Below are 72089 nucleotides of genomic sequence, written 5' to 3' on the forward strand. Positions count from 1 at the left end.
AATGCTTATTATTACTTACAACAATTATTCCCTAGATTTGTAACATATTGTACTTTAAGAGCTGGTCGTAAAATTCAATTTTTAGAACATATTAAATAAAAACTCTGCTCTTGCTTTGCTTAGGGAAGAAACTAATAACAGCATGGAGACAAATGCCAGCATTTTGAGATCAAATTAAATTACATATCACCCTAAGAGAAATCTCTGTTCTTTCTCTTTTTGTCTTCAATTGAAATCTGTGCAAATCTAGTTGTGTAGCTTGCATTCCATTTGGTATCTGTAATTATGTCATAACATATTTGCCTGCTTCCAAACTCTACAGAGCATTTTCTTTTACTTGGTAGACTATTTCTTAATGAAGAAATGGTTAACTGGGACCTCCAGACAATGTGTAATTAAGATGTATGTTTGGACTTCCACTATTTTTAATGCTCTGAAAAGATTGAGTTCCTCTGATGAATCAACATCATGATCCCCCAACTGAAGCTTGAGTACAGAATAAAATTAATGTCTCATCAGAATGTATTGTCAATGGGGCTGGAGATTTAGCATAGTTGGTAGAGTGTTTGCCTCGCAAGCACAAGGCCCTGGGTTCAATCCCCAGCACCCCCCACAAAAAAAGAAGAGGAATGTGTTGTCAAGCCTAGACAGAAGGGTGTTACATAGTGTGGTAATGTCATGACACATCAGAGAGGAAAGTACCAATTTCCATTAAAACGGTGTCATCTTCTGTGGACTACTGAAGCTGCCATGACAAGGCAGTTTGTACCTTTCTAAAGATTTCATTGAATTTACGATGAAAATGAACATTTTTGGAAGCCCCTAACCTTTTGGGTAGTCTGCCAAGTTCCAACCTAATGGTTTTGTCATTTCCAGTCTCTCTGTGTTCCTTTTCAAATGCATTTCCCTGTTGATACACAGTTTCTACCCTTGCTCATTAGTATTAATTTGGTTGCTATGGAATTGAATTTTCCATGACTATTATCCTAGATATATCTTAAACCCAGTCTGAGAAAAACTTGTAAAGTCGTGACTCTTTGTGTTTAATTATTCCTACTTATTCATGTACTCCAGGGTACTGAATGGGAAGGTGTCAAAATTATCAGGCGTGTATAAGTGGGAAAAAAAAAAGTAAACACTACTACTTCCAGTATAAAGAAAGAAGCCTAGCCTTGATGGGAGACTTCTGAGAATGGCTAGGTATAATGGAAAAAGGGAAAGTGAGACAAACGAATGGAGACATTCAATCAATCCTCAGAGTTTGCTCAAGTATGCTCTTTAAGAGACTGGCAATCACCAGTGCTGTAGGAGGTGGGCAGACTGGTGAAGCTGATCTATCAAGCAAAATTAAGTTCTTAAAAAAAAAAAACAATTATGTATCAGTAGGAATGAAGGGTGCACAGGGGGTTCTAAGATTCTGATTAGCTGTGTGGCTTGACCAGGTAACTTACCCCTCAAGTTCTCCATCATATACCAGATGATCTCTAAAGAACTAACACTCTGACATTTTACTATGTATTGTTTTATGAACGTGCTGGCTTTGCATATATATAATTTTCTTTTTTTCTGTTCCATTTGCTAAGTATAATGGAAGTTAACCTTCAGGGAAAACTGGAATAGCTGCTTTAGATCCTAAAGGACCATATGTTCAACTTAATAAAAAAAAAAAAAAAAAAAAAAAAAAAAAAAAAACAGCATTTATTGAATGTGTACTATTTTCTTGGTTAGGAATATATTGAGGATTCCATTAGGATTCAGAAGAGAAATATGCCCCAATCTCCTCTGATGAGGAACTAAAAATATAATTGTGGTAAAACAAAATAGTTAAAGAAGAGTGTGAAGTTGTAATAAGGTTATGCATTATATATAATCAAACTATTAAATAGACATTCACTAGAATTTTTTAAAAGAGATTCTTTGTGCATCCCTTAGGTTGATAGTAAAGTTGTTTGTTGACCTTCATTTAGTGACTCAAGAATGCCAACATGAGAAGTCAGGGCTCACAGGGAGTCTTGGGTGGGCAAGAATGGATTTGCCAGAGTACATTAAAGTGCTTATTAGCAGTTGAGCTTATCTCATTGGTAAAACTCACTTTAACTTTCTCTTTTGATTCATCCTCTACTCTGTGTCTGCTTCCCCAATTTCAGCCCTAGGTAAGAACATCTGTTAGAAATTCCGCATTGAAAACATAAGTAGCAACTTGATAACACAAGTTCTGTCATTTAGCCTCAGATATATTCATCCAATTAAGGTCTCAAATTGCTCACACTCTTGCACACGTTATTTATAGGACTCGTATTATTTGCAATACACAGAGAAAGAGAGGATGAGGTTGAATATTTATAGATTGCCTCATTTTTCTTAGCATTGCTATTAAATTAGTCCTTTAATTAATGTCAGATATGCACAAGCACTTACATGTGGAAAGAAAAAGTGAGAGTCTCTTTCAGAATGTAATTGGGGAAATCCTCAAGTCAGACACTTGGGTTAGAGTCTGGTTCTTTGAAAATGAAGCAAAGAGAATATGAAATTCTCTTTCTTCCTGAGTCACAGAGAAGGTATTCGGTATGCTGGAAGTGGGTGGGAGGAGATGGTGCACATGACGACCTACTTCTGAAGGCACTGTCCTATAAATTAAGACTGTACTATGCCATGTGCTAAAAGTGTCAGTGTGTACAGAACACCCATGAATTAAGAGAGATTTGGGGATTAGTCATTCACATATCCCTTGGAAAGCAGACTATTCCAGACAAACTAGAAGGAGTCACAGAGAAGGAGTTTACAGAAGAGTATAGTAGGCAAGAAAGAGTAGTGACTTGCCAAAGAGCAATGTAGCAGACTTTGAGACACACACATGTCCCCTTACAATTTAGCTGGCACTGCTTGCCACCCTCAGCAGGCAACCTTACACGAGTGCCTTTTCCTCAAGAGATTATTTCAAGGCAAATAAGTCTCTAAGCTGGACCAAGTCATGGTGGTGCTTTCTCTGCAGAATATGAATTAATAGAAGGTGGGCCGTTAAAGGTCCATGGGAGATATGTGCAATCCTAAGTTTTAAGGAGCAAGAAATACAAAAGTAAATGATGTATGGCTCCAGAAAGGTGAACCTAACACACATGGAGGGGCTGTGGCAAAAACTGTGGTCAGTAACAAAGAGCAAAGTAAGAGACAGAGGGTGAGCACCCCTGACTCAGTTCCTAACTCTTCAGTTCCCAACTCCAGGCACCATGCATCTTGGCTGTGCTTAATTTCAGAGTGATTCTATCACAATTTTTCAATAGCCACGTCCCATGACTCTGCTATTGCTAATCTGAGTAGGTTATACTCCCTGCAATCTGACCCAGATCTAGAAAAAGACACAGGGAATTAGGACAAGGTTAGAAGTTAAAACTTAACCAAGGTCTGTTAGCTCCATGCCAGCTATTCAAACTCAGTATTTATAGGCTAATTTACCTTTATACAAGGTTTTTGTTTGTTTGTTTGTTTGTTTTAGTTGTCAGTAGACCTTTATTTTGCTTATTTACATATGGTGCTGAGAATTGAATCTCACACATGCCAGACAAATGCTCCACCACTGAGCTACAACCCCAGTCCCTTATACAAGGTTTTATTAGGTTGTTTTCTCACATAGAAAATGAAACTTCCCATTATAATTAAAAACCTCAGAAAGTATTAATAGGAAAATCTCCCCTTCCATGCCACTGTCTCTGGTCCTCACTGTTCACAAACAGAAATCAGTTGTTCATCCTATATTGCGTCCTTGTGTGTGAGGATTTCCCTTCTCTTGCCACTTTTAAGAGTGTGTCTTTGGCTTTAAGTATTTTAATCATGGTATGCTCCACAGTGGATGTTGAGTTTTGTTAACATGGGTATGTTGAGGTTTTGGATTTGTAGATGAATGTTTTCAGTAAAAACTGGAGACATTTGACACATTATTTCTTTGAATCATTTTTCTGCTCCTCTCTTATCTCCCTCTGTACTTATTTGTTGGTACACACAATGGTGTCCCACATTTTTTTTGAGGATTTCTTATTTTCCCTTTATCCTTTTTTTTTTTTTTTTTCCAGTTCTTCAGTCTGATATACCCTCTATCAGTCTGTCTCCAGTTCTCGGATTCTTTCTTCTTCCAGTTCAAATCTACTGCTGAAGTCCTTTGGTAATTATTGTCATTCAATTACTATAATTCCTCCTGAATTTCTACTTTGAGTGATTTTTTTTTAAATTCTCTTTAGTGCTTGTCTCTATTTCGTTATGCATTGTAATCACATCCTTCTTCTCTTCACATCTTTCCTCTGCCTCATCAAGTGTATTTATTACAGATGTTTGAAGTTGGCTAATTCCACCATCTAGGCACTCCTAAATTTGCTTCCGTTGTCTGTTTTGTTTTGTTTTCCTGTGCATAGGTAACAGTTTCCTAGTTCTCTTCATATCTTACAATTTTTGTTGAAAATGGGATGTTTCTATATCTGATTCTTTTGTATTTTGAGCTTGCTTTTGTTTACATGTTTCTTTGCTTAATGAGTTGGCTAGAGTGTGTTAGTGAAGTCTCTTTCACCCCACAGTGTGAAGCCTCTGATGCCCCTCTTTTGAGGGCACAACTGTGGGCATTCACCCAGTCACCCAGGGATGACAGTGCTTTTATCAGCCTTCTCTTTGTCTCTTTACCTGATCTCTCTAGTCTGTTGTTATGACACCCAGACATTTGGTTCTAATAATTTCTGACTGAATGCTCCATTGTCATCTACAATGTTCTAGGAGCATAAATGCTCCATAGTCGTAGCCAGCTAAATTCAAACAACATTTTAGCAGTGTTTCTTTAGGCCAGCCTTTGAAGTTTGTCCTAACCCCAGAATGTCTCTTCTTATCTTTTCCTCTGATTTTTCTGATAAACCATCTCTAGTCTAAGTTATTGTTTTCATGAAGTTATCAACTTTTTACTTATATACTACAAAAAATCTACTCTTTTTGGGGGGGCACTCTTATTCTTGATATTCCTCACATTTTTTTTCAAATAACATCAGGAGAGATATTAAAACCTCAAATAAATATCAGAAGAGATATCAAAACTTTGTTCAAATGGTCTTCCTCTTCCCTGATCAAAATCTCTGAACTACTCCCCAGAGATGGATGTCAGGACAATAGCCTGCTCCTTGGGATACTCTAGACTAGGAGTGCTTAGTTGGGGTGGAAGCCTCTTGTCTCTGTTTTGCCTCTACAGGATGAAACTTGCAGCCTGAGAATGAGTTGCCAAGAGGGAAACCAGAGACCCAGTATTCTTTGCCTTCTAAACCCTTTGTAAGCCTTTTACACAGGCTGGTTGGAAGAAGGGATTCCCCTGACCTGTCAGTCAAATTTTCCAAGAACTTAGCCTCTGAAACCTGGAAGTAGTTGAGGGTGTGAGGAAGGCAGAAGATCTGCTTTACTTGGTGAGACACTGTATCCCTTGACCAAGAACTGAAGGGACATGGAGCCCTGTCTCCCTGGTCACACGCATCCAAGTGGAGCTTCAATCATGTTAGAGGAGAGAGGGGATGTATCTAAGGCACAAGTCCCAAAGACTCTGCCATTAGTGTTTTTATTGTGAATAAATGTGTCTTTACCTCTCCTAACTGAAAATACAGTTGCCATAACTGAATTGGAGCAATATTCAAGAGATTTCAAATGGTTGCTTTTTAAGATACATGTCACCATTATGGTTGTTTCAGTACAGACTGGGGCCATGCAGTTCCTCACACTGCTTTTCCAGAAGTGGAACTCCAGCGAATGAATTTTTAATACATCCAACTTTACACAGTTTTCTATCATTCCTACTATGACAGTGTATTGCTAGCAGTATCAGGTAATCTACAAACAGGTCAGATATTTGAGAGAAAAAAGTTGTCATTTTCAAAAAATAAGGGAAATCACATTTAGTAGCTTTTCAGATATTTCTTTAATGACTAGAATCATTTATAATTGAAATTCCAATTATTTGCATATAAACATATGCTTTCAATCAGCTTGAAGGCACTTAAAAAGAATTAGTTCTCTTACTATTCTGATTCTCCTTTTGCAATTAATTCTTATACCAAGGCTTTGAAGCTTTCAGTTCCCCTGTCTAAACTAGAATACAGATTGTTTTCTGCCTTCTATCTAAACTGAGAATCCCTGAGAATCTTCATGGTATTCTCATTCATCTTTGGACTCCATAGCATTCATCATAATTTTTTTATTTGAAATAAAATGAATTCAGAAGTGATGTGTATCCATAACTGTGAACAATCTGAGATTTATCCTACTTGCAAATTAACCCGTTGGTATGCTACAGTATCATGGATACTGGCCAAGAGGTAAGATTCTTAAGTGAATATAAGTACAATTGATTATTCACAACAGTAGCCATAGCCAGATTATCATCCTTTTGCTTTAGTTTCCTGAGCCTCAGTTCTCACAGGACAATACCATGAGGGCCAGGTGACTCTTGCACACACCGTAGATTGCTTTAGAGGAAGTTCCCTCCAAATTTCTGGGACCCAAATATTTTTTAATAGTCAATAATCCTCCCTGAACTTTGCACTGAAAGGAGACATTATTTTTGAGGTACTGGACAGTAAACAACCCTGCCTTTTGCTACAGAAGAAGCCTCAATCCCTGTCTTTGAAGGTTGCTTGCTTATAAAGAAAACATTCTTAAAAGATCCTTCAGAACAAAGTTCACCAAGAATGCTTGTGCATAAAACATGTATATAAATGCTAACGAACAGTGAAAAATTGTCTATCAACGATATAAATCACTTAGGTTCAAAAGTCTTGTGATGACAACCTAATTAAAAAGCAACACCCAGAAATGGAAGCCTCATTGGAACGAGGTGTTCTAAAGTAAAATTTTTATATAACTGAAGTTCATACTTACAAATCCAAAATTTGAAAGGATAAATACTTGTGATGGAAACAAATGCCAAAAAACATACAACAAATGTTTGTGTCATTTTAAACATGTTGAAAACTCCATTAGACATTTGTTAGCAGGCACAATCTAACAAGCTTCATAAGACCATTGTGGTTGTACAAATGCTGGTAAATGAAACTGGCATGGAAGGCTCCCCTGGGCAGATAGGAGAGCATGCTGGAGTAGGAACTGGATAACCATTGAGTTAGACTTGGGATTAAATCCTTAGAGCCATCAGTTAGAGACACAGTTATTTAGGAATCAAGTTCAGGATACTACTTCTAAAATTGAAACCATTCTAGGAGCTTACACCTTGCCCATGGAGTGGTGGGAAGTATCTGCAAATATGTTAGCCAATCTGCACCTCAGATAACATTAATTTTAATTAAAGAAAAGCCCTTACTAACCTATTTCTAAATAAAACCCACTATTTGCACCAGTGAATGATCACTTCTAACTGTACACTAACAAAATTTCAGGTATGGATGAGAATAGTTAAAAAAGACAAAACTTAGAGACTGAGTCCTTTTATATTTAATACTGAAAAGTATATATTTATGTAAACATATGTCTATTTGTGTATATATATATATATAGATAGATAGATAGATAGATAGATAGATAGATAGATAAATTTTATCTATACTTAAAAAAAATTTTTTTTTGGTACCGGGGATTGAATCCAGGAGCACTGAACCACTGAGCCATATCCGCAACCCTTTTGTTATATTTTATTTAGAGACAGTGTGTCACTAAGTTGCTTAGGGCCTTGATAAGTTGTGAGGCTGGCTTTGAACTCACAATCTTCCTGCCTCGGCCTCCTGAGACCCTGGGATTATAGAGATGCACCACCATGCCTAGCAGGAAAATATATTCTCCATTAGGGCAAAAGCCTGCCCTCAGAGTGTAGAGTAAAACCTCTGGACTAGAGACATGCACTTCCCATCTTGGCTGGCAGACCGCATGTTATACACCCCATTACAAGGGGTTACCATCAAATCCATTTTGCAGTTAAGGCAACAAAGGTTTCAGAGGCAGAAAATTTGCTTGAGGTCACAAAAAAAAAAAAAAAAAAAAACAGGAAATACAATACTGACCTATGGAAAGGCAGCATCCACTTCTGTGCTATCATTTGCTTCTGGGTTATGTTGTTTCTTTTCAACTTCCTTATATTTTGTCCTTATCAAGCTGTTGCTTTTCATTATTTTTTTCCATTATTTATTTGTTTATTTTTTACAGACTGCATTTTGATTCATTGTACAGAAATGGGGGTACATCATTTCGTTTCTATGGTTGTATGGGTCTCCTTTTCCTGTTTCTATTAGTTAGCAAATCCAAATTTGCTGGAGCTGAAAACCCACATAGAGCAGCTCATTGAACTTTGTTTTAAACAGCCATCAGTGAAATGAAATGAAAGAGTAGGGCCTGGGTTTGGAGTAGCAGGTTGTGAAAGCTGCTTCTAGGATGCTTAAGGGCTGTGGAAAGCTGCTCTTTCCATAAGTGGTTTGTGACTGTGTTTAATTTTAAGGTTAACAAAGGGGGGAACGGGAGCAGGTGATGGCTGGGTTGCGCTTGATGATTCCGGCTCCATTCGGGAGCACGTTTCTGTGGTGACCGGCTGGTATTGTGTGAGGACGATTATTAATTCCAACTATCAGCAGGGCCTGAGCCAGATTAATCTCCATATGGCAGAGACACATGAGATCCGAGTGTAAGCATCGATATACACAGGTCTCAACCTTATCTACATGCTGGCACGGAGCGCGTCAGTTTCTAATACTTCTCTGGGAATATATCATTTGATTCATGTGTGAAAGATCAGTGAAGAAGGAGTATAAATCCCACTTTTGTTCAGCCTTCTGGGCAGTTCGAGCCTGCTAATTTCTGCAATATGCATGATGTATAACAGAGTGGCAACCTCTCAGATTTACAGTCTCTCCTTGGAGTCAAAAATTAAGCAGGCAACCATTTATTAACATTACAAAGACAGAGACTCATGTTCTGGTTAGCACTCTAAGTTCACAGAATTTCGATGAGTGAAAAACTCTTCTAAATCTCTTTACCCAAGCTGTTGATTTACGGGCATGGGTAAGCAAATGTGAGTGTTGGAGAGTGTGATATCCACATTGTTTATTCTCTCTGGTCAAATTTGATGGGTCTTTCCTGACCATACTCTATAAAACAAGACTTCCCCCATCCATGCTACTTTCTCTCACTTTCCACCTACCATCTTTATATACCTTCATAGAATTTAAGACTACCCTGTACATACTTATAGTCTTTGTAGGTGTGGTTGTGCTGAAGTTTAATGAGAGCAAGGACTTTGTCTTGCTCATGGCTGCATACAAAGAACCTAGGCATACAGTAGGGTTCCAATAAATATATGATAAAGGAGAACAAAATGAAAAATTTACAAAATCACTTTTCCCTTGTCTAGTGGCAACGAGGAAAATGTAAATAATATTGTTCAGCATTCAAAGTAAAGAACTTTAATTTGCACAATGCTGTTGGCAGAGAATATTTCATTTAACTGCCATTAGCCCTTGTCCTGGAATGACTCCATGCAATTGAATTGCAAATATTTCTGCTTTTACTTGGAAGAAGCAGAAGAATTGTGTGGTAGCAACTAAATGTTTCCTTTTTTTTTTTAACATGCAATTTTCTATCTATAGAATAACTAGATTATCCTTAATGGCAAGGCACAAATAATAAGCATTTTGATTAAGACAAGTTGGAGAAAGGCCAAAAGCTAATAAAAGTAAGAGGAAAAAATCTAATGTGGCCTCCTCAAATTAAGTAAATTGACTATATAATGAGAAAAAAGTTTAAATTAGTTACCCAGTGGCCCCAAAATGAAGCATTAGTAATGTTTATTACTGGAAATATGCAGAACCTAATATTAATTATTCTATTATTTTTTCTTTGAAGCTGAATTCAACCAGTAGCTGTAACAATAAAGAAAGCCTTTCAGGAAAGAAGGTCATTATGAAATAGACAGGTGAGACTTATTCAATAACTCCTAGATATTGTTAATGTTACCACATGCAAATATCCCACAATATACTCTTTTCCAAGACCACCAGGCTTTATGAAACAATTCTTTGTCTTTAGTAGAAAAGGGAAAATCTTCACTTTACCAAAATTTGTGGCTGAATTCTAAAATCTGTAGGACAGTCTTTCAGGATATTCCACATTTCTTCATGTGTTTTGATGTTTTTCTTTTATGGTGTACTGGAGGTCAAGGTGAGGTGAATAGGTAGTCCAGCAGCCAAAGGATACTGTAGCACACCATTCAGTCAGACTTGGAGAGGCCATTGTCTAAGGTTATTTCCAATTGAGGTTCTTAGTTGATCATGTCTACCTAAATTTCTTGTTTTTGTTCTCAGTTACAAAGGTCTTTTTTCAGCCTTCATTTCTCTCCTAATGTCTAACATATCTGATAGTCTAAAAGATCAAACTCAATTTAGCCTCTCTTGGGAGGCCTTGCCCAGCTCCTCCAGTTCATTGATCTCCATACTCATTGACTGTAAGATATAATGTTAATGATGACAATGATGATATGATAAAAATAAACATTTGTTAAGCTCTTGCAATGTTCCAGGACTGCCATTTAATTGCATTATTTTATTTGATCCTCCCAACATCCTCTCAGGTAGATACTACCATTGTCCACATTTTTACAAATAAGGTATCGAAGGATTTGTGAATGCCTGCAGTCATTATGTAGATGGAGGTAAGAATGCCAGTCAAATCTATGGAGTTCTCATAATACGAAACTTAATTGCATGAAGTCTTATCATCATTGTTGTCTTGTGGTTATTTTTGCCTGAAAAACTAGATTATAGGGCAGAAGACTTTTTCTTTGATATGATGCTTAAAGACTTTGATGATCAAAGGATTTGAGGATCACCAAGTGGAATTAGTTGATGACTGCTTGATACTATGTGTTAAGAATATATCCTCTTTCAGTGCCTCAGAGGAAAGAGAACTATCATCACTTGATTATTCTTTCTTCATTTCCTGTCCTTGGGGGACTCTTGAGACAATTTCTTCACCAACAGGAAGAAGAACTTTGTTCACCCAAACCCAGCATAAGTCAGTGGGTTCTCTCAGTGACTTCATAGTCAGGCTTGATAATGTTTATTCCTTTATCCACTTGCTTAGAAACTGCTTAACAGAGTTTCAGTCTCCCATAAGGCTGACCTATCAAAGCTCATTCACTGATCTGTAGTTAACCATAGACTATTAGCTTAATATGACTATAGCTTAATACTATAGCTTAATATGACTGAGGAGAATATGCAACTCATTCTCCCCTTTTTATAGATAAGGAAAATGAGACTAGTTGGTCAAAACAGGTACCGTTTTCCTAGAATTGGTTTATGACTTCATTGGAATCATATCCTCTTATCCCCAGATACGGAATCTTACATAGGAAAAAAAAATATATATATATATATATGCATATACATATTTATAATTTATATGTATATGTAGAACAAGTTAAGAGTTAGCCTTTTCTAAGAGTTCATGTAAGGCAGAGGAAAAAGTTTCTCAGAGGAAGATATAATTGAGTTGGAAATAAAGGGTGGTGAAAGATTTTGATAAGGGGAAAAGTTGGAAAAGGGTTCAGACTGAAGCAATATGGAAACAGCAAAGAAGAAGTTATGCTTGGAAGCTATGGGACATTTGACTGGAGTGGAGGGCCTCTTAAAATAGTGAGAAGAAAATTCCCTCTGCCTGAGATCTCTGAATCTCAAAAGAACACCCAAGGAATTTGGCAGATGCAAGTTATCAAGGGTTATGAAGGTGATGTTACAAAGATATTTCATGAAAATTGATCTCATGTGTTTGCAAGTTGGACTTACGTGGGAAGGAACTGAAAGCAGGCTGAACAGTTAGAAGGCTACTTGTGAGATGCTTTGGAGCCTGATTATCTCACCTCCCATACACAATAATGAAATTAGGAAGGGGATTGATTCCTGGTCTTGCCTAGTACTTACAAAGAAAATAATCAAACAAAAATGTCCACATCAAAGAAGTAGTGGTTATAGATTGTGCTGATGAGTCTGTGGGACTGAGGGTATCTGTGTCCCTGTAAGCAGGTGTGAGGATGTCACTCAGAGGAGACCTCCATGTGGACCTTCCAGGATCTTGACATGTTGCAGAACAGAATTTCAGGATATATTGAATCTTGACAAATAGGAAGAACAAGAAGTACCTTTGGGGGTGTCAGGTTTATTTATTTAATAGTACTGGGGATTAAACCCAGGGACACTCTACCACTGAGCTGTATCTTTGGCCTTTGAAACAGGGTCTTTCTAAGTAACCCAGAACCTGCAGTCCTTGAACTTGCAATCTTTCTGCCTCAGCCTCCTCAGTAGGCAGAGTTACAGGTGTGCATCACATGCTGGCTTAGGCTCTTCTTTTAAAGGAATCTTTGTATGGGGTGGATATGGGAAGTTACGTGATGATGATATCATTCTGGTGATCACAAGATGATTGATGGTGGTCTGGCCATTCTCAGGATCTTCAGGTTGACATTGTCAACATTACTTGATTAATAGATGACATTTAGAATGTACCCTTTATCCTAAAATATCATATCTTTAAAATATCATATCTCCTTTGTTTATTCTAAAAATACACATGTTAGTACATTAGATAGTCTAATTAACAGTGCACAGTACAGTTTTTATACATGATGAATTTACAGTGACTCTAAGATTTGTAAATTCCATATAAATTTGGGAATGACAGACCTGGAAGGAAAACAACTGCCATGAGAAACCTTAGCATAAGTCTTTCAGATTGAGGTTAGAGTCACCTTTTTCTTCCCTTTGTTTCCTTTCTACCTAACTTTTTAGGTAGAAAAAAACCTGTTTTTTCTTCTATCCTACCTCATGTGTATTAAAGCCCTCTCTAACTTCAAGCCACCTCTTGGCATTGCCAAGAACTTCTTTTCCAGTCCTTTAAATGGTGGCATTTACTTTTGTTATTATATCCTGAGAATAAGGATGGACAAGAATATTAAGCTCCACATCAAACAACTCCCAAGTCCCAGTGACTGAGAACAATGGAGATTTAGTCATCTCACATAACACAGGTCCACAGCAGGTGTACAACAGCTCTGCTCTACCTGACCTCTGTTCTGAGAGTTAGAATCTTTTAAGGAAAATGTATAGTACTCTAGACTTCTTGGCTCAATTATTCTCATTGCTGTCAACCATGCTGGTGGCAGTGGCAGGGAGAAAGAAGGAGTTCGAAAAGGTTTCACATTCAAATGAAATGCTTTAGCCTGGAAAAAGCACAATCAACTTCTACTCACATTTGACCAGTCAGAAGAAACCATGTGCTGTCTCCCAACTGTTCAGAAACTTCAATCCTATCATAAGCCCAGTAAAGAATGGACCTGGAAATATTTGGTGAAGATGACCAATAATAAAATATTTTCACTTTCTCTTTCCATTTCTGTAATATCCTCCCTTCTATTATTGTCCATTTGGTTTCTTTAGCTCTAATCCAGTCAGTATACCCATAGGTGCCGGAGATAATATTTCAGAATTTTCAGGGGCTGAGCATCAAATTGAGATGTCCATCTTTACCTGAAGCAGTGTTTTGTGTGTTTGACATTCTTAACATTAAGAGGTAGGGTTAAATAAGACTATTACCTTGTAGAATTGAGGTAGGCATTTGCATAGCAACGTAAAATGGGGGAGGGAGAGAGTTGGAGAGGAGAAAAAGGTAAAATGGAAATCCCATTCTGCTGTTCATTATAATGTCACTCCTGCAGCAAAATTACCTTATATCCCTGACAGAGATTAAAGGTTTTACTCCTCCTGGTTATCAGCAACAGCTCTTCTCATTAACCATTCATCTCACCTCCCACAGAGCCATTTATTCAAATATATATGTAAAATTAAAAATAAATAAAAGAACTAATCCATAAGAGTACACTGGCACAGGAAGGGAAGGGGCTAGGATGGTAGTAATGTTAAGAAAAAATGAAAAACAATATTAAACCCATATTTCACATAGCATGGGAAAGAGATTTCTCATTAGCCCATCCGTCTCATTATCTTCTCAGAAGACATTTCAATATTCACTTTCACAAAGACACTTTTTAAAAGCTCAATTTTGTCTTACTTAAATGTAGGTTCAAAAGTCTGGAGGAAAATGCATGTTTTGTGGAGATGTACATCTTTACCTCTGATATGGATTCAGGCTAGGGGGAAAAAGAAAGTTTATTTTTTAAAAAAGTGACCTAAACTCCTTTGGTTTCACTGAGGGTAGAACAATAGGGGAATATGGCTGATTTGCAGTTGGAATGATTTAGATTACAGAAATAAAGGCATTTCTTGGCTGAAAAGATTACTGTGTACTAGAATAGTTAATGATAACAGTCACAACTACCATGCATTCTAAGCCTCTGCTTACTATGTCCCTAACAGTGGGTTGAATATTTACATACATTATTTTTCAAGAATATATGTATATGTTGAAGTCCTAGTGATTCCATGATGTGGGCATACATTAATATCTCAATGTCCAAGGTTCAGAAAGGTGGGATAAAGTGTCCTAGAGCTCACAGACAAAAAACTAGCAGGAACAAGCTGTAATACCAAGTCTGAAAAAATCTTAGCTATCTGTTGAAGCAACTGGAATTTATTCTTTTTAATAGCAATTGCTCTGACGATGGCAATAATAACAATAATCAGTAATAGTTATTAAGCACTGAATACATGCCAGCTTATCCTGTAAGCATTATTGATGTATTAATTCAATAAATCCTCAAAAAATCCAATGAAGTGGGTGCAAATACACCATTTCACAGGTGAGGAGATTGACAGAAAACAGAGAGGTTAAGGCAGTAGTAGCAGTCGTTGGATAAACTGGGTCACTTCGATTAATCTTAATACCTTTGAAAGTACAGCTTGAGGTAATTTATAGAACTTCAACTCTCTCTACCCAATTTTCCTCATTACCAGTGTCAATCCACTGCCAATAATATGACATATAAGATACTGTGAGAGTGTGCTTAAGCTTACGACCTCCAGAGCTAGACTATGAGTTCTGATCATAGCTGAAGAGATACTAGTGAACATTCTTTTGTTAGTTTCCCAGGGCTGTTGTAGCAAATTACCACAAACTAGGTGGTTTAGACCAACAGAGTATTATTCTCTCACTGTCCAGAGGACAAAAATCTAACATTAAGATATCAGCAGCGCCCTGCCCCCTTTGAAGTTGCTGGAGATGGTTCTTTCCCTGGCCTTCCTGTAGCTTCTGGTGGTAGCCAGCAATCCCTGGTGTTCCTTGACTGGTAAACATATCATTCCAATTCTACTTCTTTGTATGGAATTCTCTGTGTATTGCATGTTCCACATTTTCCTCTTCTTACAAGGACACTGGAGTTATTGGATTTAGCATCCATTCTAATCCATTGTGACTCATTCTAACTCTGTTACACTTGCAAAGACCCTATTTCCAAATAAGGTTACATTCACATTCTGGACAGATATGCATTTTTAGGGCACACTATTCAATCTAGTGAAATTTTAAGTATTGTCCATGAGTGAAATGAGAATAAAAGTTATGTTGCTGTCATAGATTTATTGTGAAGTTTAATACACATAAAGGACTTAGGGATCAGCACAAAGCGAATTCCATTCAAGTGTCAACTATTTTAATTGTAAGACTAATTTCTACTTGAAACTTGATAGGATCAAGAGTTGTATTAGGTCTGGTTTTATTAAAAACAAGTACGTGCATTTTCCTTTAGACATTGTATTTTCCTGTAAATTAATATAGCTGATAGCTCAAACTGCTGCTTACTTATAGAACTTGGTTTCATTGGGACAAGGCAAGCTTTGATCCTAATCAATGCAACAACACAGTATGATCAATATACAAGTCATTATTTATATAGTGACATTAAAATTACTGGATTGCATTCTATGCTTTTTTTGGAGGTTGAGTGTTCTCCTTTTCCTTTTCTTTAGTTTATTATCTTTCCTCTGTTTCTCTGTCAAGAATTTTCAACTAGTGAGGTGTACAGAAGATATCAAAGGGAACTTTTACTGCAGCCCAAGCGTAGGAAATTTTCAGCCCTGAAAAGAAGTGAATTCAGACAACAATTGCATCTGCTGTTATGAATTAAATAAGATTTCATTTTGTGGCTTTGCAGTGACCTTAAAAGAAATGAATATTATCTGACAGTTCAGAGACAGAGCGAAGGTCTCTGTGTTTTAAAAATAAACCCTATGGAAAGATGCTGATTCTGCTTAGTATTTCTTACTGAGCCCAACACATGATGTTGCTTGTTGAGCCAATGTTTATTTTTAATCCTAGCCATTCGAACTTGGGAATTGGAGGGTACCCTGGAGTACACAGGCCAACCCTCTTATTCTACAGATGAGGGGAACTTGATTCATTTTGATTCGTAATAGGTTATGACATTTGGAATGGTACCCTTTCCTTGGCCATCCCTGCCCCAACAATTCCATTTCATTCTTAAAGTCCACAATTAATAGCATTGCATATGCAGAGGGATTTTCAGAAAGCAAAAGTTGGCTTCAAGAGATAGCACCAGGGTACTCAGCGTCCACTGACATTTAAGTGAACATTTATTCAGTCAGTCTCCTTCTCCTCTCTCCTTTTTCTCTCCCAGTCTAATTTACATGCCATAAAATTCAACTATTTTCACTGTGTTATTCAATGATTCTTAGGTAATTCAGACTTGTACAACTATCAGTTGCAAATAGTTAGGCCATTTTCATTATCCTGGAAGATCTCTCATGTTTATTTGTAGTCACTGCCCATTCTGATCCCCAGACCCAGTCAACTACTGATCTATATTCTTCCTTTATAGTATGCCTTTGTAGAATATCTCAGAAAAATAGTCATAAATTATATAGTTTGTGTGTGTGTGTGTATTTGTATGTTTGGCTTCTTTCACTTAGCATATTTTTGAGATCCACTCATAATGTATTGGTAACATGTTCTTTTTTGAACATGAATAATATTCCTTTGTATGAATACAGCACCTTTCGTTTATCCATCTATGCACTGACAGATGTTTCTGATTTTGGGCACTTAAAGATAATGCTATTATGAATATTTGCATGCATATTTCTAGTTCCCAACCTTCAAATTAGGGTTTTCCATAGTTGAAGTTGTTTATATGTTAGACATTTTTTCTTAGCTTTCTGTATTTCGAACTCTTCTAAATATATGTGTATATATTATCGTACTCACTGTATCTCTATAAATATTTGTGTGTGTATGTGGTGTGGGGGTTGGATATTGAACCCAGGACCTCACACATGCTGGGCAAGCCTTTTACCTCTAAGCTATATCCTCAGTTCCTATAAAGATATTTGTATGCCATACAGTTGACCCTATAAACTGTATGTAAACAAACAGAAAATTTCACAGAAGGGCAGGGTTGTGGGACAATACTAAATGGTCTGATATACATGTAATTAGAATCCCTAAATGTAAAGAGAGAGAAAGAGTAACACATAAATATTTGAAGACTGGAGATAAATAAAGACTCTTTTTAGACAATTAAAAAATTATTAAAATAGTCTCACAGATTTTAAAGAACATATTCCATGAGGAAGAGAAATGATAGCAGGAGAGAATGAAAAATTAGAAACAATGGTAAGAAAAGGAAATGGTGAGCCTGTAGAAAATGGAAAACAAATGACAAAATCTATAAAACTATACCATGCAGCTGACCCTCCATATCTGCAGGTCCTGCATCCACAGATTAAACCAACCTTGGATAAAAATATCTGAAAAAAATTGCAACTGCTCTGAACACATAAAGACACCCTTTCTGATCATTGTTTCCTAAACCAGAGAGCATAACAACCATTTACATAACATTGATCTTTTATTAGGTATTGTAAGTATTCTAGAGATTTAAGATTTATGGAAGAATGTGTAGAGGTTATTTGCAAATACTGTGCTATTTTCTATAAGGGACTTGAGCTTGTGCAGAATTGTGTGTCTTTTGTGGGGAGAGGTCCTGGAACCCAACCATGTACTTTATTTCTTTACTTTCTGAACTCTTTAGGCATTATTCCAAGGTACCTCTCAAATTCCTCATGAAGAAACAGCAGAAATAAATGGTCAATGTACTACAGCTGAGTCTTTATAACGAATTAATAGGAGAGAACACAGAAGAAGCAGTCTGCTCATTTCTTTAAAGTAGCCATTTTCATATGAAAGTGAATTTAAGGAAGAGAAGGGAGGTAAGAAGGACAAAAAAGAAAGAAAGGAGATTAGTCAGTTGTAGGGTATGCACAAGAAGGTAATAAGAGAAGGAATATGATGTTTATTGTATATACGATAATAGTCTGCTAGGTGTTTTACATTCGTAATTAATTAAATCTTTAGATCCTCCTTAGGAGGTACATAGAATTTCATCTATGTAATATATGAAAAAATTAGGGCAATAAAAGATTAAGTATATATGCCCAAGGATATGCTACTCATGATAGAGGCTAGGTCCAAAAGTGAGTAGGTGTGATCACAAAGCCCAAGCCTTGAATAGAAGTGGTTGTCTATAACATTGAGAACATAAATGTGTCCTGAGGTCTCCAGTCATCCTATAAGAGGTTTACAGGTAGATTTGGAATGCTGCAAAATCAACTCCCTGGCTGTATTTCCCCTCTGACACCAAGAAGACCACAAAATCTCACTCAACAAACTTGTATTGAGCTTTCCATATCTTAAGAGGAGTCAAAGATAGGATAAACAAGATGCAGTATTGAGCCCCAAAGTGCTTTTATATACATATATTAAGGAAAAAATGTAAATCCACCCAGTTAGAAGAAGACCTGGGAATGCTAACCAGAGACTAGTTTGCTGAATGTGTCAGGGATTTTTTGCTGGGTAGCTACAATAATTACAATAATAGCTACCATTAGTGCTATTTAATATAATCTTATATGTCACTTCATGTCCTAAATGTTTTATGTATATTACAAGTTCCATTCTCACAACTAATCTCCGAGGTGTCTGTATCAGCCATAAGGGGCTAGGTTATTCTATATTAGTAAAAACAAACAACAAAGAGCCCATGACCCGAGTGAATTAAAAACAGCAAAAAGCATATTTATTGATTATGCTTCGTGTCCACTGCAGAAAGACAGGGGCATTTGCAAGTTATGGCCTCTTAAGATCCCAGCCTGATGGAGGCTCATTTGGACACATGTCTCCATGGTTGCTAACAAGGATAAGTGGGTGTGGTGAATGAATTGGGCAATGGCTATCAAAGCTGCTGCCTGGATACATGTGTTATAGTTCACCATCATTTATCAGTCAAAGCAAATCACGTTGGCCATACCTAATTTTATGAAGGTGGGGAAATACAATCCTGTCATGTGGCAAGAGTAGGAAATGAACAGGAAATATTTGACAAATGCATTTAAAACTTTTTTTTTGGTATTATTTTAGATTTATTTCAGAGTTCCTGTACATCCTGTCATCCAGTTTCTCTGAATTTTAATATCTTAAAAGCTATAATAAATAAATACCTTTAATGACTACCAAAGTCCATTTTTTATTATCACTAAATGTGATACTTTTACTTCCATGGTAAAGGAGACAGAACATACATCTCTCTTGGAGGCCAGGATTTCTGGGTATGTGCAGTGACTATTCATTGAGGGTAAGGGATCTTTGACAGTCTCTTTGTCAGTTACAGAGGTGGCTCTCTTTGGACCACACTTGTCTGAACTAACGATATAAATTATCTTCCCAGGTTGTAAAATAGAGCAGTAGAACAGGGACAGGATAAACACCAAAAACATTTCTGTCTGGGAAAAGGAAAAGAGACATATATAGCAGACATTTGTCCACAGCAACTTTAAATCTTATTATGCATGTCCTGCATATTCTGGAACCAGAGAGTTTCTTACTAGGTACTTGCTATGAACACCCAGGACTTGTAGTCCATTGCTTCTCTGGCCCTTAACTCTACTCTCTGAGGAGTTCTTCCTCTTCCCTATGTAGATCGATTCACAACCAAGTTGAAAAATGTGTTTTCTTTGAGTTAAGCAGGTTGTCAGCCTACTTTCTGCCTTTTATTACCTAAAAGATTGAGGCCAAAGGGTTACTTAGATTTGGGCAAAGCCATAGAACTTTTTTGACATGACCCATTTTCTTAAAAATTCAGGAAGGAAACAAATAGATTTTAAAACTTCATGCATCCAGTTCCAGAAAACAGAAGACCAATTTAGTAAACAAAACCAAGGACTCTCCAAAACTTCTATGAAAACACTAGATGATGAGATGCTACCACAAGACTGTACAAGAGAGTAGGAACAAAACACTAACAACGAGACATGTATGGTATCATCAACTTTGTAGGAGCAGATGGAGGGAAGTCAAAGGAAATCAAATGGCTCTGAGAAGAGGGATCTTCCATATTACCAAAAATGTACTCACATCCTCAAAAATATCTCTAAATACTGTGAAAAAATTTTGTGAGTCAATGTGGGAAAAATTAGGAGGTAGTTGGCAGATTTGTAAGTCAGTGTAAATAGAGCAAGTTCAGATAGAGCAAGAATGGCCTAGGCCCTATGAACTTTTTTTTCATTAAGATATTCATACACCACACAATTATTCTCCTTTGACGTGTACAAGTCAATGGTTTTTAGCACAGTCACAGGGTTACACAACCATCACCATAATTCTATACCATTTTCATTATTCCAAAATGAATCCTCATATCCATTTACAATCACTATTTCTTTCTTATCCCACCAACTCTAGAAAACCAATAATCTACTTTATGGCTCCTATAGATTTGCCTATACAGGAATTTCATACAAATGGAATCATACAACATGTCATCTCTTGTAACTGGCTTCTTTCTCTTAGCATAACATTTCCCAGGCTCACACTGGTTGTACTATACTATACTAGTTCATGTGCAAGGTGTTGTGCCAGCATGTATTTTCATTTATCTTGAATATAGCAGTTCCATCCTAGATGTGGCGTTGCTTGGTCACATAGTAACCCTGTGTTTTAAACTTTGAGAAACTGCTCAACTGTTCCAAAATATTGGAACTAATTCATGTCCCTGCCAATAATAAATACATAGGGGTCTTATCTCCACATCTTAGTCAGATCTTGTTAATATCTGTCTGTTTGTTGCAATGTGTATGGATGAAGTGTCTCTCTGGTACCTCTAAACTCAGTTCCCTGGTGCCGTGTTCATGTGCTTGCTAACCATTTGGATATCTTCCTTGGAGAAATGTTGATTAGAATCCATTAACAACTTTTAATAGATCATTTGTCTTTTATTATTGAGTTGTAAGAGTTCTTCATAAATTTTAGATACAAGTCCTTTATCAAATACATGACCTGAAAGTGTGTTCTTTCATTCTCTGTATTGACTTTTTCTTTCTTGGTGGTATCTCAGGAAGGACAAAAGTTGTGAACTTGGTGAAGTTCAATGTGTCTGCCTTTCTTTTGTTATTTGAGTTTTGGGTGTCATTCCTAGCAAACCATTGTGGTCATGAAGATTTATTCCTATGATATCTTCTAAGGGTTTTAGATTTGTAACTCTGAGTCTGTGATGCATCTGGAATTCATTTTTGTATAGGATATGAAATGAGGTCCAAGTTTTCCAAATTCATTTTTACGTATGAATATCTAGGTTTATGAGCCCTATTTGTTGAAGAAACTATTCATGGAATTGTCTTGCCACTCCCATCAAAAATTAATTTACTCTAAGAATCTATTTTTGAAATGCTGATTCTCTTCTGTTGAGTCATACTCATCTCTCGTTCTGACAGAACTACGCTAACATTACCATTGCAAGGTAGTAAGTTTCAAAATCAGAAAGTTGTGATCTTTCCAACAATACTCTATAGCTCAAGTTTGCTTTGGGTGTTCTGGGAGATTGCTTACATTTCTATGTGATATTTTAGAATCAACTTGTCAATTTCTCTCTCAAAACAAAAACAGAACTAAACAAAATCTGGGATTTTAGTACAGATTGCACTAGACACATAGATCAATTTGGGGAGTTTTGCCATCTTACCAATACTAAGCCTCAGTTACACTAATATGGATGCATTTTCATTTCTTTTGGTCTTTTACAACTACTTTCAGTGATTTTTTTTTATGGTTTTCAGAGTATAAGCTTTGCACTTTCTCTTTAAACTCATTTCTAAGTATTTTATTCTTTTCTGCTCTTGTAAATAGAATAGATTTTTAATTCTGTTGTCAGGTTGTTCATTGCTAATGCATAGGAATAAATTAATTTGTATAGAAATATAATTGATTTTGTGTGTTGACATTATACCCTCCAATTCTGCTGAACTCACTTATTATTTCTAGTCATTTTTCAGTGAATTCCTTATGATTTCCTGGATACAAGTTCATGTCATCTATAAAAAGAAGTAGTTTATTTCTTCCTTTCCAATTTGAACTTTTTAAATTTGCTTTGCATTCTTAATTACCCTTCCTATCACATATATTACAATGTAGAATACAGATGAGGAGATTAGACATCCCTTTCTTATTTTTAGTTTTATAGACCACCTTTCACCCTTAACTATGATGATTCCTTTATCAGGTTATGGATAAGTCCTTCGATATGTAGTTTTTCAGTATTTTTATACTATAAGGATGTTGGGTTTTCTCAAATGCTTTTTATGCATCTATAGAGATAATCATGGAATTTTAAATTTTTATTCTATTACTGTTATATATTATATTAATTGATTTTCAGTTATTGAACGACCTTGCATTTCCAGGATAATCTCCTTTACTCATTCTATGTTGTCCTTTTACCTGTTCCTGGATTCAGTTTGCTTGTATTTTGTTGAAGATTTTTGTTTCTGTATTCTTCGGAGACATTGGCCTGTAGTTTTTTGTGATGTCCTTGTCCAGTGTTGGTATGAGGAAAATGATAGCCTTATGGACTGAGATAAGGAGTGTTTCCTCTTCTATTTTTAAAGAAGAGTTTGTGAAGAATTTTAGAAGAGTTGGTATTAATTGTTTAAATGTTTGGTAGTATGCATCAGTAAAACCATTTAGGCCAGTTTTTCTTTATGGTAACGGTTTAGACTGCTAATTCAATCCCTACTTTTACAAATATTTTCACATTTGGTTTTTTCTTTTTTTCCTTGAGCCAGTTTTTTTTTTTTTTTTTTAATCTTTTATCTTTTTAGGAGTTTGTTCATTTTATCCAAGTTATCTAATATTTTGGAATATATTTATTCATAGTATCCCTTAGAATATAGTTGATATCTGCAAAGTTGGTAGTACTGTTTCCTTCTTCATTCCTTATTTTGATTATTGGACATTTTTATTTTTTCTTTGTTCAGTCTAGCTAAATATGTGGCAATTTTGTTGAAATTTCCAAGGAATCAACTGGTGACTTCAATGATTTTTTTCTATTTTTTTTTTTTGATTCTCTATTTCACAAAATTCTCATTAGTGTGTTCTTCATTACAGTTAGCAAATGAAGATTAGTTTATTGATTTGAGAAAACAGAAAAAAATTGGCTTTATTTATTTAATGCAAGTGTTTGGAACTATACAAGTACTGCTTTAAATATATTAATGTTCCACAGTTCTAGTGTATTGTGTCTTTATAGTGATTGCTCTCCAAATATTTTCTAATTCCCTATGATTTTGCTCTTTGAGTCATTGTTATTTAGGAATTATTTAATGCCATGTATTTGTAAATTTCTCAATTTTCTTCTTTTACTGATTCCTCATGTTATTATTTGTGATCAGAAAAATAGTTTTGGCTCATTTAAGTTCTTATACATTTATTTATTTATTTATTTTTTAAATTTTTACAGATTGCATTTTGATTCACTGTACACAAATGGGGTACATCATTTTGTTTCTATGGTTGTACACAATGTAGATTCATACCATTCGTGTAATCATACATGCACATTGGGTAATGATGTCAGTCTCGTTCCACCATTTTTTGTACCCTCCCATCCCTTTCATTTCCTCTTACATAATCTAAAGTTCCTCCTTTCTTCTCTTACCCCCTCACCCCCATTATATATCATCATCCACTTATCAGGGAAAAAAACATTCAGCCTTTGGTTTTTGAAATTGGCTTATTTCACTTAGCATGATATTCTCCAATACCATCCATTTATTTGCAAATGACATGATATCATTCTCCTTTTTGGCTGAATAATATTCCACTGTGTATATATGCCACATTTTGTTTATACATTCACCTGTTGAAGGGCATCTAGGTTACATTTCTAACCTAGATGACTCACATTCTCTGAGATCCACTTGCATTTCCTCTACCTTGAATATGCACTCTTCACTTTTTAACAAAGCTCATCCTTCTTGTTTTATAAAAAATAATCAAAAAATAAAATAATATATAAATTTTAAATCTCGAGCTTGTTTTGTGGCCTAGAATATTGTTTATCCTGTGGAATGTTGTATATCAACACTCTACAAATGTCAGTCTAGTTGGTTTATAGTGTTGTTCAAATTTTCTGTTTCCTTTCTATCTTTGGTCTACTTATTCTATGAGTTAGTGACCATAGGTTATCAAAACCTCCCAACTATTATTTTTGAGTTGCCTAATTATCCCTTTAGTTGTTCAAGTTTTTTCTTCATGAGATTTGCGGTCTTCTGGGCAAATATGTATTTATAAGTTTTGCATAATTTTGAATGATTGCCTCTATCATTATTTAAGATTTTCTTCTATATCTCTAATAATATTCTTTTGCCTGAAGGCTATTTTTCTGTGAGTATATCCACTCCAGCTTTCTTGTGGTTCTTATTTCCATTATTTATCTTTTCCTTTTTAAAAACTTTACCATCAACATAATTCATAACTTTGAATCTAAAGTGTGTTTTGTAACTAAAACACATTTAGGGTCTATTTTCCCCCAACTGTAATAATCTCTGCTTTTACATGAAACTGGTTAATCCATTCACATTTAATGCTATTACTAATTTAGTTAAATTTTCATTGACCATTCTACTTTTTACTTCCTATATGTCGCATGTCTTTTTTGTTTGTCAGTTCTTTATTATTTTCACTTGTAGTAAGCATATTTTATTGTAACACAATTCCTTTAATAATCTTTTGCTGTTTTATGAATTATTTTCTTAGTGATTGCTGTAGTTCTTACCATATATTATACTTTATCTTATACTTACCATATATTATACTTTATCAGAATCTACTCCACATTTATACTAGGTTGATCCTTAGAAGAGATAGAAACATTATATCTGTGAATTTTTCTACTTTTTCTTTTGTGCTATTTAATCAGTGTATGCATGTATATGTGTTAGAGCTGCAGACATAATAAATCCAACAATACACTGTTATAATTATTACTGTATGTAATTTAAAGCCATTTAAAGATGGCAATAAAAAAGAGTGCATGTAATCAGGGTCTCACTAAGTTGCTTAGAACCTTAACAAGTTGCTAAGGCTCAGGATCCTCCTACCTCAACCTCCCCAGCCACTAAGATTACAGGAATGCACCACTGCACCTAGAAATATTCTTATTCACTCTTTTTGGTTTTGTATTTTCCTATAGATCTGGTGTTGCTTTCTTATTCCAATAAACCATTGTTTCCACCTACTTTTTTATGTCAAATATTTTGAGATCAGCTAGGATAAAGGCACAATATACTAAATCCTATAGAATGCAATTCGATTAGTTCTTTGAGAAAAATGTGTATGTCATTGGCCTATTATAATTATATACATATTATTTTATGCAATTGCTTTTTAGTTAGTTAAAATAAAGAAAGTCTGATATTCTGTTTCTTATAATTATGTAATACCCTTCCTTGATATTCCTACTTTTGTTGTGTTGATTTGAATTCTTGTCTGGCATCACTTCCTTTCTGGTTAAAGAACTTCCTTTATTATAGCTCTTAAAAAAGAACTCTGCCTTCAATGAATTCTCACAGTTTTGTGGATATAAAATTTTCACATGACTAGGGTTTCTGTTGTTGTTGTTTATTTTGGTAGGATAAATATGTCATTTCACTGACCTCTGACCTCTGTGGATTGCTGGTTAGAAGTCAACTCTCTTATTAGTGAATTCCTTATATGTAATGACTCATTTTTTCTTGCTGATTACCGAAACTTCTTTTTCTTTTAGCATTTTCACTGTGATATATATTGGTTTCAGATCTTCTTAAATTTATTTTACTTAGAGACTGTTGAACTTCATCAGTTTGGGGAAATTTTCTGACATTATGTTTATTTGAATATTTTTATGCCATTTTCTCCTTCTCTGTGGTACTCAATTTACATGGGTTTGCTTAATGATGTCCCACATTTCTCTGAGGTTATTTATTTTTCTTCATTTTTCTCTGCTTTGCAGACTGTATAATCTATCAATCTACTTTCAAGTTTGCTGTTATTTTTCCTGCCAGTTCAAATTTGTTATTGAATCCATCTAGTGATTGTTTTTTCATTCTAATTATTGTACTTTATAGAATTTGCATTAGTTTTTCTTTCATAATTTCTATATCTTTATTGATAGTTTTCACTAAGGTGTGATGAACTTTCCTTCTTTTACTTAGTGAAGTATGGCTTCCTCTAGTTCTTTGAAGATATTGAGTATAGCTTCTGTGAAGTCTTTATATGCTAAGTCCATCATATGGACACTGTTACTGGACATTTCTGTTACCTTTTATTCCTGGGTAGGGGTCAAGTTTCTCCATTTCTCCTTTACATGAAATGGTAAACTCATGCATTTCTATCCCCTACCCTTTTTTAAATTTTTTTTAGATGTTGATGGACCTTTATTTTATTCATTTAATATGTATATATGGTGCTGAGAATTGAACCCAGTGCCTCACACATGCTAGGCAAACGCTCTACCACTGAACCACAACCCCAGCCCCATTCAAGACAAATGCTTAACTTTGTAATTATCATTTTGGTGAAAGTGTATGACAGGAGACAAAGTAAAAGGATCCTGAAGGTCTTTGGATTTGGGATTCCAAAAGTTTAAATTCCTTTTGTTATTTTGAAATATTCTTTAAAAAATGTTTGGGAGAAGAAGAAAAAAGGAAGTGGTCTCCCACATCTCTTTACCATCATGGTAGCAAAGGAATCACATATATGGGGAGGAAAAGAGAGAGATAGCAAGAATGAAAAAGAGGAAAACTGTAGGGCCTTTGAGAAAGTGGGGCTGGGAATCTGATTCTACAACAGGATATTCAAAGGGTGGGGAAAGGAGGCAACCAACAAAAACAAACAAAATGGAAAACAGTGATTGTAAGGCATGTCTACATCATGGATCCAGGTAGTCAGGGCACTAGGTAGAAATGCAGTTTCCTTGCTACATAGTGGGGCAGGAGATGTACAAAGATGTATATTCTTCATTCTGCCCCAGTCATAGCTGAAAGATGACAACCGACTTGAAGGAGCCTTGTGGACACGAACGTGGACAATTTCAAGAGTGATTGTGTGTATCTATTTCCCCAAAAATAGGGAAATGTAGGAATCGGAGTATTCTTGCTTGTACGGATTGCTCAAGAGCAGAAACAGAAGAGTACCTTAACTCTAGATAAGCCCCTAAAACTTAGGAGCAACAACAGCATTCCTGAAGCATGAGGACTTTGAATAAAAATTAAGTTGTAATATAAAAAAGAAAGGAAACACATTTTTTTGCATATACACAAATAATCAAAATAACAATGTAGCATTAGCATAAGACTAGAGAGGGATATTGATGGTACAGAAATAAATACCAAAATATAGATTCATATATTTAGAAATCTATTTAGAATTCCTGTATATAGAAATCTTGTATGCAATGAGGCAACATCTGAATTGGTGGGTAAAATTATAGATTTTGTGATAAGTGGTTTTGAGATAAGTAAATGTTTATATCAAGTTGGTTCCCTTCCTCACATTACATACCAGGATAAATTTCAAATGGATTAGGTATTTAAATGTTAAAAAATTAAACCATACAAGAAAACTTGTAAATTTGAAGTGTTGTAAATTCAGAGAAAAGCAAAATTCTTTAGTAACCATGAAAAATAAAAGTTCCATATGCACCATGAAAAGAAAAATGACAAGTGGAGACAGTGTTTTCAGCAGACCACACTGGAAGTTAACTTACCTAAAATATAAAGAATTTTGAAAAATAAGAGAGTAACATACCAGCAATTCAGTTTTTTAAAATGGGCAAAAAATAAACCACAAACAGATCACCAAAAATGAGATGAAAATTGCCCTTAAAAATAAAAATATAATAATTTTCTCATATTAATACAACATACCAGTTAAAGGTACAGTTTTTTTAAACTTCTGGTAAGGAATCATGCCTCAGTATCTCATTATATTTCAACACACTTCTCCTATAGCTCCTAATATAATATGACCTTTGTTACATTTGCCAAGATGGAAATTTAGGGAAGTTCCTCCCTGCACACACTGTCCACCTCTCCATGGCAAGATTATGTTGTTTTGATTTTTGGTTTTTTTTCACTCTAGTGCTCCTATCCTGTATTTATAGAATCTGTGCCTTTGACTGATTGAGAACCCCATTCATAAGTTTAGCATGATGATAAATGCACACCTAGAAAACAAGCATTTTGCACTGTACCCCGCCTTTCTGCTGAGAACCAGCAGAGTGGAGTGGGGAATTACAGAACTTTGCGGTCAGAGTATTAAGTTCAGATCCTGGATCTGCAACTTGCAGTGGCACGACAGGGCAAGATATTTTTTGGATTTTTGTTTTCTTTTAAAATGATATAAATAAAATTGCTACCTATCAGTAAAGTTTGGAGGAAGAATAAATTATTTATTACATGCAAAACTCTTACCATAGAGCTAGCTTGTAGGTTTAAGTGCTATATAAATATTTTACATTATTATTAACCAAGGAAATAGCATGTATTTTAAACCCGAAGGGATTAGAGAACAATCATAAAAGGGAATATGTTATGCCTGGTGAGGGTGAGGCAAGGGGCTCTGATCTTTCTATTTTTACTTGCTTACTCCCTATGATAAGTTGTGACAACAATTACTGTTGCATATTGGAGCACTTGATTTTATTCTTTTCTTCCTACCTGGTGTCTAGTAAACACGGAGTTCTCCACTGCTTCCTTTTTTATCTCATGAGTTTGGAATGTGAAGCCAGGTGTTATTTTGAAAGACAGGCTTACAGACCTTCCAAAATTGTATATCTGAATAAATTGAAGAATTGTTAAAGAATTGGGATCATGTACTCTAACTTGGCATCTATCACCTTGCTACAGAATAAGAGCTACCACGTCTTCACTGCATTTTGGAAGAACAGATGCTGGTCCTTGTGGTCTTCCAAGGAATGGCTAGAGAATATGGCTTCAACCTCATAAGATTCCTGCCCTCTCCAACCCAACAGATCAATTGTAAGGATAACAGTAACAATATTGCTTTACATGAAAGACTGACATTTTCTCTCCTATCTGGAGTGTGATTAGAGAAATAGAAAACTTTCTTAGGTTTATTCAAATAAAATAAAAGCAATGCTTTTTAGGAAAGTAGTTTCTAGATGAGCCTCCTGCCTTCCTATCATCAATAAGCTTCTACTCTATAGAAATTCTGAAGCTACCTGCTGTCTGGATCAACTTATGAGTGGCAGCTCTAACAATGTGTAAGTTAAGAGTTTGCCGAAGCCCTCAAGGAAGGGGAATGGAACACGTTCCTATTCATTTCTAATATTCCTGTTATACAGGTAAACTTTTTTTTTTTTAATTGTAAACATATGGGATACATGTTGTCTCTGTTTGTACATGGAGTAACAGCATACCATTTGTGTAATCATACATTCACATAGGGTAATGAGGTTTCATTCATTCTGTTATTTTTTTCCTTCCCCCCACCCCTCCCACCCCTATACAGGTAAACTTTATTCAAAGTTAAAAGTGTCCATTTGCTTAAAAAACAAGGAGTTGGAATCATTCATTTTATTTTTAACAAATTATAAAAGAAATGCAGAAGCTATAATATCTTGAGGAAATAGAAGAGTCAGTACTGAAATTCACATCCATCTCTTAATACCTGGGTCTGAGTGGACAGAATTACCTTAAAATATTTGTCTTATTAAATTAGTAAATAGGGTCATCCTGACCTGACTTCAAGACTGTAGATTGTAGGGACAGGAACACTGTGTATGAGGGAGGGAAATGAGCCTGGGCCAGGTGTGGGGAATTGGCTAAGCACAGAAACCAATTTGGTGATAGGAACTCTTGTCCTTAGAACAAGAATGAGTAGCCTGATGATCAAGTCAGGAAACCAGTGACGGGGGAAATAAGAGCCAGCAATAGGGTGACCTGCAATGTGGAAAGGAAATTAAACCAGCTCTTTCTCATGAGACCTCCCTTTGAGAAAACGCTGACTCAGTACTCACCTGCTAAACTATCAAAAGCCTCTTTGCAGTAACCTTTATAGGAACAAAAAAGGGGCCAGGATCTGGAACTGGGTCAGGACTTGGGAGGAAGGAAGAGATCAAGGGAAGCTTGTTTGTAAGTTAGATACGTTAGAGGAGCAGGATTCCAGGGAAGCCCTGACAAAGTCACTTCCCTGGTTGCCTGTGTTCTTCCCAGAGCTGCCTGGTAGTCTCTCCTGGGTGATGGAAAGTACTGGGCTTGGGAATGCGATGTACCTGGCCTGCATTCTTGTCCACCACTGACTGCTTGTCCTATATTACCTTTTTTCCTTCACCACACTCAGTCACAGCATTACCTAGGCAATGCTGAAAATAATAATGACTCCAGAGTTTTAGGTCAGAAATCTAAGTAGTAAGTCTGGAATAGAGTAGATGTTTAAAAATGAATACAATCTGTGTACCCATAACCTGAAAATTCAAAATCCATAGTGCCCTGAAATGCAAAACTTTTTGAGTATCAATGCTCAACCAGTGAAGTCTATGCAAATATTCCAAAAATCCAAAAAGACCTCTAAAATCTGAAACACATCTCATCCCAAGCATTTCAGATGAGGGATACTCAACCTGCTATTTTGAATTCACTTGGTAGGAAGGCAAGAATCGCTTTAAAGTTTTTTTTTCCCTTTTTTCATCCAAGTGACTCAACAGGGTAAAATATGCCCTCATCAGTATTTTACCAAAATTAAAAATAAGCCCCCAGAAATATGAGAAAAAATATGTACAAAGATATTGAGTTTAACATTGTTTATAACAGGAGAAAACTAGAACCAACCTAAACATTAATAAATAGGGGTAGGATTAAATAAATTACAATACACTCATAAAGGAAATAGCACACAATCTCTACAATGAACGAGTAGTTCTCTATGAGTTTTGAAATATGGCCTGGACAAAGTATATTTATAATATAATTCACTTCTATAAGAAGGACATTTATATATATATATATATATATGTATATATGTATAATTATTTTATGGAAGAATACAAAATGCTTTTTATTTTAATCATAGTACATTTAGGGAATGGTATATATGTGCCAAGGGATAGAGAATTTAACAAGTTCATTTTCACTTTGTACTTTAGTACTTGAATTATAATCCTGAACATTTATTACTTTAACGATTTAAAAATAGTTGTTAAAAAGTAGTTCACTGCCTTTTTTATCCACAGATATTTTTTAAATGAAGAGAAATTTGAGTTGGCTTGAGACATTAATACAATATTTCTCTCTACTACATATTTTACTTTTTAAATATTTGAAATATTTAAGGTATACAGAAAAGTACAGGAAAAAAAATCCATCTGTAACCCCAAACCTAATACTTACCATCTTAAAAATTGCCATCTAATAAATACAAAGCTTAAAGTTCTCATGTATAAATAAACAAATAAAATAATATCAATATATTAAATGTTCTGCTTTTACCTTTTTGCTGTGTTATTTCCATTTCTGGAATCATTACACTGAAGTAGTCTACATCATCCTTCACCATGTATTTTTATCATGTAGTTCTTTAGACAACTCTTTAGGGTAGATATTACTATCATTGTGAATTTACATATAGAGGAATTCAGGCTTAGAAAAACATAGTAATTTATTGCTGTTCATGTGACTAGTAAATGATAAAGTCTGAATGTAGACTCAGGGCAATCTGACTAAGCATTAAGGTGTATTCTACTAAAAAATAATTTAAAAAATATTGTAAATAAATTTGTCCTGTCAATCTAACTGTTATAGTTTAGATTGCATCCACCCAAGAAATACATTTGAATAACCTCTAGTTGCTATCAACGCAACTTTATTTGGAAGGAGGGTCTTTGCTGATGTAGTCTGGTTAAGATGACCAGGAGAAGCCGTAATTATGACTGAAGAGAATGGACATAGACACACAAAGAAGGGAGAAAGCCATGGGAAGATGGGATCTGGGATTGGAATTGTGCAAGCTGTGGTGCGAAGATACCAATTGTTGCCTACAACATCAGAAACTAAGAAAGTGGCATGGGACAGATTATAGAACTTCAAAGACATGACCCTTTCAGCACCTGGGTATTGTATTTCTAGCTTCCAGAACTACAAGATATTAAATCATGGTGGTTTTAAGTCATTTCAATTTGCAGCACTTTGTTTTAGAAGTCCTAGGAAACCAATGCACTTACTCATTTCAACAGATGTGTTGAGCAGTTTAGGAAAATGGTTATGAATAAGCATTTTACAAAACAATGTTATTGGTGCATTATAATTATATATGGAAGTGGGATTCATTGTGATATATTCATATATTCACATAGCAATATACATTCTTGAACAAATTTCCTATGTGCAGATTCTGATTCTGTTACTAATTGCAAGATTTAGCACAAGTTTTAACCTTTCTTTCAGTTTCCTCATCTGTAAAATGATTCTAATAATAAAACCTACTTCATTGAATGTATGTAATAATGGCATGAATTAATATGTGGAAAACATTTAGATGAACATAATAGTATCATGTTGACAACATACCAAATACTTACTGGACAAGACAAATATTTCTAATGCAAATAATGAATGAGGCTTAAGAAACTCTGAAAGTTTTGCCCCTGGGGACAAATGTGTCTAAATCATCATAATGAAAATTGGATAATATTTAGAATTGAATGAAAATGATTTTATGACCTCTCAAAGGATCTAATGAAGCTGAAGAAGAAAACCTAGAAGTAAATTTACAGACTTGATTTTTCTGTCATTTGCAACAACGTAGATAAACCTAGGAGATGTTATGCTAAGTGAAATAAATCAGGCACAAAAGACAAATACCACATGATCTCACTTATATGTAGAATCTAAAAAGTGAATTTCCTAGAAGCAGAGAACAGAATGGTATTTACCAGAGGCTGGTAGGTGGCAGGGGAAGGGGGTCTAGGAAAGGGAAAATGTTGGGCAAAGAGGCAAAATTTATGTTAGACTGGAGGATCTATTTTAGCAGTTTAGCAAGCTATTGCACAGCATGGTGACTGTAAGTAATAATATCATGCACTTAATGTACATTTCACAGTTGCTGAAAGAGTAGGTTTTAAATATTCTTATATAGATACTCCCATGCTTATCATTTATTTAACTAGCCTGATTTAATCATTCCACAGCATATACATATACATATATCATGATATCCCATTGCCTTCTATAAATGTACACAATTGCAATTTTCTAATTAAAAATAAAAGAAAATTAAGAATCAAACATTCTATGCACAAACTTTTGTTTGTTAATGCTACAAATATTTAATAAAACAGACTTCATCTTTCATTCCACGAAATTAGTCTCATTTATTCTTTCAAAATTGGACTTTGAAACAAAGTTCTAATTTATTTAAGATCTCAGGAAAATTGACAACCAGACCAAAGACCTAAGACAAATTTAGCAAGAAAAATAAATCCATGGAGAACCAGAAATAATTTTTCAAGTGACATTCTAAGAAAGGCTCAATTATTATTAAGCACTCCAGAAATGAATATAACTGCAAGGTTTTACTAAAGAGTTCAGTATCATTTTAAACTTTAACTCTTTAAAATTTAGTTTAAAAAATTAGGAGTGTTATGTTGTCAGTATCCCACACAAAGGCAGCACCTGGCTTAACCTCTTAGGGATATTAACCATGCTTAGAAAACTGTTTGGATCAGGTGATGACTTACTTTGTGCTGCCTCGACAGGTCTGAACAGATTGCAGACCATCCACTATTATCACTAAATAATAGAGGCCAAGCTATTCCTACCTCCACATCATCAGATCTTGAGCAACGTGTGTCCTGCCATCGCTCACCGTCAGACGCAGACAGAGTAAGATGAACATCATCCATTCTCCCTGCCATCTTCATCCATCACTGCCTTGGGGAATTTCACAGAGCCTAAGGAGGCACCGCAAGAAGTGTAGAAAATGAACCCAGAATGAGAACTTAGGAGATACATGTGCTTGTCCCAACTATGTTATAAAAATAATAGAATTTTAGAATGTAGGCGTGAGAGGGACCTCGTAGATCATCCTGCCCAATGCCATCATTTTAAAGATGAGATTCAGAGTGAGCAAGGGACTTGACCAATGCTATTTTCAAACCATCATCAATTATTTATTGAGAAACAGATGGATTGGAGTGAGAGGTGTCGGTGTCCTCACATACAAATCCTGGACTCAGAATCTCAGACCCATCCCAGAGCAGTATGACTATCTGGGACAATTCCTCACTTTCATCTGTGTTCTTGATTTTCAACTCAGTAAGTGGTGTACCTCTGAGCCCCTGCCTGCCCTCCCATTTACTGTGAGACAAAAGTAAATGCAGGCATATCCTCACTTCATTTGCTCTGGTCATGCCTCCTGCCTTATAGTCCTCTGCTTTATTGAGTCCATGTTATAGAGAACCTCTGTCATCAACCCCTCCTCAGAAGTCATAAGAAGCATTAAATCTAAATGTTGACATTACCTTGTTCTGTAAAACATTAGACAAATACAAGAGGTAGATGGGGATTTGTTTACCCATTGGCAGACTATTGCTTTCCCTCCTCAAACCAACATTGTGTGTGTGTGTGTGTGTGTGTGTGTGTGTGTGTTTGTACACCAAGCATGGACAATGTGATATGTGGGGAAGGTACATTAAGCACTGTTTTAGTCATCTTGTTTGCTGTGACCAAACAACCCAACAAGAACAAATTTAGAAGAGGAAAATTTTATTTGGAGGCTCACAATTTCACAGATCTCAGATCATAGAAGATGTTATGATTTGAATATGAAGTGTCCCCCAAAAGTTCACGTGTAAGACAATGCAAGAAGGTTCAGGGAAGCAATGATGAGGTTATGAGAGCCTTAACCCAATTGGTGAATTAACCACCTGATGGGATTAACCAAGTGGTAACTGGAGGCAGATGGGGAGTAGATGGAGAAGGTGGGCATTGGGGACATGACTTTGGGGTATGTATTTTGTATCTGGCAAGTGGAGTCTCTCAGTGTTCTAATCATCATGTGAGCTGCTTCCCTCTACCACACTCTTCTGCCATGATATTCAGCCTCAGCCCTGAGGAATGGAGCCTGCTGTCTATGGATTGAGACCCCTGAAACCATAAGCCCCCAAATAAATTTTCTTCCTCTAAAGTTGTTCTGGTTGGGTCTTTTAATCGAAGCAGTGAAAAAGCTGACTGAAACAGAACTCCAACTCCATACCTCAGGGCTTGCTTGAGGTGAGGTAGAACACCTTGGTGGAAGTGTGTGGGAGAGGAAGGCAGCTCAGGACATCATATCAGGAAACTGAGAGGTGGTGGGAGTGCTCCAATCTCCAAGGACAAAATAAATACACCAAAGACATGACCCAAATGACCTACCTCCTCCAGCCACAGGCTACCATCTTCAGCTACTGCCCAGTTAATCCTATCAGGGAATTAATGCTCTGATTAGGTTGAGGTTGTCATAACCCAATCATTTCACTTTGAACTTTCTTGCATTGTCCCACAATGAACTTTTGAGGAACACCTCACATCTAAACCATAACAAGCACACAGGCGGAGGAAATAGCAACTTCATAAACAACCTAAAAAGGAGATATTGGAGAGGGAATGGGGTTGGAAAACACACTTCAGATTTCATAATTTGAACAAAAGCCAACCCCAACCAAATTCCTTTTATAGAGATAAAACCAATCAACCATCAAGCTAAAAGAATCCATAGGACCTGGAGCTGGATATCATAAGCTACTTCTTTTACATAAGCCCAACTAAACTTAACATCTTCATGCTTGATCCAGGAACAATTCACAGGCAACTTTCCTGTGTCACTCTAGAGTAGACCTGTGGTTCTCAGAAGCCTAGCTCATGCAGGCTTCCCCATGTCACTCAGCTCCTAGTCAGCTTCAGTTAACACGTGACTCACCTCAGGTCTGTATTTCTCAAACTGGGTTCATACTCTTGGTGCTTAACTAGAACCTTAAAGTCACAGAATATGTATTAATGGAATTCTATTTCATTTGAAAATTTAAGAAAGGAAGGTATTATTTAACAATGTAAACTATTTGCATAGAAAATGGACATACTCTAGAAAGTAGATGGCAAAACATCTGCTTTTAGGAAAAATAACCGCCCAAAGAAATTTCCCATAAGCGGGTGCTTTGGGTGATCCTGTAGTCCCTGAGCAAGGCTTTTGTTGCCTGTGCCAGAAGGAATACTTCTCTGCAAAGGTGGAGAAAAACTGTTCTTGAAAATCTTAGGGTAGAATGGAATACAAGCCTCTGCACTTGCCATTTTGTCCCTACACATTTCTTGATATGTGAACTAGGTTATTTATGAAATAACCAGGACCAAAAGCAAATATGACTGACACTGGGGTCTCATCCTAAGGATGCTGCTTGGTGTGCTTTGAACTGTCCCTGTGGATCCTATATCACCTCTTCTTGTGTCTTCTTACATCTCTATTGATATTAAAAATTAAAAGTCCTTCCTTTTCTTATGGTATTGGAGATTAAGCCCAGGTGTGCTTTACCACTGATTTGCATTCCCAGTCCTTTTTTCCCCTCATTTTAAAATTTTTAGACAGGGTCCCTTAAATTTCTTAGGGCCTTGCTAAATTTTGAGGCTGGTTTTGACCTTGCGATCTTCCTCTCTCAGTCTCCCAAGTTGCTGGGATTACATGCATGAGCCACCATGCCTGGTTTGACATTGAAATCTCAACTTATTTTTTGAGATTTGAGTTTTACTCTATTTGAGCTGACACATCAGAGTCCTTCTGAAAAAGAAGGGTAAATGTAATGGGCTAATATAGTATGCATCACTAAGTGAACACCAGGACTGTCTACTCAAATGAAGTTCAAGTGTACTTTGTCTGTTCCTTCTGAATAGTGGTTAAGGCTCTTTGCTAAGTAAATGGTAAAAATCCACATAATAAGAGTTTGTGAACAGAAGCTATTAGAAAATACTGTGGTTCAAATATTGACAAATATAACTGTGAACAACTCAATAGATGTTATTAGAATTGTGTACAGAATACAGTTTTTAGTGATAAAATGGAATCTGTACTTGTACAGTGTTCTATCTTTTGGAGAGATAACTGAATGATGTTCATGCAATTTGTAACTGCACAACTGAAACAAGTACAAGGTTACTGTAGGAAAAGGTACCTAACACTGTGCCATAGGTCAGACCCCCAGAAGCCCACTTTCAGAATTGTATGACCCTTGAGGTGGGGAGCTGGGTCTTAATTCTCTCACCTCACTGTGTACCAGGCATTGGAGAAGATTGGCCCTCTGGGAGGGAATGTGACCTGGAGGTCAGTAGAGATGACTTTCTTGGGCTGAAGTCAAGTAGGGATCAGCCACCAATTGCTGGCCACTGCAGCAATGGGGATCTGCAAAAAGGGGTCTTATTTACACTGCAGAATACACTACATCCGGGGTCCACTAGCTGTTCTCCATAGATTCTCACCCTTTCCAGCTCACACAAAATGAGTGTGAGAATTACAGGAGCTGCCATGGCTGTGTTATGCAAATCTGTCTCTGAGCGGGTGCTGCTCTTTCCATAGAACCTCCTATGATCTTCAAGGACTGATGTGCAGCTTAGATTCAGAAACAAGTAAACACAGGAAAAGCCTTTCACAGACCACCAAATAAGCTTATTTTCAAAATTACCATTCCCATTTTACTCCCTTCCTGTCCCCCACCAACCAAATTATTTCCATTTCAGGGCACCATGATTCGCACCTAATGACTGGGATATTTGGGTGAGGAAAGTCTTTGCTCTCTTTATGTATATATTCACCTGTGTAATGTAATGGCCATTAAATTGATCCTGATAGAATTCACAACCCTATTCTTCAGGGCTAAAAATTTCCCAACCAAATAGTCTTATTTCCTTGGTTTTTAGAAAAAGCTCTTTCATCAATTTTCTTCTAGGAAAAAGAAAGTAAGAAAATGTACTTTAAAATGCCTAAAAAATTGTTTGCTTTGTACAAAAGCTTAGTGTGCCAAGGTTAAAAGACTACATAAGAAAGAATGTCTTTTTTAAGAAAGTTCAAAAACTTATAAAAAGTATGAAAGTTCATTTAGGTGTGCTCAGGTGCATTTGACTACTTGATGCTAAATGCTGATCTAAAAGCTGTCATCATCAAACTCTCTTCAATTTTAACCTAAACTCATTCCAAATCTAGGATGAACTTTTCCTTCTCCACCTGGGAGGACTGGGACAGGAAAAGTAGGGAAATAATCTTGAACATACTTGACAAAGCAAACTCAAGTTATGTGATGATAATAAAAATAAAAGAGGAGCTGGGTTGACAAAAAAAAAAAAATGATAATGTCCCATGAATTAAAAGGCAGAGAAAATTAACATATGTATACCTGAAATCCCCAAAAAAGATAGAGGAAAAAAGGTGGGAAGAGAAAACTGGATGAGCTTTATAACAGAAAATCACTGCATTTATTTGGTGTAATGTCAAGCAAATACCCAAAGTAACCACTTTTATAGAAACAATGGGGAAGAACAAATTTTGAAGGAAAAGCATGTAAATTTTTTTAAAAAGTTATCAAAAGTGAATTATTACATGAGGTCTTGATTTACTTTTTTTCTAATTTTCTTTTCTTTCTTGGAATTGTCAGGTTTTAATTATTTTTAAAATTAGAAATTTTCCCTATAAGTTGAAAATAATTGAGTTTTATTTCAAATATTTGAAGAGAAATAATGAACAGTAGTGCTGGACTCCTCTTTCTTACTGTTCTTTGAGTCTCAAGCAGAGACCCACCCTTCAAAGGCCTGTATCAGATAGTAATAGCTGGGGCGTGGAGCCAGCAGTAACCAAGAACACACCACTGGAGTGGGTGCTGGTGAGCTTCCAGCTTGTCAGTGTAGCCGAGTTTGAAGGGTTTCCCTGATGTCTCTGTGAAGTTCTGAGTTAGAGTGGACCACAGAAGACGTCTGCCCTGGAGGTGGAAGGCAGATGTGAAGCCTCACTCTTTGCAGGCACCAAAGGTCACATAGTGATCGTCTCCTAGCTCCCCCTGCTGGCAGGGCAGCAGGGCATCAGCTGGACTGCCGCTTCTCTAGTTCACACCAATCTTCCTCCAGATTTCCTGATCCTGGGCCAGGTGACAGTTCAGTACACCCCAATCATTAAGTTGGAAGCTTAAAGGAACGAGCAACTGATGCAAGTTCCCGCCAGTTTTCACAGCTCTGCCTCACTGGTTCCAATGTATCTTAACTTCCCCCACTTTGTGTCCATCTTCTCTTCCTAAGTACCTGCCGTGTGGACATTAGGCTCCAGAACCGGATGCAAAAACAACAGTCTGTAACCGACTATCATAATCCTATGTAATAACGTATAAATTACTGGATTTTTGCTTTTCCCCTTTGGACACGGTGTCCTGGAGATGTCTCCTGGGACTTCCCAAAGCACTCTACCGACTGAGCTATCTTCCCAGCCCCTAGACCTCCCATTTTTACAAACTCCTCTCAGAAGCTGTTTCCTCATGCCTAGCTTATTTAGAGGGTCAGCTCAAATACTGGCAGATTGAAACATTTCCATTGACTACAGGATCAGAAGTCAACAAGAGAAGCTAGTCAGCAAAGGCCGTGCTAATGTCTCATTCTTTCTCCTGCGAAAATGTCAATGTCCCCTGGAGGTATAGATTCACTTTATTCTTTTATTGGTCTTTGAACTATACTGGGATAATAATAGTCTGATATTTAAGGAAGTTTAACATGAAAATCTTTCTGTGGCATAGTTTCTCTGTTAGCACCTTATGAGCATCTTCATTATTTTTAAAAATAGTATGTATAATTATCATTTGACTAGTATTTGGAAAGTAGAATAGGTAAAAGGAATCTATAGAGAGGTAAATCCCAGGAACAAGGTGGGCATAGTAGCAATGGGAAGTTTTTGTTTTTTCTTTTCTCTGCCTATCTCCTTTCTCGCTCTCTCACCTAATTTCACAATGCTCTTTAGTTAAGAGAGACTGAGATCTGGGATGTAACGCTTCTATCGGAGTTTACAAACCTGTAGTATATATCTGTAGTTCATTATCATACAAATAGACATTGAATCATAATGTATTCACATACTGGAATCTCCTTCCAGGACCTTTTCCAAGGGTTATAATCTGTTTCATTGATACTCAATCCTTCCCAGGCCCCTACAAGATGAAGTAGTCTATTCTATCTGGGGTGTATCTGAAAATTAAGTTTTCCTGAACCAACAGTAAAATTTTCATCCATTAATCCTATTTTTTCCATTCAAGACTTATTCAGAAAAAAATTGGATTTTGGTTGCATAATACAGAGTTAAGAATTATGCTTTTATATATAAGCCATCAGCTGGAAAGCAATAGGTGAAAACATGCAATTTTTATTACTTCCTATTTTAAAAATCAAATATTTGAGATCAGTTATTAGGTCAATAGATTTAATAATTTATTTAAAAATGACCTAAATTTCTCCCTATAATTAAATTCTTAGAAAAATGTATCCAGATGTTAGTCATTCCTATTTAGTTGAAAAGTGTTTTAGAAGCTTTTTCCAGAAAAGTATGTTATTACTTTCTCAAGGATAAAATCAAGGTGTGAATATAACTTTCACAAATGGATCAATGTTTCAGTTAAATATTAATCCTAACATTTATATATTTTATTTGATTTATTTTATGAATATATAACTTACATTTAACCACACATGAATATTTTTATTAATACAACTAGGTATATCTGCAACTAAATAATTCTTTGGACACTTCATTCTTTTTTAATTCTTTTTTTAAATTTTTACAGACTGCATTTTGATTCATTGTACACAAATGGGGTACAAATTTTCGTCTCTATATTTGTGCATGATATAGATTCATATTATTTGTGTAATCGTACATGAACATAGGGTAACAATGTCAATCTCATTATGAATAGTTTATCATATTACATGTACTTAGCAACCCATGGTTCTTTACTAGATAATGTGTTAATCAATAAAAGGCTCAGATGAGGAAAGAATAAACTGATATTATGTATTTTATTATATATATATCTCAGAGTCTATGGGGTTCATCTGTTCATCAGCAGCTATTATTCTGGAAGATTTTTTTAATGTATTACCTCATTCAAGTTATTTGTCCTCCTATTCATACTCTAATGTTATTAATATCAGGTTATGAGATCAAAAACTGAGTGACTGGAGCACAGAAAGTGCATGCCATCAGCACAAGGCCACACAGTGACTGCTGCAGTGAGCTCTGCTTGTCCCTTCCCACTCGATCCTCAGCCTGAGTAGAAGTCAAGTTATCTACCCTGCTGCCCCGAATGCTGTTCTGACAGGGGTCTTGCAATGCTAGTATGCTCTTGGCTTTCCTGAAGACCTTGTAGACAAGTTGTGGCATTGACTTGTATTCTGACCTACAAGTGGCAGTCAGTATTCCCATGCATGGTCTTTGGGAATAAGCATCACTCTTTTCTTAGGATTCAGAAGACTGTTTAGAGCCCTAGCACTTGATCTACATGTGAAGGGGCTGCTCGGTTGGTGGCATGATGGGAGGTTCCATATGCTCAGCGTTCTCATGCCCTACCCTGCCCCATGAGCCCTGCATGCTAGCTGTTATTTTCTCTCAACATCCTCTGGCAGAAAATGCATCTTGCAAATCAAGTCCTTCTGACCAGGTTCTAATGAATTCTTAATCAGATGCACTAACCTCCCAGATCTTGAGGGTTTCGATGTATCCATGCTCTGCAGTGCCAGCAGAGTGAACTCTATGGTAATCCATAGGCCACTTCCTGCTAAGGGAAAGTCCTTTTCCCTTTTCCTACCTCTAGAACTGCTCTGTGTAACTTGTTAAACAAACTACAGATTTTTCCATTTAGCACCACTAAGTTTTGAAGAGTCTGGCTTTAGTTCAAACCTTCTCAAAATTATCTGCATGAAAATCTTCCAGTGTATTCTGTATAGCATCGGCACTAAACTTGATAGATCTTCTCTATTAGTTCCCTGCGGCTGTTGAAATAATGCACCAAAAACTTGGTGGTGATACAACAGAAAAGTATTTTCTCAACAGTTCTGGAGGCTGTAAGACCAAAATCTGTATCACTGGGTTGAAATCAGGATGTCAGAAGTGCCACACTCTATGGATTTAGGAATCTGACATTTGCCTCTTTAAGTCTTTCGTTGTCTATCAGCATCCCTTGGCATGTAGCCTCATCCAACCTGTGGTCACATTGCCTTCTCTTCTGCTCCAAATCTTCCTCTGCTTGCCTCTTTTAAGAACACTTGTAATTCCAATGAGGACTCACCTGGATAATCCAAAATAATCTCCTCATCTTAATCTCTTTAACTTAATCATACCTCCAATTTTGCCATATGAGATAACACTCTTGGTATTAGGACATGGATATTTCTTTGGAAGCCTCCTTTAACCTGCTCCATTTATCTACTTCTGAGAAGCATATTATCCCCAAATTTAGCAACTTAAAGCAATAATATCACATAGTATTTCATAGTTTCTGTGGACCAGGAGTCTTAAGTGTGACTTGTCTGTGTCCTCTGCCTCAGTTTCCCATGAAGTCATAGTCATCACAAGACTTAATTTTGAAGGACCCACTGCTTCCTGATTCACTCACGTGGTTGTTGCCATGTTCAGTTGCTCATGGGTTGTTGGCCTGAGGCCTTGGTTCCTCATGACCTGTTGAATTGGATGGAGGTCTGTCTCAGCTCACTGACATACAGATCATCTTGTCAAGCATCACACATCACAGTACTTTGGATCATCAATAACTGAGTGGGCAAGAGAGAGTGCCAGGAAGAAGATACTAATGAGACAAAAGACACAGTCTTTTAGTCTAAACAAGGAAGTCACATCCATCATTATTGCCTTCTTCTGTTCATAAAGATTTACTAGACGTGCCCTATACTCAAGGAGAGGGGACTACACAGATGTGTGGATACTTGGGAGCAGAGATCACTGAAGCTATGTTGGAAATGTTTGGAAACTGCGTACTGTAGCTTCCAGACATAGCATGCTCTCCCATGGTTATCAGGCTTAACCTTGATGACCTCCCCATGTGGACCCATAGTCATCTGCCTGGAGAACTCTTCCATAGGTGTATACTCTACAGTGAAGACTTTGTCCAAATAAGATCAGCACTACCACAATTTTTATATGATAGAAACTTTACATCAACAGGAGCTATTCATCCATTTGACTCTTCCATTAAACTGGGGGTTTGTTGAAGTCAGGGTTCTGCCATCTTCCTTCTGTGTTCTCAGTGCCTTCTAGGTACCGTGCACTGAATGGAATTAGCACTCAGTAAATGATGCCTTGAGTATCAGTTATTTTCACAAGAGCATCATTTTGTACTTATTTGATTGAAATGTGGTCACTGAACTTCATATATTCATAGTTTGTCTTATAGAATTCGACTTAATCTCTTATGCTGTAGAAATGTTTCTTTAACTTTATTGTACAAATAAATCCCCTGAGTATTCTGTGTAAATGTAAATTCTTATTCTCCAGGGCTGGGATAGAACTCATGATTTTAAATTTTGAATATATTTTAAGCTGATGCCCAGGCTGTGTGTCCCAGGAAAACATAGCAAGTAGTAAAACAGAGAAATGAGAGGGGAAATAATGTTAAAGAATTTATAGGAGAAAAAAATCTAGGTTCAAAACAAGAGAATTTTCCAATAATAAGATCTATATAAAGGCAGTGTTTGTGTGTGAACTAATTGATGAGTTCATTATTTCTGAATTCAATTGGATATTGGTTGGAAGTTCAGTTGTTTGGGACTATGTAGAAGAAACCTACAAAATGGAATAAATTGGAATTTCTCTTATGTGTAGGATGTGTAGGATGTACACTTATGTGTAGGATGCTGTTATTCTCTCAAGGTCCTTAGTATACCTATGAGTAGCCAGAAAATTGTGCAAACTTAGCTTGAGTTTTTCACACGTTTACCTGTTGAAGTTCTGTGTAAAATTTAATTTATTTTAGGAAAGTTCAGCTGCTTAGACCACACACACACAACACACAAAAATGTACACATATGATACCAGAAGCATTTCTCTGAATTTACGTGTTCTGATCAGAAAATTTAAAGAAAAGTTACGCTAATGCACAGCTTTCCAATTTGATATACAGAAGTTGTTTACTATCTCAAACCTTTGATTACACTGCAGTGAAATCTCATGATCTACCAGCTGTGTCCAATTGCAAGATAGCTTAGCACCCCTCTGAGTAAAGGAACTTCTTCACAAAGTCTATGGACCATAGGATTCTGTGTTTATGTGCCTTGTTCATGAGAGAACCCTTCGATCGATCCTTCCTTCATTCCAAGACCCATTTGTTGCTGTAGATGATTCTCAGAGACAGTGTGATGTAATGGTAGGAATGACAGGTGGAAATCCAGAGATATAATTGAGATTCATCTCTGATGGGAATACCCATGTGATTTTTGTCATGTCTCTTGTCCCCTCTGGGCCTTGGTTTTCTCATAAGAATATCATCCTGCATCAAGGGTTGGAAAACTTTTTGGCATAGGGCCAGATAGTAAATATTTTAGGCATTGTGGGTCCTACAGCCTCTATCACAACTATTCAACTCTGACATAAACAATATGTAAACAAAAAGTCTTTCTGTTTTCCAGCCAAATTTCCTTTACAGAAATAAATGATGGTTTAGATTTATCTATGGGCCATACTTTGCTAACCCATTTTCTATAGATTCACTATACCCCCCCCCGCCCCCCGTCCAAGTGAGGAACTGTGTGGTTTAAAATTAGATAGGATCTGATAAATTTTCACTAAGATATTAATAGATTATACTGACTCAAAGTACTTGTGCTTTTGAACAGGAAATAGTATGTTAACTCAGAGTGACACAGTTCTGTAGGAGATTTGTGGGCATCAGAGTCAGGCAGTAGCAGAGGTATTTTTGATCCAAGGGTCTTTTCAGGGTCCTGAGACTATGCCATGTTGAAAGTTACCTGCTCCGTCTATATAAGGTGCATGGGGATACTCAGAGGGAATCCTTGGCCTTCAGAGGTCCCTGCTAAAGCCTTTCAGGGATTGCTCACTTTAGAGAACAGCTGAGAAGCCCCAAGGGGAACAATAAGCCCTGTTGTTGGAACCGTAAATAATGGACTGACTGCAGTAGTTGTGCTCCATAGGGCCCCATACCAACTGCTATTCAATTGTAAATATCCCCTTTCTGCTGATGTACCGGAGGGCAGAGAGTCTTTGCTATATATTATGCTAAATATTCCCTGGAATCCAACTGCAGAAAGAGAGGACAATGCAGGCTGCAAAACCAACCCTTTAACTTGCTGTGCATCTGTTTCTGTTTCTCCATAACTCAAGGTGTTAAGACAGCCTATGCCTTCCCTTTGAGACACATGGATATTTTATAGGTATGGAATGCATACATACGTATATGCATGTATTGCGCTTTGATTCCTTCAATGGTACCTTCCTGAAGATGAGAGACTGACATGTCATTCGTTTTTCCCTGAAGTGTTTTTTTCCCTTTCACTTGGTCTTATTTTGCTTTGACCGATGATGCAGAGCCTTCCCCCCTGAGAGGTTGTTAAGTAGCCAGGGAGATAGTTCAGAGAGGCTTAAATTAATATCCATTTGCATCTTCTGCCTGACACTGTCACTGGCTTGGGTTCCTGACCAGTTATTGCATTAACTCCTTTTGCTAGATGTGGTTCTTTCATTTACTGTTTCCTCAATTGCTTCCTGACTCGCTCCCACTTTTTTGAACTTTAAGGTCCTGAACTCTGAACAGTGGTTTGGTCTCCTGGATCCTGTTCACTTCCACATTCACCCTTGAACTTAATTTTCAGACTTTTAGGATGCTGACTAGACTTTGGGAAATTTTCCTTGGTGGTCATAGGATAGAGCAGGATAGTTGTTCAAAAAGGTAAATTAAAGCTTCAGACCCAAAATGGACCAAGAAATCACTAATGATAACCCTTTTAATTTCAAATGAGCATGATGTTGCCTGAAGGGTCAGAGCCATACAGATGCACCCAGATTCTGGCTTCCTCCTGATCCTCCCCTTTCCATTTTGGGGAAGGCTTTGTGTTTCTTCATATCCTCTTGTGACTTTGTCCCAGCCTTATATTCTGAAATGAGGGGCTTTGTTAGCATCCTGTCTCACACTCTTCAAAGTACTGTCATTTCAAGGACATTTTCTAAATATCCAGGTAAGATACAAGAGGCCATGTCTCAACACAGGATGATGTAAGCTAAAAATGGAACGCAACAGTGGACATCTATGCTATTCGCAAGCTTTCAGTCCTTCAGTCCTAGTAGACATTTTCTTTATCTCTTTTTCAAAAAGAAGCAACCTAAAGACATACTGCTTAGGTGTCTTCTATTGTAATCACCAAGATTCCCTTAGAATCACCCCATCCAGGGCTTCTTCCAAACTACCTTAATTCACATTTACTCATGCAGAGAAATTTAGTTCTCATTTTGTTTCACCATAAAAACCTGAATGAAGAAGAGTTTGAATTTGGAATCTATTCCATAGTTGCCTATCAAACCATTTTGATAAGCCAAGTCATCTAATATGGAGCAGAAGGAGAGCATTGGCTCAGTAGGTGAGGGAACTTGAGAGCTTAGGAACTATTTATTTTTCTGTTTCTCTCTCTCTCTCTCTCTCTCTCTCTCTCTCTCTCTCTCTCTCTCTCTCTCTCTCTCTCCCTCCCCCACCCCCTCTCTGAAACCCAGACAACAGCAGATAATTTTGACTTAAACCTCAACTTTCCTTCATTTTTAATTCAATGTTTTGAACATTTTTATAAATGTAGACATTGGTTAGGGGATGTAGAAGGAGAATATCTCAGTTCTCCATCATGCAAATGTGAATTGTGTTAAATGATATGGACTTAAACATTCTTATATTTTCTTCTCCCTAAATATTTCTCTAACTTTTTCAGACAGAGGGCTTGTGAATTAGCTTAACCCAGTTTACTTGCACTTACAGCACAATGTCCTCTCCTGGGGAGCTGTGCTGCAGAGGGAACATTAGTTTGGGAGTCTCTATTCTTGGATTCCAGCTCTGGCTTTGCAAATGACTTAGCTGCATGACTTTGGTTAAATCTTCTATCTGTTTGGAATTCAGTTTCCTGGAGGAATACTTTGGCCATGAGAAAGAGAAAAATGGATTCAGAGAAGTTTTATCAGATAGAAGGTGATTTTGTCCTACAGCAAGGTATCCATACATTAGTGTCTTCCACTATTATTACTACAGATCAATGAGCTAGGGCTGGTCCCTGCAATTCTCCTAGTTTCTCCTTATTTCACAATACTGAGAGTTGTAGCTCTGGGCATTAGGTTAGAAAAAAGTTAGAGAAATATTCCTCTGGCTCCATCCCTCCCATCAGCAAAAGGAAAACCATCTCAGAAGCTCCCATGAAACTTTCACTCTTTCGGCAGAATTTCATGAACAATCCAGCTACAAGGGAGGTGGAGAAGTTCTGTACTCAGCTGTTCCAATCTCTAATACAGGCAGGCAAAAAAACAGGGATTGGGGGATTGTACTGTGTTAATCAACCCACAGTGTCTACGGTACATTCGTTATATATAAACAGGTAAAAGTTATGTTTGAAATGATCTGTGAGAACTTTTCTGGCTCCAACTATATCTGAATAGAGAGAAAGAATTCAATATGAAGCCTCACTCTTATGTGTCCAGAAATTCCTGGGTTCTGAGCACACCTTTCCCCAGGAACGCCTTCTCAAAGATGCTATGTGCTGGTTGGGGAAGGAATTGAAGAAAACATATTTTTCATCTGGTAGCAAAGTATCATTTCTAGGAGGAATAAGGTAAACCACTATTCACAACATAATGCTGTTTTCAAAGCTTCAAAGCATCTATTCAAATGGAAATACTTCTAAGAAAGGTAATACTCATATTGATATTGCATAAATAAATTTGCATTGATGATTTTAGATTTTAGAAAATTTAGAAAACCAAGAGAAAAAGCATTTTTATTTTTGAAGTTTTCTTTCAGATTTCACACACTTATAATTTTGTATTTCTATAGTCTTACATGTATATAATTTTATCCCCTAATCATCTATTTAACATGATCAGATTATTATTATTTTACAAAAAGTAGAATAAGAGGAAATAGAAGGGACAGAAATGACTGAAGGAAATCATTGTAGCATAGAGGGAAATGGTGGACAGGAAAATTCTGAGATTCTGATGAAAAACATGGTCATCAATATGACTAAGTAGTATCATCACTAAATTGGGACATAATAAACAAAGTGGGCTATGGACAAGTGGGATTCTCTTCAGGAATCTGACCTAGGTACCTGAGGTCCAACTTCCTCGTGGCTCCTCTTAAGCATATAATATATATATGGATAATATATTTCAGATAATAAATATATTTCATATAATATTCATTGAGCTCACTTTTTTGAAGTCAACCATTGCTTTCATGAAAAACAGTTGCTTCATAGATTTATTTAGAGAGACATGTTTTTATTGCATATTTTAAGAACATTCAAGGGGAAAAGAGCTCTCTAATATACAATGTATCCCCCAATATCATGGTCATACTCATGGGAACCAGGTAGGGAACATACATGCACAATTTCTTCAGAGAAAGAATAGAGTGTGGTAGAGCCAGAGTCCACTGGAGAGAACCTAGACTTTCTACTCATCAAATCTTCATTTGTTTAATATTGCATGGATTTCCAGGTGTTTGGGGCTTTTTTCAGGTACACAAGGATTGGGAACCTCAATTTCGAGTGTATGAATTTGTTCACTGTCATGATTTACCATTCTTGGTATGTAGCACATGGACAACTTGTATCGTCTCCATTTCTGGACATAGAACTGTGGAAGGTGCAGAAATGACATATTCAATATTTCAGATATCATTAGTTTTCCTCCCTTTGAAGCACACAGTTAGATTGCATTTCTTGGCTTCTTTGTGGTTGGTTGGGACGATGTAACTAGTTTTTTGTGCTTTGCTTTAGTTGACTTATGAGCCTAAGTGATGAGAATTATTCCATGCTAAAGCATTTAATTAATATATTGTTATGTGAGAATTTTTACAACTTTCCTTTCTTAGTACAAGCAACTAACAATGTTGAGGGTGGTCACTATTCCATTGGTCTCTGATCATGCATAATGACAAAAAACACAATCCTTGGGAAAACTCTGATTATCAAAAGCAGTGAGAAATAGAGCTTTGTTTTTAAGTCATTTGAATTAGTCTATGCTGACGGATAAAACCTTCTTCTGAATATTTTACCTCAGGTTACAAAGAACAAATTAAACTATCACTGTCAATATAGAAGTTTAAATATAGGATAGAAATGTAGATTGACTCAACAAGAAGAGAACTGGACCCGGTTCTGCTTTCTGCTTCAGATCAGTTACGTGACTGTGGCCCACGACTGTACTATCCAATGGTTCCACCAGTTTGTATAAGAAAGGCAGAATGACAGCATATCTTTCATTTTGTTTATCCAGTTTTCAAGATGATTAATTGTTCCCTATCATCCTCAGAAGGTGACTAAATATCTTGAGTCTGAGTACACTGCAGTTCTTACCCTTATTAAAGCTTCAACTGTACCATGTGGAAGTCTTCATATCGGCTCTTGTGTACCTTTGCCATTACCCAACTGGTCTTTGCTATGCTCTGGGCTCTTTGATGTCAAGATATTTCAGACCCTAAACAGGAATCAACCATTTCTCCACATCACCTTAGTTTCCTTTATTGCAAAATGGATTTTAAGACCAAAGTTTGGAGCTACTTTTCACACTTGCTTGTTCACGTTTCTAAACTTTGAATGAACAGAACTATAGAACAGTATGAATATGTGGTATGTTGTGAGTTTGTGCTGATATTTTCTATTCTGTTTCACTACTGCAATAGTTTTCCTTAACTTCTGTATCATTTGGGGAATTAATGCTCCATATATCTCTTGTGTTTCTGAAAATCTTGAAGGTGGAGGTTATAACTGACTTTGTTTTGAACCACCTGTGAAGGCAATCATAGGTATCTGGTACCTCTGGTATCTCTCTGGTAAGTTAGTTTTCTAGAAAGATCTTCTGGAGACATAAGACAGGGTTACACGAATTCCTGTATGTTATTGATGGTCTGTGTCTTTTACACTTGAAGAGCAATTGTATTTGTTATAAAATCCTTGTCTTCTCGTATGTGGAAATGCATTGTTCAATATTTTCCTGACATAGAGAATCTGCCAGAATATCTGATGGTAATCCAATTTTCTTTTCCTTGTAAATCACAGGAACTTTTATTTTTTATTTTTTTGACATTGGGCCATTTTTTTTATTCTGTTTTTTATTTTTACAGACTGCATTTTGATGTATTGTACACAAATGGGGTATAACTTTTCGTTTCCATGGTTGTGCATGATGTAGACTCATACCATTTGTGTAATCACACATGTACACAGGGTAATGGCGTCTGTCTCATTCCACCATCTTTCACACCCCTGCCGCCTTCTCCCTCTCATTTCCCTCTATGGAATCCAAATTTCCTCCAAGACCTTTTTGCTAGATTACTGAAGAATTTTTTTTTTTCTTGAAAGTCCAGGAGATTTTATGATAGATCTTGGTGAAAGTTTGTAGTTTTAGGCATATGGTATGCTCTTTCAATGTTTTAAGTCTTATTTGTTCCATAAAATGGTTTTGAACTATGGTTTTCAGTAATTAGTGTCTTCTCTGTTTATTTTCCTTAGAAAATTCTCTTACCTGCATGTTAGATCTTTTTTACTTATCCTCAATTATTGTTCATTTTCTTTATTTTATCATAGCATTTTATTCACTTTTTTATCTCTGCCATACATAATCATAGTTGATAACTTTTTTTATTTGAAAATAAATAAAGGAGGGAATTATGGAAAGATGATGGTTGTGGTGTGCACAGTCTCTGCCCTCTTAAATCCCCACCTAAAAAGAGAGAGATTAGGCAGTACAATTAAAAGCCTATGTACAACATTTTCAAGAAAGCTTGGTGACACCGTACCCACATGAACATGATGTGAGGACAAAGCACTGAGAGCACAGCGCTGCCCGTCACTGGCATCTGTGTGGGAGCAAGCAGAGGTCACCGACAGTAGGTGTGATGAACCTGAGATCACCCAAACAGGAAACAGGCTTGACTCCAAAGTGCGGCCCCCTGAAGACTCAAATAGAAGTGAGTTTAAGAAAGGTCCACGGAAAGAATGCAGGGGGAGGGAGCAGCCTGGCCCCCAACCTGAGGAGAAACTCCTGCTGGGAGAGGAGTTCACACTGAGCAGGACTGGACAGCTCCCAGGACGGAATGAGGATGCCCAGATAAAATCAGTGGTGGGGATGGAAGAGAGAACCAGCGGATCTCAGAATCATAATTTGAACAGGAGATCTAAGGAGAGACACCATGTGCCTGAATCACTTCTAAAATTTCAGAAAGACTAAAATTCACTAATAACATAAGTCTTGAGTTCAAACTCCATGCAGAGTTACTATGAAAACAAAAGAGAAAAGGAACCGAATATCCCTGAAGACAATGAAAGACTGTCATAAAAGCATCTCAAAGCAGAGGGTAGGCGAGTCAAAACTATAAAGGAAAAAGGACCCTGTCAAAATTATCTAAAATATATATGGACATTATAAAAAAGAATAACCTGAGTCGGAGGGACAGTATTCAAAATGAGGTGCAAACCCACAAATTAAAAACAAGAGAAAAATATGTTATTGAAGGGAAGACGAAAATAGAAGGAACACAGAAGAGAGTAATCACAACAGATATTGTATATTGTCTTAAGAGATGTATACAGAGAAAGGAAGGAAAATTTTATAAATCAATGAGAAAACCCTATCTTAAGATACTAGTACAAGATTGAGAAAAGCTTTAAATTCTGTGGCATTTCCCTTGAGTTTTTAAATGCAATTTCTTTTTGAAACAAAATACACATATCAAAAAGTGCACATTTCATTCGTATATGGCTCAATTAATTCTCAGTACACAAACCCATGTGATTGATACCTACATCAGGAACAGAATGTCATCATTCTTCCATGAGTCTTACTATTGCCTTTTCCCTTCCTCCTTCTACATGAGTAACCAATGAAGCGTTTATTAGCTTTACCTGCCTTGTTCTTTATATGAGAGAAATAAAAAAAAAAAAAAAAGTGCACTTTTGCGTCTCTTTGCCCATATCATTATCATTACTGCTGTGTATAGTTAAGGAGTGCATGTTCTCGGGTCTATATGTTGTTTCCTATGTAAATGTACCACAGGTTTTCTTTTTGTCCATTCTACTAATCGTGAGCATTTGCATGTCCCAGTTTGGCACTATTATGAATAATACCACTCTGAACCATCTAGTATGTCTTTCAACCAACTGACATACACATCTTTGTTGGGTGTGCATCCAAACTTTGGATGGAATCGCTGAGTCAAAGTTTATGCCTACAGTCAGATTCAATAGATACTTTCAACCCCTTTTCAGAGAGATTATCCTGCCACCTGCATGTGCGTTCAGCGCTATGTGAAGCAAAATATCTGATCTGAATTGGGAAAAACTATGACCCAAACTGTCTTTTAGAAAAATTGCTCCGGCAATTTGTAAGAGTAGATTGGAAGAGGAAGAAAACAGATGTAAAGACTAGTTTGACTATCATAGAAGAAAATAAGAGATCGAAATACTTAAATGGGATAAAGGAAAGGCATGATTTGAGTCATTGCATGCTGATGGATTCAGCTATTAGAGAGAAAAAAAGAACGACAGTTTGCGTAGAAGTTTGCAGAGGGTGAGGGTGGTGAGTTTCAGATACATCCTGGCATGCGGAAAGGCCTCAGGGCTAATTGTATCGCTCTCTCTTATTTCCCATTCCTGCAAGTCCTGAACTGATCCCACAAGCTTCCTGGCATCACATAAATTGACAAATAAAGGACCATATATTTTTTTCACCCTTAACTAGTAATGCAGCGATTTCAGTAATTCTGGTTCACAATAATAGAAAACACCCATTGAGAAGAATCTGCAATTACTGCTTTCCACTTCATACTACTGTATCATTTTTATTTTATGTCATACACAGAAGTTCTTTAAAGGAGCTAATCGAGATTGACAGCACCTGGGTTGCAGCTCTTCCTTCCCAGCAAACAAGCAGACACCCCCTTCTTTATACCTAGGCAGAGCTACACCCACCCAGATCTCTGTGCTAAAAGGCAAAAGCTATAAATTGTAAGGGCCTAGCTGCTTCCTCTGCTCTAGCCCACCCTCTTTTAGGAACAGGAAGCAAAGTGTTCCCTCTTGGCCTGCAAAGGGCATCTGACTCCAGCAAGCTCCCCACATCAAACAGAGGTCTCATTTGGGGACTGAGACTTCTTGTTTTCTACAGTTTTCTTCAATCTTCTGGTACTGAGGAAATTTGCATCTGAACAGACTATTTGCCTGTTATGGGCCCATCTGTTCCTGCTGTTGATGTTTCACCTGGAGCCTTAATTATAACTGACTCCAGACAGAAATGCCTGTGACGTCATTGTCAGGAGATTGGGGCTTCAGGTGGGAAATAAGGTGCTGAAGCAGATGGACATCTTCTGAGCAAAGATTCTGTTTTGCAAATATTCACCGCATAAGAATAAGAGTAAAAGGAAATATTGGAAACAGCAAGGAAAATAACTCCTAACTACACTGCTCCTTTTTATATTTTCCCTTTCTAACTAACCACATGGTGCCAGTAGTACAGTTATGAGAGAACTGTAGGTGTTAGAGCCACACTTTTAGTAAGCCTGGTTTCCCTAGGGACCTGCATAATGGAGTAGACACCCACTTGTTTTTTCCCTTAACAGAGGACTCTGGGGATCCCATGACTTCAGCATTCTAGGAGTATTATGGTTGAGATGTGGTGTCCCCCGAAAGCTCACGTGGGAGACAATGCAAGAAGGTTTGAAGAAGAAATGATTGGGCTATAGCCTTAACCTAATCAGTGAATTGATCCCTACTGGGATTAACTGAGTAGTAACTAGAGGCAGGTGGGGTGTGGCTGGAGGAAGTGGTTCATTGGGGGCGTGGCTATGGGGTATATATTTTGTATCTGGAGAGTGGAGTCTCTCTCTCTGCTTCCTGATCATCATGTGAGCCTCTTCCCTCTGCCACACTCTTCTGCTATGTTGCCCTGCCTCACCTTGAGCCCTGAGGGATGGAGCCTGCTGTCTGTAGATTGAGACCTCTGAAACCCTGAGACCCCAAATAAACTTTTCCTCCCCTAAAAGTGTTCTGGTTGGATCATTTAGTCACAGCAGTGAAAGAGCTGACTAAAACAAGGAGTAAAGGCCATTCATAGAAGGAAGCTGCCACAGAGTTTATGTAACTCAATTTCTGTTCATGTTGTGAACATACTCAGAATTCTTTCAGATTCTCTTGATAAATCACAGCACCATTGTTACAAGAGACCAGTGGTCGAAATTGTCTCTTTCTGTAGTGGGTCTATGTGAAGTTGAACTTCAGCCAGTCAACTCTTAAGGAAATAGCCAGTAATATGTTTCTCCTGATAACACAAAATTGTTTATCAGAGATGAAACACAAACGTAAAATAATATAGAAAACTGGAATGAGTTTAAGGTTTGATGCAAGACTACCACCAATATAGGAGGATGATTAAGACTTCTAAAGTAGTTTCCAAACAGTAAAATATCTGATTTCTAATTAAATCCCTTTACATTTTTTTTTTTTTTTTTTTTTTTGGTACTAGGGATTGAACCCAGGGGCACTTAACCACCAACCCTTTTTGATATCTTATTTTGAGATAGGGTTTCACTAAGTTGCTTAGGGCCTCCCTAAATTGCTGAGGCTGTCCTCCTGCCTCAGCCTCACCAGTCACTGGAATTATAAGCATATTATGCCTCTGTGCCTGGTTTCATTTTGTTTTTGTTTTTACAATAAGATGATGCTTCTGTGACTGTGCCGTTGACCTCATCAGTTCATAAGCTGTATCTGGCAGAACAGTTCAGTCCAGACCAGGAGCACTTAACACAGGGTGTCAAATTAGTGGAAGGGACCTTGCTTTAGACTGATTAAGGACCATGGATCCATTTCCAAGGATGAAAATCTAAGCAGGGTTTGTTTTTGTTTTTTTTCACTAGATGATTAGGACCTACCCAGTCACTTAGCTTCACAAAGAATGGGTGATAAACAAGCATTAATGCTACCTTCTGTCCTCCAGCAAATGGTAAAACAAGAATTTCTTCTAAAGAGGAGCTATCTTTTCTCTCCACTCTAGGCAGAGTTTGGTGCTTATTCTGAAAACACAGTTGGACTATATATATTTATATTCAAATAATCTTCATATCTTCATGGATGCTGGGTCTTTATTTGACTATTATAGGTAGAATAGCCAGTAAGTCACTGGATCTCAACAGGTAAAAGTGAATCATCAGAAGTCAGCTGTGTGACAGTTGCCCAACACCCTCTTAAAGGAGGGATGTCAGGTCCTCCCTCTTTTTGGATCAGCTGGGTGTAGATCTGCCTCTTATTAAGGATTTTCAAGGTCAGGGCAAGGTTGTCTATCACATAAAAAGTGAATAGTCATGTTAGAATATCCTTCTGTTCTTGGCATAATGTCTCTTTTTGACACATGCTCTCATTTTAAACAAAGAATTCGAGTCTAATTTCTGGATGTTTGCAATATCAAATTGCAATGGAAAGCTTTATATTTAATGACTAATGGTTCAACTACTAAGTCTGGTAATTTCATAACCAAAGATAAAAACCTTTTTGATATAGTTGCGTCTACTGGGTAGTACCTAGACTCCAAGAAGGGAAAGACTTATTTCTGGAATCTCTTACCAAAAGTAGCCTGGAAATTATGCAGATATACATGGTCGGTTCAAAAACCACATAAACATCAATAAACAGAGGGAAGGAACATAGACATCCGGGGGAAACCATCTTTGGAAAAGAGAGAACTTGTTTTTCTTGGTGTCCTCCTAAGAACCCTTGGTTGGTAGATAGCTGACAAGATCTTGTATGTGGCCCAGGCTCATATCCACACAAAATAGTAGGAAAACAGAAAATGAAATATAGGTAATTTGACTGATTTCAACGCCCAAGTTTTTAAAAACCATTTAACAACTTTGCAAAGTCCATGTAAACAGATAAATGCACACACGAGATTCGTTTTCCATTGCCAGTTTTGAATAACTTGATTTTCTTGCCAGTAAGTTCCGTTATGTAACCACACCAATGAAGGCCTATGGATAGAATATGGTCATCCTCCTCTCTTGCTCTTATGCTGCCTCCAAGATGTTAGAATAAAATAATTTACATTTCAGGTTTAGAGTCAGACATAGAAGGCTAGTGTAGTTGACTGGCCTGGGACATTTTTTTTTTGCCATATCTGTTTCTCAGAAAATCATTGCATTGGTTTCACTGTTTCATTTGGAAGACTTGATTTAGATTTCTTTCATGTAAATTAGTGCAAGGAGAACCACAGTCCATAGGCCAAACTGTCTGACTGACTGTGTTTGTTAATAAAGTTTTATTAAGACACAGCCATACCATACCCATTACTTTTCCTCACTGCCCTTTCTGTCTACTTAGATGCTACAATGTCAGAGCTGAGCAGGTGACAGAGACTTTATTTCCTGCAAAGCTATAAGTGTACTGTTTGTTCCTTTACAAAAAAAAAAAAAGTTTGCCAATCTACTAGAAATACCTCCAATTTGTGTCACTGGACATTTGGTGAACTTTCTGCTAGAGTCTCCACAGAGAAGTCAAAGATGTGTAGTCATCTTTGAATTTTTCTGTGATATGGTAGAAAGATTAGATTTGGGGTGTCAGAAGACCTGAATTCAAAGTCAGCTCCATCAGTTATAATTTTTATGATCATGACAAGTTTAGAATTTCTATAAAGTAGTTTTCTAAAAATGCTTGTTTCACAGGATTTTTTTCTGGGCACTGAATATGGATTATCTTATTATTCCCTCTTGTGTTATCCATCATTATCCTGCCACAACCTTCTTGCAGCTCCACCTGATTTCAGGTTCTGGTTGGCCTTTGTGTTCTGATTGTGTTATGCAATTCCTTAGTGAGGAAGCTGGAACAAATTCATTTGAAAGGGGATTTGCTCACCTTTGTTATGGAGAGATCTGGGGATTTAAGCAGACTGCTCTTGTCTCTCAGAAAGGACTGGGTCCCATCATCCTATGCTATATGCTGTCTTGATTTGTTTTACAAAAGAACAAACAGACCTCCTCTTCTCTACTAGAAAAGGGGGGAAAAAAAAGAAAAAAAGAGAGAGGTTTATGTTCCAGTATAAGGGTTTCCGGATCTAGCTTTTCTGTTGATTGCAAAGAAGTCTCAGCACTATTTTGACAAAAGTTTTCTAACCAAACAGTCTGGTCACTTTTTTTTTTTTTTTTTTTTTTTTTTAAACAGGCATTTAAGTGAAATCAAAATGGAGAGCAAGCATTTCTCTTGGACATCTACATAGTGATCCCCACTTAATGCACTTGACTCAGCAATTATGTGTCTCATAAATAACTGAGGGTATTCTAGTCACAGACACAAAACTTTGTTGCTTTTATCCTTTCTTACGGCCTTTCAACCTGTGCTACAAGGACTTCAGGTTTCTTTCTGTAGAATGGAAGGCCCCAGCCCTGATCCACTATCCACAGCAGGGCTGACTTCATCCTGCTATGAACACCCCTGATTCCCTGTGTGACCCCAGAAGACTTGCTTATTCCCCCATGCTGTGTCCTCCATTTTCTCTAGAATTATCTAATTGGCTATTTAATCTTCTTTCAGAAGTTTGTGAACTACCTTAGGATCAATAATTTTTTCAATATAAGTAGCCAGTCCACAATCAATGGATCTTATTTATTTTCTCCTGAAGTCTTATTTATTTTGTCTTGAAGTTGATTACTGGGAATTCAAAGTGTATTTTCCCATAAAAAATATTATAAAGCATGGATAAGATTATTAATTTAGATCACCAATTTTATTTCTCTAGAGGATGTAGGTGAATATTACAATCTATTTAAAACACCCTGTTCTCATTTATAATGTTCTTTCTCTAGTATCCTTTCAATTTTCCAGTTTCACATACTGTGAGCCTTGTGTTATGGAACTGGGGATCTGCCAGGTTGAGCAGAGACAGCCACCACAGCTCCTGGGTACAGGTCCTGTGGCTTCACCAGAAAGAATTTGAGTGAAACACAGCATAGTAGGCCAAAGTTTAACAGAGTGAAAGGATAGGGTTCCATATAGCATAAGAACTGCATTAACCACCTCGAAGAAAAGACAGTGTGGGGCTCACAGGGCTGGAGTTTCTTAAGGAAACTGAGTCTTTTGTTCTTGCCTTGATTTCCCTGTCTTCCCTAAATTGGTTTATTACCCTTTGGATAGCGCCCAACAAATCCCTCTGTGATTTGTGTATTCTGGTTGGCAGGGTGGTTGTGATCTAACTGATTGCAAGAAATAATGATGGCACTTGTCTGAAAATCATAATGCCTCTTGAGAGTTATATTAGTTGTGAGTGGGGGTTCTTGATGTACCCACTTTTCTGATACTTATCTATTTTAGTTGGGTTCCAGGGTTTTTTTTTTTTTTTTTTTTTTTTTTTTTTTTTTTTTTTTTTTGGTGGGGCTGGGGATCGAACTCAGGGCCTTGTGCTTGAGAGGAAAGCACTCTACCGATTGAGCTATCTCCCCAGCCTGGGTTCCAGAGTTTTGAGTAATAATTCCCTCAAGGGATTAGAGTTCTCAGCAGACTGGGGAAGGTTAAGCATTCTGGATCTCATTTCCCTGTGCTTGCCTGTTCAGAGAAGGTTCCCCACAGTTTCAGTTTTATGGCTCTGGGTTCTTGGTGCATCAGCCTAATGCCTGTCCTTCACGTTCCCTTTACCCACCTGTTCACAGCTAAGCAACCTACCTGACATTTGCACCTAACATAATTATTCTTCCTTAGACCAAGTTAGTGTGGGAGATGAGAGTAGCTGAGGTCTCAGTGGTAGTTATGATGGAATTGGGGAGAGAAGAAAAAAGTGTCCATGGCAACCACAGCTCATTGGGGAGGACTCAGTCCCAAGATTAGACACCTTGTTTTCTAGGAAGGGGGATTCTGAGCATCCCAAATGAGAGTAGGAAAGGCAAAGAAGACTCCAGCAGTCTCTCTATTGAGAAGAGGCCACAGGAAGGAGAAATTTAATTGAGCATCATGAGTTCCCTAATGTCATCCAAGTTCTGTGTCTTATTAGTTATTTTATCTTCTCCTAACACCATGCCAAACAAATAATAGGCTTTTAATAAATATTGAATTGCCCTAGGAGATTATTCTTGGTACTATAAAAATGAGTCACTTGTATAGGGTCTAGAATAATCCTGCTCAAATTTATATTTCACTTTCTAGATGGCTATAAACTTACATTATAAGCCCTTATATACAATGGCTTGTAAGGAGAAGGGATGGAAACTGTAGCTGGAAAGGAACTCTGGTCAGACATCCCCTGGTGATAGATTAGAAGGAAAAGATTTATGTTCCACTATAAGGATTCTTGGCTCCAGCTTTTTTGTTGATTGAAAGCACTGTTTTGAAAAAAAGTCTTCTAACCAAATATTCTGGTCACCTTTTTTATAGTCATTCAAGTAGAAATCAAAATCAAAAAGTCTTTCTTCTTTCTATTTTTTTTTTTTGGTATTAGAGATTGAACCTGGGTGTGCTTTACCACTGAGCTACTTTCTGAACCCTTCTTATTTTTAATTTTGAGACAGGCTCTTATTAAGTTTCTTAGGGCCTGGTAAGTTGCTAGGCTGGCCTCAGAATTGTAATCCTCCAGCCTCACCATTAGCCCAGCCAGGGAGCATATATTTCCACTATGTTACCCCAACAACTACTGATGCAAAAAGCTTCCAAAAAGGAGTAGAGGCAGAGAAGATAAGAGCACCCATGTTAGACTCAAGCCAAACTGGATTTGAACTACAACTCTGTGTGATGTAGTTAAGTTTGTTTTATCAAATCCTCCATTTGTTATATGAAAATACTTTTAGATAGATTTCCAGTTGCATGGGGGTGAAGATTAAATAAGAGAAAGGATGTGCAGTGCCTCGTGCACAGTAAGAACTTAATAAACAGTCATTCTAATATTTTCTCACTTTTGGAAAATGGTACCTAAAGACAAAGTGAGAAGATTCCTATAGGACCTGAGACCCTGATCGTGCAGCTGGCCTGGAAATCAATTTCAAACCTCAGCAGCCACATCTGAACTTCCTTGAATGCTGATCATAGCCACGCAGCTCATCAGGGTGAGAGAGGGAGGGAGGAGCAGGAGAGTGACTGTCACGTGTTCCCCTGTGGGTTTGCATTGCCCACCGAGACTTCCACAGCCATTGTGTCTGTGCTCTAGGCTGCTCTATTATTAGCTTCAGCTGCTGTTTCTCCTCCAGCTGTGTGTCCATCAGGGTCCACTGCAGAATACCAATCTGTCCTCACATGGCACAAAAGCAACACAGCAGTCTATTAAAAAATATTCCCGGAACCCGAGGCGTCCAGTAGTCTCAACCCTCAGCGGTCTCTGCTTGGAAGACATTGTTCTGGAAGTTTCCAAGGTTTCCTTTGTCATCTGCCTCTTATCGGTTGTACCTGCAGCTTGTCGTTCTGAACGAACTTAGCCCCATGGCCAAACCTTTGAGAAAACATCCTGGCTTTTGATGGTATTATCTATTTCCTCTGCAGAGAAGTCAAAACTGGATATCTTTGATTCTGAGAGACTAGGGTTTCATTCATCTTGGAAATATATGCATAGGTTATCTTTCATCTTCTGCCTTCAAGTCACAGTGCAGGAGTCAATATGTCATTATCTCACCTGTCACCTATCTCATAACCTTTTTTCTTTTAATTAACTATGTGGCATACAATATCATGCTATGAAACTGCCCCATGCTTGCTTCTGGTTTCTCTCCCCACATCTGCATTTTCTTTCCACTAATCCGTCCCTCATATGCTTTTGTGATTTTCTTACCATCTTGTTCTCCCAACCCACACCCTTGGGAAATAATATATAAACTCGTGTCAGTGACACCTGGAGCAGATTTGATATTTCCAGGTCTCTTGCTCTCTGAGACGACCTCGTGTTTATACAGCAGAATCCTGGTGTGTGGTGCATGGAGTGTGAGCATTCCCAGGAATGCTCGCTCCTGTGATTCTTAAATTATCCATGTTCCCAAGAGTTCCTCTCTTCCTCCTTCCTGTCCCAGCAGCCATCTGAAAGAATCTGACAGAAAAGTAGTTAATTAACAAACATTAATGGACCATGTTGAGGTTGCTGAGAGCCAGTTTAACCAAGAGGGAGTTGGAGTAGAAAGAGAAAACAGAAATGGCAGCATTAGGGATGAGACTGATCCCGAACACAGAAGAAAACATACTCAAAGCAAACATGAATACTGTTATGTGCCAGGAACTGTTCTAAGCTCCTTATACATATAAACAGTTGATTCTTGCACTAAGTATTTGAAGTCCATATGGGAGTAAGAGTGCTGTAGCATATGTATAAAGAGTGTAGACTTTGGAGGCCAATTGCTTGGGTTAATTCCAACTCCTCTACTAACTGTGAGGCCTTCAGAAAGTTACTTAACTCCTCTGTGTCTCAGGTCCCTCATTTACAAAATGAAGCTAATTATACCTACTTTGTATGGTTCTCCAAAGAATTAAATATGTTAGTACATATAAACTGTGTAGAGCAGATTCCAGTACAAAATAAGCATTCATTAAAAATTAGCTATTACTATTAAAATATTTATGCTTCAATAAACTATTCTCACCTGCACATCCTGTCCAAGGCTCTGGTATATTTTCGCCAAAGACATCACAGACTAGCTATGAACCACCCTATCCCTGTGTCTAGGCAGGGACCCCTAGAGGTCACTGCCTCCTGCCATCCTAGGTATGTCAGGACAGTAGGACACTGCCACCCCATACCCACTCTTCCCTTGGGCTTTGTAACACCAACAGCATCTTGCACTCTGTTTAGTGGCAAAGTTTAGCATATGTTTCAAGAGCATTTCAGCCTTTTGCATATTATTACCATAAACTCTTAAATCCCTTCTGTTACTTGAAGCAAATTGGGAACTAATTAAATGTAATCTTTCTGAAAAAAAAAAAAATCCTGTTTGGGCTTTTCAGAGTGGGACAGGCTCAATTTTATAATTCCTTACTGAGAATTCCCCATTCCCCATTTAGAACTCTTTCATTATTTATCAGTTCAAGAAAAATGCCCACGAAAGATCTTGTGAGCAGATAAACACACAGTAAAATAAGTGCATTTTCTTATTTGAAGATTTTCTCCACTCTGGTGATCACCAGGAAATGAACTTTAGAGGTAGTGAAGACTTGAGTTCATTTTTGAATTAATTGAGTCCTTCACTCATTAACAACCGTTCAGCTATTACTTGATATGTTAAGATACCTAGTTCTTAGTTTTAAGAACTTATAGACCATGCCATAGACATTCTCCCTTGCCAGGTCTGGCAAGCTGGTCTTTTTCTGTCTGACGAGTGCGTGGCCTTTTCAACTCTGTGTCATAAAGCACCTTGGTTAGTTAGAATTGTTCTGAAGACCCATACCTTTGACCTGGCTGCATCAGGATAGACAGCTGCCACCTCTCAATTTCTGTCACACAAATACTGCAGTCATATGAGCCCAGTCTCACTGTCTTGGGACCACTGGTAGTTCTTCTGCCACAAGGCCTTTGGACACGCCCTCCCTCTGTCATACCCTTCCTCTGTCCTTGTTGCTCTCAATGCCACCCTTTCCCCACCTGGCTAGTGCCTATTCACCCTGGCATCTGTCCTTGACTCCTCCTTATCCACCCCTCTACCCTCAAATATACACCCCCATCTAAATCACAGATCTTTGATAAAAGCAATAAGAGAATTGTCTTTAATTCATTGAGTGCACTTTTCAATGTTTGTAATTAATCTTTTATTAATGAAATTATTTGATTAACTCCATTTTCCTGACTAAACCAGAAACTCCATAAGGGAAGGAACTCATCATTACATCCTCAGCATCCAACACAGAATTTAGCACATGGGACAGCTGCAATAAATACTTCTAAGTTAATTAATTCTCAACAAGAATTAGTTTTTCAGTGCTTAAGGGCTTCCTTTTTATTAGATTTGTAGACTCAGTAAAGTCTTCCAGAGCAAGAACTGTGTGTCTGGTTTCATGATGGGGTGTAACTCATTCCAGACTGAAAAGGTACAACCGTGGGTGGATATGTCTGGTGTGCTATAGGCATAGAAGGGACAGGAGTCAGACGAGAAGGCACTGCATGACTGCTCACCCTGATCCAGTGTGCACATGAACAGAAATATCAGGACAAACTCTCGTAGACCAGGGTAACAAAGGAGAAATAGGATTGTGGAATACGTAGGGTGTGGTCGGAGAAGAAATCCAGATGAGAGGCAATATAGCTCTGGACTCTTGTTCAATGAACTGACTTACTATAGAAGTACTACGTGCTAGTTGCTGTACAAAGCACTGGAGATCTATGGGTACATAATAAATCCTTTCCCTAGAGCCCTCAGTGTATGAGTGCGCAATGGACTAAATGTGTCAATTCAAAATTTATATATTGAAATCCTAATCCCCATTAGTGATATTTGAAGGTAGGATCTTTGGAAAGTGATGAGACCATGAGGGTAGATTCCTCCAAATGGGCATTAGTGTCTTTATTAAAGGAACTTCTACCATGTGAGGATGAATCAAGAAGTCACAACCTGCAACCTGGTACAGGGCCCTCACCAGAACCCAACCATGTTGGCATCTTTATCTCAGATAAAGCTTCCAGAACTGTGAGAAATGAATGTCTGTAGTTTATGGTACTTTGTTATAGCAGACAAAGCAGACAAAAGACAGGGGAAGAGGGAGAAAAGTAATTATAATGTATTGTGGCAAATTCTGTGAGAGAAACCCTGCAGGGAAACAAAGTTTCACAGTCTGTGGGCTTTGTAGCCAGTCTCTTTTTAGGAGATGAAGATGACAACTGATTCTGGAAGAATGAGCAGAAGTGAGCACACAATTAGTGGACTGGGAAGGAGAATATTAAGAAATGAGCAATAGGAGGAAGGTGCTGGGTGTATCTGGGAATGGGAACTTCTCATAAATGACCAGAGTGTAGAGGACAAAACACAGGGGAGGGTGAGAAAGTACTAAGGTGCAGGAGAGGCCATGAGCTAGCTTGAGTTCAAAATGAGAACCATTAGAAGATGATCAGCAGGCATATCTGTGATCTGATTTGTGCTTAGAAAGTAACTTTTCCAATAGAGTGGGCAATGGATGGAAGAGGAACTGAATTGACAGCAGAGAGATCACCTAGGAGACATGGATTTATGGAGGTGGCACATTGTCATGACAGGACCTAAGGAAGGAGCATTTGAGTTGCAGAAGAGACAGACTAAAATGTAGGGACAATGTTATGGTTTGCATGTGAGGTGTTTCTTCTAATGTAGAAACATGCAGAAGTAAAATGATCAGATTCTGAGAACTGTAACCTAATTGGTCCATCCTAGCTTGAATGGACTGACTGGGTGGTAACTGTTGGAAGACTGGTGTGACTGAAGGAGGGGGTTCACTGAGGACATGCCCTGGAAGGATGAGTCTTACCTGCTGCCCTTCACTTTCTCACTCTCAGCTTTCATTCTCACGCTCTGCTTCCTGACTCCACTATGAGTTGTGCAGTTTTCCTCTACTGGGTTCTTCCCTCATGACAGGCTGTGTCACCTCCATCTCAGAGCAATGGAGTTGGCCATCTATGGACTGAGACCTCTGAAACCATAAGCCCAAATAAAGTTTTCCTCCTCTAAGTGGTTCTTGTTGGGTATTTTGGTCACAGCCATGAAAAAGATAACTAAAACAGTCAGGAACATGTGGCCATGCTCAATGTAGGAGGTAAAGAAGGAGGAGGTTTCTAACTTGGGCAATTTAGTAGATGATGGTGTCACTTACCAAGACAGCAAATGTAAGAGGGGAGACAGATTTCATTGTTCGGAGGTGGATAAATGTATTTGTAAGTCTCTTGAAAGCTAACAAGATTGCTTGCTACTCCCAGTATCCTTTTTCTTCAAAAGTCAATGCCCACAATTCAGCTAGGCATATCCCAGCTTGCTTGTAGATGGGTGTGACCATGTGGTAAAGTTCAAGCTAGTGGGATATAAGTACAACCTTGGGGACTCTTCTAATAGTTGTTCTCTTTGTTCCCATTTCTTTAGTTCCACTGCTGGAAACATAGACCTCTTGGCTGGAGCTCCAGTAGCCATCTTAGACTATGAGACCAAAGCTATATCTAGAGGATAGTGGACTACTCAATGAGATGAAGTATTTTGAAACTCCAAAGACTCCAGAACAACTTTTCCATCCTTGGCCTGCCCACATAGAAGGAAAATAACATTTATTTAATTCAGTCACTTATAGAGAAATTTAATCCTGAGTAGTACACTGAATCCAAGATGCCCATAAATAGCCATGTGAAGATGTCCTGAAAACAATTAGACATAGAAACCTGGAGCACATAGCAAAGATCTATGCTGGTAATGGGTGTTTGTACACATGGACATGCTATCAGTGGGGAGATGGTGCTTCTCAGGAGAGTGTGTAGTGTGAGAAGAGGACTAAGGAGGACTCCTGAGACCACAAGAATTTAATCAAGGAGAATAGGAAGACAAACATATAAAGAAGATTGAAAGGGAGATTCCAAAGAGTTGACTGGAAAACCAACTCCAGGAGTAAAGTGGGAGGCATAATCAGGTTTCCCAAAGCTACTGAACGACTAGTCAAGGAAGCAAGGACCTGAGGAATGTCCTTTAGATCTATTAACTTGAAGACTGTTGGTACTCCTGAACTGGACAGTACAACCAGAGGGAAGATGGTGGCAAACCATTATACTGATAGGAGAATGGAAGGACAAGGAAGCGAAGACAAGTGGGCTTATACAATATCTTCCAATGCCTGTTTATGAGAAAAGGAAAGACCCAGCAACTCAGGAGGCTGAGGCAGGAGGATTGTAAGTTCAAGGCCAGCCTCAGCAATGTAGTGAGGCCCTAAGCAACTTAGCAAAACCCTGTTTTAAAATAAAAAAATAAAGGGCTGGGTTTGTGGCTCAGTGGTGGAGTGCTTGCCTAGCATGTGTGAGACAATGGGTTCAATTCTCAGCACCACATAAAAAGTAATAAATATATTATATTTATCTACAACTAAAAATACTTAAAAAATAAAAAATATAAAAATGGACTGGGGATATGGCTCAACAATTAAGCACCCCTAGATTCAATCGCTAGTACCAAAAAAAAAAAAAAAAAAAAAAAAAATTAAAATAAAAATAAGAGAAAGGAAAAAAAGGAAAGAAATAGTGCCGTAATTTCATGGCAAGACAGTGTTAATGAACTTGTTGACTGTTCACTCTTTCTTTCCTCTCCCTTCCTTCATTTTTAACATAGGGGGATACTTGAGCTTGTGCTGAGAGAGAATGGATTCTGTTGCTCCTAATTAGCCTGCCTCTCTGCAAGTCTCACCATGACAGTTTGTTTTGAACGCAACTGTCAGGCTCTCATATGCTGCCAGTCCTTCTTTTAGCTTGAGTTTCTTGTAGCAGGGCCAGGGACTTGCCCAGCCCACTCCATTCCACCCCACTTCACTGCAACTCTTGACAGCCAGCTGCTTTCTCTCCTCCAACCTCATTTCTGTGGCCACCACTTGACTTCAGTTAAGAGAGTCGGTTTCCAACAAAGTGTATTGAACACTGTCTTTGGTTTTTCCTCATTGAAGTTACTATAGAGTTTCATGGGGAAAAAATAGAGACTTTGGAGTTTTACTCTTTTAAATTTCCTTCCAAACTTTTCCTCATGTCACCCCTTGAGAGCTATTGGCCAACCTCTAACTTCTTGGCACCTATGGGATTATTGGGAGGGAAGACTAGTAGGTAATGATTCATCACCTGGAACTGTGGGTTTCTATTCTCTGTCCTTGAGGTAGCCCAGGTTCTTGAATCCTTGGGCTAACCAAGGGTAGCTGTGTTATGGATAAATGAAAACTTACTCAAACTATAGATATTTCCTAAAGTATGTATATATTATCACTGATAGAATTTATAGCCATTTAAAAACTTTTGAGTGACTGTTTTGCTTGGTATATATATATTTTTTTTCTCTGTATTAATGGAAGCCACATAATACATTGTCTTTAGGTCCCCAACTTTGAAATCAGAAAGATGTGTTTGCATCCTGACCCATTACATTTTTAATACCTGTGAAACTTCAGGAAAATCCCTTAACCTATCCCAGTGCTCATTTTTTAATTTATAAAATGGGAATTAAAACATCTTTTTCACATGGCAAAGAGAAAATCTGTGTAATGTACTTTTGGATGATAAAGACATAGCAAGTTGAGAATATTATTATTCTACTAAGTTGAAGTATTGTCATGTGAGGACCCAAACTTTTTGACTTTGAATGTTTATATTCCCAAAAGGAGATACTCCCATTAATCTCTGGAACTTTTCTCTACACCATGCGATCAAACCCCTCGGAATCCTTTGTTCAAACCCTGCAGGGTAAACAGCTAATGTGTTTAACTCATCTCTGCTAATGGTTTAATTTGTTTCTCCTCCCAAGTAACTTTTGCATGCAACAGGAATCCTCTCCATGCTTTCATGGGTGACTAATGGAAGAATTTCAGGCATCTGGCAAGACCAGGGGGCAAGATACCCCATCATCTCCCAGGGACTGTTAGACCATTCCACATAGAAAGTCACTTAACTTGACTACCACTAAGGCCTCTATGGCTTCCTTGTTCTATGAAAGAATAAATCAGAGCAAATCAATACTAGCTAGGGTTGTGTTCAAGTTGTACTCCCTGCCTTTAGGGTATAAATACATAGTAGGCACTCAGTAGATGCTTATAGAATGCCTAGCTTAGAGTGGAGGAGGGGAAAACAGAGGCTTATCCCCAGAGATCAAGAAAATGGTGAAAGAAAGATCTTTTGAGTTCAAAGAGGGAGCATGTAGCTGATTCAAGTAATTCCTCTCATTTTCTTGGTCCTACTGCTTTTAGATGATGTTTTATTTCTTGTAGTCTACGACAAAGAGCACACTTAACTCTCAACTAACCTTCCCAGTCCAGAGTGAAAAACAAGGCAGCTTGTCAATTAGCATTGCCAATTAATAGAGCGCCTGCCAGACTGCTAATAAGATACCTGGCTGAAAAGTTAAATACACTGATACGAAAAGAATTTTAGGTATGTAAATTGGAAAAGGCCTTCAGATAGCATCCAATTCAGGGATAATTTTTTACATTAAAAAACCTTCCAGAGAATCTGAAATTTTGACTTACTCAAGAAACTGCACATATGTACAAATTCCACATACAGTTTTCAAGGATTATGGATTCTTTGAATTTCATTTATAAATCACCTATGCCATCAGAGATCTCAGGTTACATTCATTTAGTAAAGTCTAAACCTTGTATTTTGTGGAAAAAGGAACCAAGACCCAGAGAATTTAAAATCCCAGATTCAAGGTAACAGAGTAACCAGAATTTCTGGTATAGAGTTCATGGCTCAAGGTTTCAAATGTTATGTGAAGTATTTGATAAATATTAGTGATGCTAGCATTTTGTCAATAGAAAAGCAATCAAATGTATAAGGGAAGATAGCATGTCTTCCTAATCATTCAGATTGTACAAAAATACAAATAAATTGTCCATGTTGTTGTCAAGTTGTACTCCCGGTCTTTGAAGAGACCTGAATTTCTTCATCTCAAAGCATTCATTAAAATTCAAGTTAGCAATCCCAGCTTCTTGGGAGGTTGAGGCAGGAGGATAGCAAGTTTGAGACCAGCTTGGCCAACTTAGTGAGACCCTGTCTCAAATAAGAAATTGAAAAGTACTGGGCATGTAGTTCAGTGGTAGAGAGCCCCTGGATTCAATCCCCAGTACCAAACAATAAAAATTAATAAAAAATAAATTAACCATCATTCTACCCTCAAGTGAGTTCCAGTTCACTTGCCAATCACCGTTAGCAGAGGTTATTGTCCTTACTGGAACCACCAGAGAGGAGGACTGAAGGCATCTCCTTAGATGTTCTGATTCAGGATCCTCTGCCATCAGACTTAGGACTTGATCACCACCTTTGGGAGGCATGTTTACATTCAGAGTTCATTCAGACCCATTGTGCTCTGTTTGCGAACCTCCTGCTTTCTTCTGAAGCTCATCCTGGTTTCTTACAGTTAAGAACAAGACTTTGTTTTTAAATGTTTCCTAAGTTACATTGACTGGGAAGGGTTACATATTATTACATAATTTCAGTTACTCAAATTACTCAAATTATTACTCAAATTTCAGTTACTACTTATTCAGGTGCTTTTATTCCTTATATCTGCAATGTCGGAAAAATGCAGCATGTGGGAAAAATGTTTTGCAAATAAAGCATGATTTAATTAAGTTTTTTAATTCTGTATGATCACTTTTGCTGTGCTCAAGTGAGTTGATTGATACTATTGAATAGTTACCTTGTTGTTCCCTATGATAATTGTAGATTTATTTTATTTCTTCTTTTGTAGAGAATTTTGACCTGAGATTACATATCCAGGGAGCACTTATTGTGTATGCCTACTATATGCACAGCACTCTACTGCACAAAGGACAAATCCCTGTTTCTGCAGCTGTGAACAAGCAGCACTGGAGTGCAGATGGACTCCCAAATAATACAAATGTAAATATGCAAAAAAAAGAAAAAAAAAAGGTGGTGGGGATAGAGCTAATAGCTCTTGAGATAACCAAGAGAACCAAGAGTTGTCACGGGGAAAATAGCCTACATATCACTGTGGTGAGACAGATTTTTATTTTTACCTTCCTAGAAGCCATTATTAAATTGGGGTGGGCTCCATTTCTTCTTGCCCACCACCATCGTCATCACACCCATATACTACAAAGCTGCTAACTTGTCTGTCTTGGCATAGAAAACAATGCCACTTTGGAAAACAGATTGGAAAACCAACAGAAAGATGAGGAATCAGGGGTCATTGCAAAGGTATTGCATCAACTGTCAATCTGGCTGACCAGTAGCTACTCAGGGGCATGCGAGAGTGGACTATGTATGTCACTGTTCCGCTCTGGGCTGAAAGCAGATGGACTGTGAGTAAAATAAAAAGGAATGCTTAGTTTATCTTGTACTTCATATGTACCAGGCAGGAAGGGAGTCAGATTTTGTGAGGCCTGACATATGCATGATTTTAGAGTCTCTGTTTAAGAAAAAGAATACAATACTGCCAATACAACATTAAGTATAAAAGTGAATAAATTAAGAATTGAAAGAGAAATTATAACAAATATAAACATATGAAAGCCCCAAGATAATTATTACAAAAGTAAAAATTCAGGAAAACAACAATTATTCTGTGTGAATCCATTTACAAACTTCCAGCTACACCTTTGTAATCCTTTTTATAACCTAAAGTTTTGACTGTATATAACCTCTTCATTTGAATGATTTTACAGTATCATTTTCTATGCAAAGAACAGAAGCATAATCACTTTTCTCATTTATTTTTAAATATTGATAAATTAGATTTTTTTCTTCATTTCATAACTTGTTATGAATTTAGGATTCTTGCCAAACATGAGAAAACCTCTACCATGTCTCTTTATAAATTTGCTATCACAAATGTTCTTACTGTTTGTAGTACTGCTATAGGCTTCTGCAACCCCTAAGATTCTAATAAATTCTCTTCATCTTAATTCCCATCAAAAAGAAAAAAAAAAATATGCCTAAGGTATTTCTAATTCAATACTTTTTCTATAATACTTCTGATAGGAGAAAACTTATGTTTTGACTTGGTGTTTACAGGCATTGAATCCTCCAGCAGCAATTTCATACATTTGATGATTAGAACTTTCTAGAAAAGCTTTTGGAAAGTTAATCCATTTCAGACTTTGTTTTTCCTCCAGTACTCACAGACATCTGGTGTTAAGAGCTATAAGACACAGGACCTGTGGTCCTGTACTGTGGTGCCATGACTGAAACAGAGTTGCCTACCTGGTGGTTGGGAATCCTTCTGGAATCCCTTCCCAGGTCATGACAGAAAGCAAATGCTCCCAGAAGTGACCACGGGGCCATGTTGACTGATCCCCTGAACTTGAACCGAATATGTCCCCACCATCTCTTAAAGCTTCCCAAAACATGGATCCTTTGTTATACAGGGAAGCCCTGTGTAGGAGAGGGAGGTTGGAGCAGAGAGAGTTGTTGGGGGCTGTGCCATGTTGGCAGCGCCGGGATGGCGCCTGATCACATCGGCAGCGAGGAGGTTAATTGACATAAGCACACTCAGCTGATTTTCTCGTCCACGCACACAATGTATGCATATGTGTTCTCAGCACTAATTGCCTGCTGGGAGCACCCATAAGACCCGTGCAAGTTGTTGCTGCAGGCGGTGACAAATATCCACGGATTTTGGAACCGCAAAGAGCCAGCGACAAGAGTGATGTTAATTGAGCTGCGAATAAATCTTTGCGTAAGAGGCGTGGCCCTGCTCTCCGCGTCCTGGAGGTGATATAAGTGTGGGCAGAGCGAGACATACACACAGCAGCCATTAGCAGAAGAAAAGCAGTAGCAGAAGACGGGCAGCGCGGCAGTAGCCAGAGAAGACACGCCACAGCAGCCATTAGCAAAAAAGCCAGAAGAAAGAACACAGCAGCAAGTAGGGGCAGCGGCGGAAGGCA

Source organism: Sciurus vulgaris (genome assembly GCF_902686455.1).
Source record: "Sciurus vulgaris genome assembly, chromosome: 13".
NCBI classification, from domain to species: Eukaryota; Metazoa; Chordata; class Mammalia; order Rodentia; family Sciuridae; genus Sciurus; species Sciurus vulgaris.